General features: G+C 41.8%; 2 protein-coding genes and 1 long non-coding RNA gene across 8 annotated transcripts; 1 reads left to right on the top strand and 2 right to left on the bottom strand.

Annotated features, from left to right (window-relative positions):
- Window positions 1-1587: 1587 nt before the first annotated feature.
- LOC118964874 lies at window positions 1588-3910 on the bottom strand. Its single transcript, XR_005052113.1, has 3 exons — window positions 3572-3910; window positions 2706-3350; window positions 1588-1968 (listed from the first exon to the last, which is right to left on the bottom strand). It is a non-coding gene; the product is annotated as an uncharacterized LOC118964874 (long non-coding RNA).
- A 10947-nt stretch (window positions 3911-14857) lies between these two features.
- LOC110526005 (scavenger receptor class F member 2) lies at window positions 14858-40566 on the bottom strand. 5 transcript variants are annotated; one of them, XM_036980158.1, is made up of 11 exons: window positions 39715-40566; window positions 36915-36973; window positions 35302-35403; window positions 34624-35143; window positions 33232-33450; window positions 32644-32772; window positions 30916-31019; window positions 29159-29273; window positions 28610-28734; window positions 23318-23479; window positions 14858-18508 (listed from the first exon to the last, which is right to left on the bottom strand). In XM_036980158.1, exons 1-11 carry the CDS (start codon window positions 39822-39824, stop codon window positions 17223-17225), a joined length of 2931 nt encoding a protein of 976 aa, XP_036836053.1. In that variant the 5' UTR covers window positions 39825-40566; the 3' UTR covers window positions 14858-17222. The 5 variants fall into 5 exon arrangements, with proteins under 5 accessions (XP_036836053.1, XP_036836054.1, XP_036836055.1 ...); XM_036980159.1 differs by having other exon boundaries at window positions 23318-23476; XM_036980160.1 differs by having other exon boundaries at window positions 28610-28707.
- Window positions 40567-41485: 919 nt separating this feature from the next.
- Window positions 41486-55953, top strand: prodhb (proline dehydrogenase (oxidase) 1b). Of its 2 annotated transcripts, XM_021606578.2 has the most exons (14): window positions 41487-41895; window positions 42823-43031; window positions 44746-44780; window positions 44884-45033; window positions 45353-45417; window positions 45524-45640; window positions 48761-48831; window positions 48974-49055; window positions 49540-49632; window positions 49818-49964; window positions 50229-50404; window positions 50847-50945; window positions 54760-54848; window positions 55446-55953. In XM_021606578.2, exons 1-14 carry the CDS (start codon window positions 41587-41589, stop codon window positions 55646-55648), a joined length of 1845 nt encoding a protein of 614 aa, XP_021462253.1. In that variant the 5' UTR covers window positions 41487-41586; the 3' UTR covers window positions 55649-55953. The 2 variants fall into 2 exon arrangements, with proteins under 2 accessions (XP_036836052.1, XP_021462253.1); XM_036980157.1 differs by lacking the exon at window positions 50847-50945 and having other exon boundaries at window positions 41486-41895.
- The last annotated feature ends 4995 nt before the right edge of the window (window positions 55954-60948 follow it).

Here is a 60948-nt window from a genome sequence, read left to right as displayed (position 1 = left end):
GGCCGCGGCCAACACACCTGAACACACTTTCCAAATTCAGGATAGAGTTTTGTTGATTATGAGAACCGAATGGATATGTTTTTATTAAGATTCTTAGAATCTTAGAATGTTCTGTGTTTTTTTATGGAAAGTGTTCTTAACGTTATCGGAACAATTTGAGAACATTACTTTAAATTGAACAATGAGAAAACCTGTAGGGCCTCCCGAGTGGCGCAGCGGTCTAAGGCACTGCAGTGCTTGAGGTGTCATGAGAAAGCGGGATAAGCACTGCGGTGGTTGGCTATCATGAGATAGCGGTATACATTATTTTTTCTTTATCTGTAGGACAGATTATGCTGAAATTCCCACAGAAGAACATTGTTTCTTAGCATTCTTGGAACAATTTGAGAACATGACTTTATATAGAACCATGAGAAAACCTGTATGGTACATTATGCTAAAGTACTGAAATTCCCACAGAAGAACGTTGTTTCTTAGCGTTCTTGGAACAATTTGAGGACATTACTTTACATAGAACCATGAGGAAACATGTAGGAAACGTATTGCTCAAGTACGGAAATTCCCACAGAAGAGCGTTGTTTCTTAGCGTTCTAGATCCATGAGTAAACATTCCCAATGTGAACTTTCAGGAAATGTTTTGTTAAAGTAATAAAATACCAAGAAATACATTTTTTTTGTGGAGTTCCTTAAATGTGCTGAGAATGTTCCAAAGCCAAGCAGCTATCCTGCACCATTCCCAGAAAGGTTGTATGCAAAATAACCGTAGGACATCTTATGGCAGGTTCTCTTTTAAATCAACATCACACATATTTGCTACACTAACTAATATCAATCGTTACCTGTTGAAACTTTGCTCTGTGACTTTAATGAGATGCAGATAAATCATGTTTTGATGAAAGATAGACAGTGTGGTAAGCATGTCATTAGGAATTAGAATACTAGATGGACATGAACCTTCTTATGATGGTATAAAGGCCAGCCGTTTAGGTCAGGGAGTTGGTCGACCATGGTTTGCATGTGCTGTGATAAGATAATGTGTAAAATAATGAATTTGAAGAATTTAGCTGCACTGTATGTTTGTTAGCTAGTTTGCCTGCCAGTTTAAGAGGAATGGTTCCATTTATTTTTCAAATGAACTGCCATTACTCTAATATTCCATTAAAACAACGCAGCAATAAACTGGCAGAAATCAGTTGGACTTGCAACAATTACTGATATTGTGTCATATAATAGCACTCATAGCTATCCAAGAAAACAACAATGGAGACATTTATGGTCTGCTTACATCTATTCTAGATGCTATTTAGACAGAAAATTGGTCAACAACCCATATCAACTGTATATATAATTATATGACAATATTTTAGGTTGACAATAATTCCACTACACAATTTCTGATATTTCACACACCTTACTTTTACTTACCTGCATAAATCAAATCTGGATTATGTCAATTCTGCCATTCACGCCAATTAGACGGGTTTGGATTTCTCCCTGGCCAATCTGGCTGCCATGTTCACCCCATTCTAACGTCAAGGGTTTATTACATAGTCATTTAATAGGATCTCTATAAAATGGTAGTAAGCCACAAAAAGTCAGTAAGAGAAACATTTGACGTAACTTGTGAAAACTTTTATTGACAAATTCATGATTCAATTCATGTTTAAATTACAGTGAGACGGTGTGGTAGGGCTCTGCTTTGCTCAACTGCACAGAGTCTGTCGTCCTCAGACTGAGGCCTGGATTATGTTGTGGCCTTGGGGCCTCACTCGTCATGTGTGACAGGGTGCAACGACAGAGTATGGCCACAAGATGTCCCTGTGCTTACAGCTCATCTCTGGGGGCACGCAGGGGAAAGTACTGAAACTGCTCCAGTACCTCCTCTCTCTTCTGAGATCTATTGTAGAAACCCAGCAACACCAGCAGACTGCTGATCTCATCCACCTTCATGTACTTTACAGGGACAATCTGATACAACACACACGCAAAATGTTTACATTCAGTACAGGCGGGGAAACCATAATGCAAGATTGAACTGGTTCAGAAAATATACAGCATCACTGTCATGCCTCTTTCTCTTTAACTGTTTCAAATCACACCTATATGTTCCTATTTTTTATTGTGTAATGTCTTCTTGCATAACTATTGCAAGAAGACATTACACAATAAAAAATAGGAACATATAGGTGTGATTTGAAACAGTTAAAGAGAAAGAGGCATGACAGTTTCTAATCTTGTCATGCTTGAGTCAAGGTCAGAAAATATATGTTATTTACCCAACCATTTAGCTGATAATCTTTGCCTGACCTTTAGACGATATTGTAGCGATCTTAAAACAACACCCATCAAGAGGTTCTGACTTCTTAGCGTAAGAGTTAAGGTGTTGGCTATACAAAAGCTGACCCTGGGTTTGAGGCCTTGTCAGGCCTACCCCCACAACCACTACATTGGTGTCAGAAGTGGGATGAGGCCTTTGGAGAGGCATTTACATGTAAGGTACTTGGTATAGAGAAGTGTGGGGACAAGTTCTCCCAAAGGAAGGAGCTAATGTAATGACCTTAACCCAACACTCAGTGACTTTGTTGAATGGTTTGTCGCTCTTGGCATAATGGTGAAAGTGTTGGCTTGTTAGTCACTGGACCTACTGTAGGTTCAAATCCCAGTCAGAGTTACCCTCTGAATTTTCAATGGGAATCATATCTTACCTGAACAACCTCATCCTTATCATTGTAGAAGATCAGAAATGGATTCTTCTCCTCCCCTGTATCATATTCCAGATTGTGACTTCAACTGAAAGGAGGCTCAAGGAACATATGTAGGGCTGGTTTCCTGAGCCCAGATTATTCCTAGTCCTGGACAAAAAAAAATCTATTTCAGTGAAGATTCTCCATTAAGCATGATTTTTTGTTATTGTCCAGGACTAGGTTCACTCTCTGCCTGTAGGATACGGGAACACCAACAAATTCAAGAACAATCTACTTGAAGTGAGATCAAACATAATTGAACATACAACACATGATGGATTTGAATGTAGTTGGACCCACATAAAACTGGGTTGTTGCTAACACACATTTTCTTGTTTATCTGGAAGGTCATGAGAAACTACAAAAGGCTTTGGGTGGGTCAAGTTTTGAAAAAAATTACATGAGGTACGATGTAACCATATGAGGCAATGCGATCTCCTAAGATATCATTAGAAAGTGACATAGCAACCATAATACAATTATAATCTAGCCTCATAAATCTATTGAAGATCTACACAGAAACCAATAGAAGGATACTACAATGCCCATCGCTCCATGAGAAACATATAGAGCTCAGGCATCTTCTTGATGGCTCATCCAACCACACTTGGACCATATGGGAAAAATGAACAGACAATGAGTATTTTTCATTCACAACCACCATGTCTAATCTGTTATCTCAGTTAGGTCAAAGATACTGAAGCCTTCATGTATCAACAATAAATGTGTCTTCCTCCTAAGTAGAAAGTGTAACAAAGGTATGTTCAGAGTAGAGAAGTAAATTCATTTCACTAATTTAATCACCACATCGTTCACATTTAACTTACCTTAAGTATGCCCTTGGCTATTACAAGTCTCTCTTCAACGGCTAAATCTGTGACATTTTCTTCTGCCGTCCTTCTTGGAGCAGAAAAGGTCAGCATGAGCAACAAAACGGCCCACATGTTTGAGCCTAAACCTTGCTTCTTGAGTCTTCAATGGAGTTATTCAACAACTGACACAGTAAACTACCTTTCGGGTGACCATGGACACATGTGCTCAGGTTGGACTGAACCAGGTGGCAGGGCCAAGGGGGGAAGAGGGTCCATTAGGAAAATGAGTCATCTTTTTAGTTTGGGTTTTCTTTTGGTTTATTCTCAATGACAGACATTATGGGAAATGGTCACCAGATGGGCATAATACTTGTTCCACTTGAAATGGCTTGAAAATAAATATAGATGTTAATGAACACTTTCTATCAGGATTGGTACCCCTGACGCCGTAAAATATCCCCTGTCTCTGTAGCAACCCTCGAGGACACCTGCATCTGTATCTCTTTTTCCCAGATCATGGTGCTAGTGAAAACCTACCTCATGGCACACTGCAGTGCATTTTCTTGAACTTGTTAAGCCTGCATGTATGACGGTAAAATACCTGCTAAACTCTGTGCTGCAGAGAATAGTGAAACATAGTAAAAACACTTTAGAATGTGACACTTTAGAACGTTTCTCTATTTCCCCACAGATGGAGCTACAGTATAACAACAGTATCTCAGGTTGAAATAAATGGTTACATTGAATAAGCATGCCTTTAATGCTAGAAGTTCCCTTGAAATGAATGCAGTCAAATCACATGACACAACAATACAGTAGATGACAAAAAAAGTATTCTGTTGTTCCATTCCATAGTAAAAAACCTTTGCTTTTCCTTTGTCAATGAAACAGAGGCATGACATGTACACTAGAGGGCGACAACAACTGACTATTATTTCCTGGCAGATTGGCGGGTAAAAATGTAGCCTACTTCCAAATTCTAGCCACAGACAATTATGTTTCCAAGAAAAATAAACCCTTCTGGATTGGAATGCTAAAGCAAAACCATCTCTCACTATAATTCCCAGGCTAGAGCTTAGAACTTGATGTTCAACCCTTAACATTCAGCAGTTCGATGTGTGCAAGCCATGATGTGTCAAATGGTGGAGCAGTCCTCATTTTAACAGAGTTTCCTCCCCTTGGCTGTAGCTGTAAATCCACAGCCCAAATTAAAAAAGAACAAGCCCCCTCCGACACGGAAAATAGTTATAGTTTTACTTTAATTTATCTTTATTTGTGTTATAAACCCAGCCATGTTTCTCACAATGTACGTTTGCTGGCCAAGATTGAGCAGCAGAACAATCCAAATACAATTAATTTTAAACAGCAGGAGAAGGAAAGAGAGAGAAAGGAGAAGATGGGGGTTGGGTATTCTTGGCATGCCTCTGTGAGAGTACTGTACATGTGTGGATGCATACCATATGTTTTCTCCCTGTATGTGTGTGTAGGCCTCCTTCTATGTTGGAGAGTATGTCAGAACGAGAGGTTACAACCATCCATCTGCTGACAATGAGAGGGACTAATGATGGTGTAGAGCTGTAGTGAGATAGGTCACATGGTGAACACTGATTCCTGTGAAAAGACAGGAAAATAAATGCAGTAAAAGGAACTCAGTCATACCCAACATAAATAGCCACATTGTCATGTTCTGACCTTAGTTCCTTTATTATGTCCTTGTTTTAGTTTGGTCAGGGCGTGAGTTGGGGTGGTTAGTCTCTGTTCCTTTTTCTATGATGTGTTTGTGTTTGGCCTGGTATGGTTCTCAATCAGAGGCAGGTGTCGTTCGTTGTCTCTGATTGAGAATCATACTTAGGTAGCCTTTTCCCACCTGTGTTTTGTGGGTGATTATTTCCTGTTTAGTGTTTTTTCATTCATTTTCATTTTTCATTCACCTTACGGGACTCTTACACTTACACTTACCACGCTGCGCTTTGGTCCTCCTCTCCTTCCACCGAAGACTACCGTTACACACATTCATGAACATAAAGGCACACGAACCTCCATGCATCTCATATCTTGTTCCCCAACTCCTTGTAGGATCTGTATGACATCTGGTATACATACATTATAGCAACAGGCCGATTTCCACACAGAATTGTTTTTATTTATTTATTTATTTCACCTTTATTTAACCAGGTAAGCCAGCAATATGGGGATGAGGTAGTTGGATGGGCTATTTACAGACGGGCTATGTACAGGTGCAATGATCTGTAAGCTGCTCTGTTAGCTGATGCTTAAAGTTAGTGAGGGAGATATGAGTCTCCAGCTTTAGTGATTTTTGCAATTTGTTCCAGTCATTGGCAGCAGAGAACTGGAAGGAAAGGCGGCCAATAAAGGAATTGGTTTTGGGGTGACCAGTGAAATAAACCTGCTGGAGCGTATGCTATGGGTGGGTGCTACTATGGTGACCAGTGAGCTGAGATAAGGCAGGGCTTTACTTAGCAAAGACTTATAGATGGCCTGGAGCCAGTGGGTTTGGCAACAAATATGAAGCGAGGGCCAGCCAACGAGAGCATATAGGTCGCAGTGGTGGGTAGTATATGGGTCTTTGGTGACGAAATGGATGGCACTGTGATAGACTGCATCCAATTTGCTGAGTAGAGTGTTGGAGGCTATTTTGTAAATGACATCGCCGAAGTCAAGGATCGGTAGGATAGTCAGTTTTACGAGGGTATTGTTGGCAGCATGAGTGAAGGATGAAGGATGCTTTCTAGGAAGCTGATTCTAGGAAGCTGATTCTAGATTTAATTTTGGATTTAGATGTTTAATATGAGTCTGGAAGGAGAGTTTACAGTCTAAATAGACACCTATTGTCATGTCCTGGTCTTAGTATTTTGTGTTTTCTTTATTAATTTGGTCAGGCCAGGGTGTGACATGGGTTTTGTGTGTGGTGTGTTTTGTCTTGGGGTTTTTGTTAGGTATTGGGTTTGTATCATAGTAGAGGTTTCTAGCATAGTCTATGGCTGTCTGGAGTGGTTCTCAATCAGAGGCAGGTGTTTATCGTTGTCTCTGATTGGGAACCATATTTAGGCAGCCATATTCTTTGAGTGTTTCGTGGGTGATTGTTCCTGTCTTTGTGTTTGTTGTCACCAGATAGGCTGTTTAGGTTTTCTCACATTTATTGTTTTGTTAGTTTATTCATGTATAGTTTTCTTAATTAAAAAACATGAATAACAACCACGCTGCATTTTGGTCCGCCTCTACTTCACCTAAAGAAAACCGTAACACCTAGGTATTTGTAGTTGTTCACATATTTTAAGTCAGAACCGTCCAGAATAGTGATGCTAGGCGGGGGGCAGGTGCGGGCAGCAATCGGTTGAAGAGCATGCATTTAGTTTTACTTGCATTTAAGAGCAGTTGGAGGCCACGGAAGGAGAGTTGTATGGCATTGAAGCTCGTCTGGAGGTTAGTTAACACCGTGTCAAAAGAGGGGCAAGAAGTATACAAAATTGTGTCGTCTGCATAGAGGTGGATCAGAGAATCACTAGCCGCAAGAGCAACACCATTGATGTCTACAGAGAAAATAGTTGGCCCAAGAATTGAACCCTGTGGCACCCCCATAGAGACAGCCAGAGGTCCAGAAAACAGGCCCTCCGATTTGACACACTGAATTCTATCTGAGAAGTAGTTGGTGAACAAGGCGAGGCAGTCATTTGAGAAACCAAGGTTGTTGAGTCTGCCGATAAGAATGCGGTGACTGACAGAGTCGAAAGCCTTGGCCAGATCGATGAATAGGGCTGCACAGTATTGTCTTTTGTCGATGGCGGTTATAATATAATTTAGGACCTTGAGCATGGCTGAGGTGCACCCATGACCAGCTCGGAAACCAGATTGCATAGCGGGGAAGGTACGGTGGGATTCGAAATGGTCGGTGATCTGTTTCTTTACTTGGCTTTCGAAGATCTTAGAAAGGCAGGATAGGATAGATCTGTAACAGTTTGGGTCTACAGCTTTCCAATCTTTAGGGATCTCTTACGATACAAAAGAGAGGTTCAACAGGCTGGTAATAGGGGTTGTAAGAATTGCGACGGATCATTTTAGAAAGAGAGGGTTCAGATTGTCTAGTCCAGCTGATTTGTAGGGGTCCAGATTTTGCAACTCTTTCAGAACATCAGCTATCTGGATTTGGCTGAAGGAGAAATGGGGGAGGCTTAGGAGTTGCTGTGGGGGGTGCAGAGCTGTTGACCGGGTAGGGGTAGCCAGGTGGAAAGCATGGCCAGCCGTAGAAAAATGCTTATTGAAATTCTCGATTATCGTAGATTTATCGGTGGTGACAGTATTTCCTAGCCTCAGTGCATTGGGCAGTTGGGAGGAGGTGCTCTTATTCTCCATGGACTTTACAGTGTCCGAGAACGTTTCGGAGTTTGTGCTACAGGATGCACATTTCTGTTAGCATTTGCTTTCCTAACTGCCTATGTATATTGGTTCCTAACTTCCCTGAAAAGTTGCATATCGCGGGGGCTGTTCGATGCTAATGCAGTATGCCACAGGATGTTTTTGTGCTGGTCAAGGGCAGTCAGGTCTGGAGTGAACCATATCTGTTCCTGGTTCTATTATTTTTGAATGGTGCATGCTTATTTAAGATGGTGAGGAAAGCACTTTTAAAGAAAGATCTGCTCGCTGAAGTGTTTTAGGGAGTATTTGACTGTGATGAGGGGTGGTCGTTTGACCGCGGACCCATTACGGACGCAGGCAATGAGGCAGTGATCGCTGAGATCCTGGATGAAGACAGCAGAGGTGTATTTAGAGGGCAGGTTTCCACACAGAATCTGGAGCAAGATCAAACATCCATCTAAAAAAGCTCTTCCCTCTTTCCTATCATGTCCATCGTGAGTGTACTAGACTCCCAGCACGCCATCCCGAACATGCATAATGAGGGGAACCAATCGGAAGCCCCTCTCTCTTCCCCAACTGATCTGCAGGCCCCTGTCTGTGTGTGTGTGTCTATCCGTCTCCTGTCTCTTAGTTTCCTCACACTCAGCAGTCGTCAGGGCTTGTTATAGAGACATACACTTCCTCTATCCTCTCTCTCCACTAATGTGGTGCTGCGGCGGGAAGCTTCACTAACAGTAACAGGGGTCTGGCTGTGTGTTTGATCCTGTCTGGGCCCTCAGGGCTGCAGAGGGAATTAAGGCCTTCCTCCCTGACTTTCTCTGTCTGCTGGAAACACTGCTGCCTGTAAAATAGGGTTGGTAACTGTAGGCATGGTAACAGGGTTGCACACTAGAGTTGCATATAAAATCATTTGGGGGCCCAGAGTTATTCCAGGTCAAGTAACATGGTCAGGGCAAACCACTGGCCCTACTTATGCTCAGGTCTAAGAACCAAAACAGCCTATACCCTCTGCTGACACATAATACATGTACATCTAATATAGGGATGATAAATTGGTGCTGAAATATGTCAATTTTGAGCATTTGGCAATGTGGCACGAACCGGAGGATAGACATCCTGCAATAATGATAATATTCCAGCTTTAAATCTTTGTTTTCAATTCAGCCATGTGCTAGACTGCACACAACCCCATAGAATCTAGTCACTAATCTCCACACCTAAAGAAAAGCTTTATGACCCTCAATGGAGAAAACAGTTGTTTTTTCTATTGTGGTGGTGTGAGGTGAGGGGTCTCAGTGTTTACATATTTAGATTTGAGAATAACTAGCGAGTTAGGGAGGAGGCGTGAGTTGACATCATGCCGGATGTGGGAGTTTTGCAATGATCGATGTCCAGCCGCTGACCACATCAGAGAGGCTACGGGGCAAACAGACTACCACTGCTGCTCCCCTCTCTAATCTCAGCCTGCTAATGGAAAACACATGGCCACAGTGTGTGTGTGTGGCTAGGAGGGGGTAATGGCTTCAGTGTGAGCCTGACACACACACACACACACAAAGCAGTGACGCGCACTCCCTGTGTTCCATTTAGCGTTAGAGAGTCAGACGGCCATTATCAACCCCTGGAGTCTCAGGCAGAAAGCTGGGTGGGCAGAACGGAAAGCCGTATCATCTCAGCAAATTAAGCCAGGATAAAGAGGGTGTGAATAACCATGACTTGGCTGGAAAAAGGAGAGAGCAAGACAGCGATAAGGCAAGCTATTTAGGCAAGGGGGAAAGTTAGGCAAGGGGGAAAGTTAGGCAAGGGGGAAAGCCAGAGAGGGAAAAGTCCATGGTGGCAACATACGTTTTAGTAATTCTTGGCACAGAAAATAGTCAAAAGAATGCCTGCATCTCATACAATGTACTCAATGTGTGCAACCGCTTGAGGCTTGAGTGTATTTATCAGTATGCTTTTGATTACATTGACTGTAGGACCATTGGTTCAGTGCATAAAAATATACGCTCCGTTGCTCTGAATCATTTCCCTCTCCAGCTCTTGGATAGAACAGAGCTGAATCTTGTGACCATTTTCCATCCCAATCTCTGGAGCATAGTGAGGTTCTCTACTCCAGGTTGGAGAGGAAGTTAAAAAGCTCTGGGTCTGACTCTGGAATATGTGAAAACCTGGAGACACACTGCCTCCTCTCTATAGATTGTGGATGGGGGTGTGGAAAGAGAGAGGGAAAGATGGAAAGAAAGAGAGGGAGACAGTGAGAGACAGAGAGAAAAGGAAGAGAGAAAGAGAGAGGGGAAGGGAAGGAGAGAGAGAACATTTGACTGACCTGTTTTCTATTAGAACCAGAGCTCCTTAATACACTCAGCAGAATTATGCTGACAAAGGGGGAAAAAATAGTTTAGGCTATTTAAAGTCCCAGACAACTGTTTGCGTACCCCTCTCTTTCCACCAGAAAACAATCTGGATGGAGAGGGATTGTAGATGGATTCCCAATTTATTCCCATTCATCAGTAATGTTTACGACAAGACAAGATGATAACTAATGAATCATACAACTATAATTACTAGCTAAGTGTCTGCATTACAGAAGACATGTGGTTGAATGCTAATAAGGTCATTGTCCGCAAGGAAATATGATTAGCATAATACAAAAATACTCATAGAAATCTGTCAGTTTAAGCTAGAGATGTCTGTTTTTCTTTGCACTGGATGCATCTCAATTTACCGCATCCGCCTATGTAACCGCATCCGTGGTGAAAGGTGATAGAGCGATGTTTGCCAGACCATGAGACGAAACTCTGTAGCATCCAAACGGTTTGGACTACAAACTATTATGACCCTTCTATGGAAAAAGACTCACAGATACGATGGTGTTCACCGTTTTGCTCTACGACCCCCACAAGTGTCTTAGGATTCGTCTGAGGTCGGTACAGCGGATCTGCCAACTTCTGTCTGTAGCGTATGAAACAGTTTGTGCTACACACTAATACACACAAATTACCCCTCTGTGTTTTGCTCTAGGAGGCCCACAGGCCTCACAAGACTCATCTGAAAGTCCATCGGTACCAGTTGAAGAAATGTATGGAAGCAGATATGGAGACAGTTTAGTAACAAAACTAAGGGGTTAAATACATAAATAAATAACCAATGTTTCCTGATCTTTCTTATATCGCTCAGATATAGGATAGACACTTCAGAACAATCCTCCTTTAGATTTAATGAAGGGACTATCTGTTGTCCCATGTAGTGAATCTGTTATTCTATGCATTTGTGTCACAGATCCCTCTGGAACTTTCATTACGCACACCTGTCCCCTATTCCCACTGATTAGTACTTGATTAAGTGTGCCCTTTGGTTTCCTTTGGGCTGTCAATTATTGTTCCAATGTCCGTTGGTGCCTGTGAGTACCTGTGCTGTGTGTTTTGGGCTTTCGTGCCCTTGTGGATTGTGCAGATGATTACGGGTCTCGTTAATCATTGTGCGCGTATTTATTCAAGGTACTTTTTTTTCTTTACTTTTCAACCCTTTTTTTTTGTATGTGTTTACGCCGTAATTTGGGCTGAATTAAAAACCCTATTACGCATTCCTGTGCCTGTCTCCCGAATCATTCATACCAACGTGACAATTTTTATGGTCTAATAGCAGTGAGGCTAAATAAAATGTGTCATCAAATAATATATATATATTTATTTTTGATACTTCAAGGGGTCTTCAAAGTCCAAATCAAATAGCAAAGTGATCCTTGTTATGACCTTCTTAAAACAATTCCATATAGCTTAGTAGTACCCCCCCCCCCCCCCCCCCCCCCCCCCCCCTCCCCCAGCTTAGACAGGGCTTCAACTCTTATGGGTCAATACTGTGCTGAGATAAATGTTTCATTGCAAATCAAAACTTTGTTAGCCTACCTATAAAGGCCTTGTTGTTTTGGTAGAGCAGATCTTTTGATTTAGTTATAATTTGCAGAAAAATGTATTATACTGATGTTTCAATATCTGCTGACACTTCAAACCCACATGTTAAGCATAATTACAGACCCCTTATTCATTTATTACTTACCCATAATCCCTTTTTGTCTTTCTATGACAAATATATCATAATACTGACCTGAACTTTACTAAAGAGAAGTGTTGCCGAATGTCTATTTGAGATGTCATGCAATGTGGTTGTCTTCAAACCAACATAGTATGTCAGAATATCCTATTTGAGTGTGGTGCCATTGTGAGGGAGTTTTGAGTTTTGGGCTATATTATACTATTATAATGACAGTGTTAAATCACAGAGTGAGTAGATGTCACTGGAAATATATAAACATACATGGGATCCCAGCGTTATTTCCTTATGGTGAAACACTGACCTCAGCATGCTGTGGTTAGTGTGTGTGTGTGTGTGTGTGTGTGTGTGTGTGTGTGTGTGTGTGGTTTAGGGCGAGGGAAAATGCCAGCTCCATTTCCAGTAAAAGTCATTTCATAGTTACTGAAGCTCCACATGCTGAGCATTACATTACATTACATTCAATGTGACAAAGCACTAAGATTAAACAATGTCTCTTGCTGTAAGACAATATAATATAATGTTATAGTGTGTTGACATGAACATCAGACAGTAGATAAGATACTTTTGAATGAAATGTGTATAGTTTTAAGTCAGGAATTACTATGAAAACTTATGTTGACTTGAGTGAACCTGTACTTCCCTCTCAATGCTGAAATACTCTGCTTAGTCCAATATATCATTTTACAAGTAGTGCACGTCATCCAGTGAGTCTCGCTCTAATATCCATAATGTATGGGAGAATATAAACACATTTTCTCCATGCATTCTAGCCACAGAAACATTTCTATTTTTTTATCCCATTTTCTTTTCTGCTTTGCATTGCAGAAAATATTTGTATTTTTTCCCTCACTCATACATTTCTTTCTTTCTATTTTATTTTTTTTGCAGCTAGGGCTGAAATGGATGCCAGATGTGGATGCAGTCTGTTCCTGTTACCGTGGTAACGCAGGGTTCTGAAAAGACCTTCTAGGTTCTAGGGCTGTTAGCTTGGCTGACTCACTGTTGCTGTTTCTATAGACCTGGCACACTACACAGCCGTAATATGTGCCAAGATCCAAGTTCTGTTTAGACTGTCAGTCAACTTGTCATTGCACTTCCCACCCACTCTATTCCCCCCTAACAGTTTGACTGTCAAACCTGGAAGTTATCCTGTGTGGTTTGTTTGTTTTTCTAATACTGTAGTTTACAAATTACATGAGAAGCTTTGAGCATCTAACTAACGAGTAAACACATATTTTCATATTTCTCTAACCAAAGTTTCACTTTGGATGGAATCATAACCATCCAACCATCTGTATACAGTACAGGTTTGCATCTCAATTTACAGGTATACTTCAGACCTCAGGCCAAAGGCATTGTTTAAATTCAACTAAAGTTGATATTTGAATTGGCCAAATCACAAGAAAAGAGATATACACTATCTGCAAACTTTCTCTTTGAAAACACTAGTACAAAAACGTTGTGTTTGAAGATTAGATTGCGCCTGTCATTCTCAAAAGACTGATTAAACGCAGATATGCCTTCTCATTCATTCCGGTCTTATAGGGCATGTTGAGGGAGAGCACCGGTGTGACAGATATTGCAATGCTGGGCTGAGAACCTCCACCATCTCTGTAAGTTCCACTCTGACAATAAGTTTGATAGCATTCTTACATTCAATAAGTTATATTACATTCTAACTTTCAGTAAGTTCTATACAATTCTACCCCGCCAGTTCTACAGCCAAACACTGAATACAGTAGTCGAGTGTTCTTTGGGATGTGGTGAATTAGTATTAGGACCTGCCCTAGCCTTTTGGGGGCGCTAGGCAAGATTTAATTGGGGGTACCCCCACCTCACAGGAAAAATATTTTAGTGGCCCCCTCGTGATGGTGGAGACTGGGCTCTAAAGTCCGACCAATTTGGTTGCATATGCAAATAAGTATTTTGCTGTGCGACCAGGAGTTTTTAGGCAATGTTGCCTATGTCACTTATGCCCAGGTTAGTATCACAAACTGAATTTGGCAGTTAGTGGAGGGAGGTCTATTTTAGAAAGGTCTTTACATTAAAAACACAACGTAGAAACGTCATGTGTCAATCAAGACACATTTAACTGCTTTCTATGGGTCTGACTGGGATATGTTTGGCTCAGACCTTCTCTTTGTGGTCACAGTGTGCTCTGAAGCTGCGGTCGACCTCTGTGTCACGTCTTGACTGTGCCCTAGTTTGCAGTCTAGCTGTGCATAGGGTGCGCTTTGTTTAGTCTATGCTACACACACACACACACACACACACACACACACACACACACATACAGTTAAAAAAACATGGAAGTGGAGTACCATGTCAGCAGTGCAGGCACAAGTCAATAACCCGGTCTTCTGGATTCAATTACCCGACCACATGATCCATCCATACACTCCTGCACAGCCTTCTGCCTTGCTCCTGGCTATATACCCTTCTATCCCCCAAAAGAGTACAAATATGCAGCGCATGATGCATTAACTTTGGGGTCCTTAGCACAGAGTTCCCACTGTTTTCCCCCATGAAAGGAGCTCTTGTCTCCCTCAGGAGGAGCCCAGCAGTTGTTCCTCTGGCTCTTCTGCCTCTTTGATGATCAAGTGTGACCGTGAAAAAGTCTCTGTATCCTCTTTGTTTCCAGGAGAGAGGCAGCCAGGAGTCACCGGAAACTGTAAAATATCAATTATTGCTAAGAGGATGGATGGTTTTAGGCTACAGATGGGGGAAGGGAGCTACAGTATATGTCTGGTTCTGAAATCAATACTCTAGGGCCACTGTGTGATGTTTGTGGGATAGTAATGACAATATTTTAGCATGCAAAAGGTTGACTGAGGGATAGGTTCACAGATTAATGTGAGAGGTGAGAATGTCCATATAGCTACATGTATCGCTTTTATTTCAAAGAAGTAAATAAAAAAAATAAAAAAAATTCAACGACAATAAAAAACTGAAAATCAGATCAGACAAACAAACAAAACAGAATGATGAGTTACAAATATACCATATCACTGATAATGTTTCTGCAGCGTTATGAGGCCCTGCTTAAAAATATGTACTGTAGCCTGTGAAAGCAGGCAGAGGCCAGTCAGTCAGATATAAAAAGATGTGTTTTCTGCTTGCTTAAATTGGCACTTTATAATCACACAACTCATATGGTTTTAGTTACACGTACTTAATAACAGTGGTAACACAATAATGCACATCCTGTATAATCCTTTGAAGTTTTGATATTGTATATTTCCTACGGACAAAATGATAGCAATTGGGAAAGTCGATAAGAAAAAGAGAGTTAGGCTATAGATTCCTGTGTAGCTATTAATGCCAGATAAGTTTCACTCTGCTTCATGCAGTTAAGTGTTAAACAAACAACAACATCAACAGGAAAAAGGGAAATGACAAGCCAAGGGCAACTTTACAAAGTACATACTCATACTGTGGCTGCAGAGAGCCTGACACAAAACAATCAAATGTAACATGAAAGCCAGTTCATTGACACACACAAAAATAAGTAGCAAAATAATTCATATAAGCGCAGCTTACAAACATATACAATTATACTGATACAAAAACACCTTCACGTGTCGAAAAAGAACACTGGCAAAGAATAGGCTGGCTGTACCATAACAAAAAAAATAAAATTAAAACATCAAAGGCACCAAAAAATCCATCAAATAGCTCTGAAAACTGTGGAATGTACAGTAAGTCTGAATCCACGGTCTGAACACCACTGCCACTTTTGTACTACTTTATATTATGCAGATTGGTTAATAGTTTTTTGCTTAAGTGTTGTATTTAAATTCCATACTCTTTTCTACGAGCCTCCTCTTGTAATGTAGTAATCCTCATATGTATAAAACCAGTCAAACTTAATGCAGTATGAAATGTTGATTGAACAATACATCCCTTTCGGGGTAAGTGTTACCCTTGAGGCCTCTTTAACCAATTAGCTTTAAATAGCTAGCATTATTCAGCTACTTAGCCACACTGGAATTCAAGTTAAGGAAAAGGCAACCTTCTAATGTAACATGACTAGATTGTCTGTCAGGTAGGTGGATGATTAATATACTGTTAAAGAATGATTGAAGTATCAAAATGTAAGTATAATATTTAATCTGGAATTCAAACATGACTTCAACCTTTATAAACAACATTATGATGTGAAATACCAGATAAGCCAAGGCCTCTCACAGACTGTTTCTAGTGGCCAAAGACCTAGTGGCAATACACCTGTCTCTGTGTGCTTCTTAGAAAACAATGGCTGCAGAAACAATGCACAGAAGCATTTGGTTTAAGGAACATTGCCTACCCACATTTATTAGTGCGTAAGAATCAAGCTGAAAACGATTGAGTGGGAAAGAATCTAAGACTAAGACATTTACACTAGCTGTTCAATAGGCTTGACGAAAGAACATAACAGCCTCTTAGCTTTTTTTAGGTGCTTTTACAGCATATCCAGGTAATATAGTGCGTGCCTTCAGAATACAGGGCTATTGCTCTGTTAGGAGGGGAATGACAACAAGTGCTTCCTTAAAAGTTTGCATTGATTACTCATTTCATTGTCAATAAACTGTGACTGACAAAATTGTGGAACAAATGTACTGTACTTCAGCTAAAACATTAGATTGTGGACAACATAGCAACAAAAAAATATACAAATAACTCAACAATCTCCTTTATGGAGTGTTCCTTATTGAAACTGGCTAATTTAAATCAAACAGACAAATACTGTATTTGTATTCTCAGTACCTTGTTTCAACTTGAGACCTCTCTTTGCATAGATTACATTTCTATTGTTGTATCACATACAATGTTGAGAAAAAACATTTTAAATTACAATTATTGTCGGAAATTCCTATATAAATATAGTGGTGGGCATTGGAGGGATATAGTAGAGATGGAAGAAAATAGAAGATGATTGTTTGCCGCTGTCAGAACTCTTCCACTGCCACAGTTATGTCCGACTTTGAAGTGTAAAACTGATACATTGCAGGTATATGAGTTCAATATAATACAAACACACTCCCACACCAATGAGAAGGACCACAATTTAAACAAAGTTCTATTTACTTTCCACTGGTCCCGGACACACAACACACACACACACACATAATAAATTCCTTTGATGAAAAACCACCAAGTCCTTTTGCATGTCTCCTTTGGAAGAAAAGTAATTAATTCCCCATTGTCATGTGTGTGAGTAACAATAAAAAACCCTGGTCAATAGGTCGGAGTAAAAAATTGTCTATTTGATTATCTGCGGTGGCATAATTGCTGTCTTTGTTGGTGTCTTAGTTTCCAGAGCAGTATCCAATGTCCCTTCCTTGCCTCTCTTTCTGGGAGGCTTTTTGATGGGTGTCTTCTTTGGCGTGACGTTCACTGCTCCACCAACACCCTCTCCCACCCTGGAGCCGTTCAAGTCCTGCTTCTCCGGGCTCTTGGGGTCGACCTCGGGGGTGGCTGGGTCCCTTGTGGGGACCCCCACACCCACCATCTTCTGGAGGCTGGTGGTGGTGGGCAGCAGAGGCTTGTTGGAGCTCTGATGGCCTGGGGTGGCCGGAGTGGTCCGCTTGGCCTTCTGCGGAGGAGTGGGCTTCTCCCGGTCTCCTCGGTCCCGGAAGGCTGGGGTGGGCAGGCCGTTGGTCTTTACCAGGCCGGTGCCCTCATTCCGGTTGATGCTCTGCGTCTTCTCCTTGAGCTGGGCCGCCAGGAGTGTGGCGGCCTCGGAGTTCATGTGTGGGTGGATCACTTTGGGGCTCTTGGGCGGCTCCTTGGGGTTCTCCACAGCGGCTGCCTTCTCGGCCGCCTTCTTGTCAGAGTTGGAGTTGTGGAAGTTACCGATCTTCTTGAGAGCGTTCTGCACCACTCCATTTATGTGCTCCATGTGGTTAATATCCTCCCTGGACCTTCCCAGCCGTTGGGCCTTGTGTTTGCTGGGGGAACCATTGACCTCCGTCCCCTTCCCCTCCTTGTTCCTCTTCTCCTTGGACGTCTCCTTCAGCCTCTGCCTCTCTTCGCTCTTGGCTGAGCTGTCGCTGGAGCTCCTGGTCGTCCTCTCCTTGGGCACTGTCAGCCCCTTACCCCCCTGGTTCAGCTGCTCCACCTGGGGGGGTGTGGTACTCCCGGTGTTCCCATGGATCCATGACACCTTCGGTTTGGTGGAAGGGTCTGGCGGGCGTGGTTTGGTGGTGGTCTTCCATCCCGGGGACGGTGGCTTGCCATTACCTTTGACCTCTATTGTAACTGTGCTGCCACCCCCATCCTCTTCGTCCTTGGAGTTCTTGGAGAGGTGTGCAATGCGAGCATAGAGGGCCCCAATGGCCGACTCAGAGCCACTGGTGGAGCCCTCGCTGTCAGAGGACTTGAGCAGGGTTGCTTCGCTCCCGTCCCCAGCCTGAGGCTTGTTGGTGGTGGTGCTGGTAGCGCTGGTGTCTTTCAGAGAGGTGTACTCCCCTGCATCGTCCTCACTGGGCACAGCTGCTGCGGATGGCTTCTCAGCTGCTGGCTTCTCCTTACTCTCATTCAGTGACTCTATGGGACAGTAAGATATATAATTGATGAGAGTCAGGTTTAGTTTGGACGGTAATGGTGATCATACGTAGGTGGTCAGAATATGAAGTTTATTTCCAAAACACTATATCCACACATGTTTTACTTTTTATTTTATCAGAAATGATCGCTTATGAGTACCTTCATGTGTGTGTAAAATATGACTGTTCTCAGATTTTGTATTCAAGACCAGTGGTGTAGTGGAAGGTATACGCAGGTATACGCTGTATACCCACTTGTTTTTCAGTGGGCATTGCCTATACTTACTTCTTCATTCCCACTGATAGGTATCAAAGTAGTGTAGCGGAGGTATAAGCCGTATCAATTAATAGGGCTGATGAAACAGATTGGAATGTTTTGCTTCAAATGTTGATAAACTATTATTTGTTCACATTTTAGGCGCAGCAATGTACACATGGCAGTAGACCAATCCGTGAATGTTCTAAAATGCAATTTGCGGGAAAACACCGTTCTGAAGTGCGCGCTGGAAATGCAAGCGGTTTCATGGCCAGAGATTGAAATACAGAGTTGGAAATACCCGTTACAAAGAGGTGGAATTTAAAGATGCAACAATTATCATGGGTTGGTAATATGATTAGGATAATGTCTTTGGCTGCTAGATAATGAAAGAAAGTTGAAAGAAAACCAATAGAACAGGAGAATGCATACGAGTAAGTCTTTATAAGTCTTTAAGCTACTTTGAATCAAGGTAAGACATGCCTCATAATATGAAGTAAAACGTCCAGGTTTCAAACAATTAAGGAACAGGAAAAATATAGTGATGCTATTGATAGGCCTAACTGCCTTCTGGTAGATGGAAATGCTTTCCTAAAAACCTTCTCTATTAAATGTTAACTAGCTACAAAGTAGCCCATGCCTATCTGTCAGAATGATATCATAATGATTTATTTGCATCAATCCAGTGGTCTTTTTTTTTGCAAACTCCATATCATGTCCTACAGAAACACAGCTAATCAAACAATTTTTACAAGACCTCAAAAGTGGTTTCCTGATGTGCATTGTTATGGATTCTTTTTTTTCTGAAGAAAATAAAAAGGTGTGACTTTGAGAATGAAAACCTGAAAAAATGGGGGAAAATCTGCAACCTGTTAATTTCTGACTCAGTTTATCTGTTTCAATAGTATTAGCCTACTGAACAGTACAGCTTGGGTTGACCTGACTGTGAAAGACCAATATGGGATGTATAATTTTAGGTCATTTTATGTCACTGTTTCTAATATAACGTTTCACACAGGGCGCCATTTGGAAAAATGTAGGTAAAATGAAAAGAAACACACTTCTCCAGGCACCACTACACCACAGTTCAAGACACTTTATATATCCATTGTTTAGCAGGAATGGAATGTTCATATCCTGTATATTTGACTAAGATATTTTGTCTCACCTAGTTATCTTTAGATGAATGCACTTACTGTAAGTCACTCTAGACAAGAGCATCTGCGAAATGACTAAAATGTCAAAAGTAAATGTTATACATACAGATCTCAAATGACTCTGAATACATTTGACTGTGTAAAACCTAGTAGTACTACTTATTTCTCGGAAAGTGAGGCGGAAATACAGCATTTTGCAAACATTATTTGTCTCTCTGAAATTAATCCATAAAGTAATAGATTTTAAACAAATACATATATGTTATTGCCATTATTAGATAGTGAAAAAACACTCTTTCATATTTTTTTTAGCCTCTCTGCGCACCGAACCCGTTAGCGGGATGAAATTCGACAACATAAACGTAAACGTAAACTCCGGTCCATTGAAGTTTCATACCGGAAGGAGCCATGCATGTTACGCACAGCATTGTTTTGGTAAAGCTGGACTGGTAAGTTCTTCTCATGCTAATGCTGTTGTTTGCAATTAATAATATAAAATAGTATTTGTGATTTGTTTTAATTTTAGTGGCAATATATAAAAATGTAATGTAATGAAATGTGAGATGTGTGTGTCTGCCGCCCCACCCCACCCCCACATGAAATAGCCTATTTGAGGCTGTTGAGGGGAGGGCAGGCCTACAACAATGGCCAAAGTGAAATGGAGACAGTAGATACAGCTGGTCTGTTGTACTATAATAAAGACAGTAGATCTAGCTGGTCTGTCATAATATAATAGAGACAGTAGATCTAGCTGAAATGTCATAATATGAAATAGACAGTAGATCTAGCTGGTCTGTCATAATATAAATGAGACAGTAGATCTAGCAGGTCTATAATAATATATTCAACCTTATGTTCCCTGTACTCTATATGTATCTGTTTATTATACCTGTTGATACAGGGCTCATATGTGAAACTATTCTAACTGAACATTTTCTTTCACAGTGACACTGACTCTGAATGGGAGCCCCCAGTGCCAAGGTGTCCATCCCCCACTGAAGCTGGTTCATCCAGCTCCTGCCACAAGTGGTGTTCATCTGCCCAAATTTATTTCTGCAGGCATGGATGTGCCTCAGGGCCAAAAGGGCACAGCATGGAGGCGTCGCTGTGTTCTTTGCAAAATGAAGTCCCCCATCACCTGCACCACATGCTTGGTGACCCTCTGCTTTACAGCAGAAAGAGACTGCTATGGCACATGGCATCAGCAGCACAATATTGTGTAGAGGACTGAGGGTCTTCCAAATATTGAAAGTGTTATTTTGTAAATGTTTCTATTTTTTTCATGTTTTTTCTAAATTTTTGGGGGGTGTGTGTTAGAATACCATTTTGGTATTTTGTATATAGTTATTCCATTCAAAATGTATAACCTCACCAATTTGGCCACTTGGGTACATTTGGGCTACTTGTGTGGGACACCTGGGTGACTTCATGATAAATGTCATGTAGCACACTCATTTTGGAAGTTCTCATTCTAAAACTTTGCACAAGTACTGTTGCCCTCTTATGTTTTCACTGAAATTGTCCCCATCATCCTATCTGAATGTTTGTTTTGTCTTGTTCATTTTAAAGATGATGATACAACAATAAAAATGAAAAAACATATGTTTTTTTCATTGTATTATCTAAACCAGATCTATTGTGTTATATTCTCCTACATTCAATTCACATTTACACAAACTTCTGAGTGTTTTCTTTCAAATGAAACCAAGAATATGCACATCCTTGGTCCTGGGCCTGTGCTACAGGCAATTAGATTTGGGTATGTCTTCAGGCGGAAATTGAAAAAAGTAGGGGGGTAGCTGTAAGAGGTTTTAAACATTAAAAGCTAATTTACCAACATTTCTGAAAATATGCAGTGCCTTCGGAAAGTATTCAAACACCTTGACTTTTCCAAATTTTGTTAGGTTATAGTGATATTCTAAAATGAATAAAATACTTTTCGCCCCAGTCTGAGGTCCTGAGTGCTCTGGAGCTGGATTTCATCAAGGATCTCTCTGTACTTTGCTCCGTTCATCTTTGCCTCAATCCTGACTAGTCTCCCAGTCCCTGCCGCTGAAAACATCCCCCCCAGCATGATGCTGACACCACCATGCTTCACCATAGGATTAGTGCCTGGTTTCCTCCAGACGTGATGCTTGGCATTCAGGCCAAAGAGTTCAATCTTGGTTTCATCAGACCAGAGAATCAGAGAGTCTTTTACTGAGGAGTGGCTTCAGTCTGGTCACTCTACCATAAAAGCCTGATTGGTGGAATACTGCAGAGATGGTTGTCCTTCTGGAAGGTTGTCCCATCTCCATAGAGGAACTCTAGATAAGAGAGACCATTGGGTTCTTGGTCACCTCCCTGACCAAGGCCCTCCTCCCCCGATTGCTCAGTTTGTCCGGGCCTTCTTCCATTTAAGAATGATGGAGGCCACTGTGTTCTTGGGACCTCATATAGACAGGTGTGTGCCTTTCCAAATCATGTTGCATGTACCACAGGTGGACTCCAATCAAGTAGAAATATCTCAAGGATGAGCTCAATTTCAAGTCTCATAGCAATCGAAAAACCTGTTTTTGCTTTGCCATTATGGGGTAATGTCTGTAGGTTTCTGATGATTTTTATTTATGTAATCCATTTTAGAACAAGAATGTAACGTAACAAAATGTGGAAAAAGTCAAGGGGTCTGAATACTTTCCGAAGGCACTGTATGTATAGTGGTTTTTAATTCAACTCTTCATATACAGTATTAGTGCATCAATATGGATAAAGGGGGCTCGATGAAGCTGCAACATCATTTAGAATGAGTGTACATCATATTTATCTTCTGGAATAATATCAAGAAATGTTGAGGCCTCCAAAAACAATAAACTCACGGGGGTGTCTAAACTAAATAATATATAAACTGATAGCCATGATGCTTTCCACCAAACTACAAGGAGAGATTCATGAATAGGATGACTTTACCATTATATTTCCTGTTCATTGTTTCACATCAACACAAGGGACAGGGCTCGATGGCACATGGTAAGGATAACTATCATATCGCTCTAATTAGCTTTGCAGAAGTGTGTGACTCAGTGCTCAGTCATCCTAGTACGTATTCTTCCTTTACACTTTGTGACAAACAAATTCCACTCCAAGTGTGTGTGTGTGTGTGTGTGTGTGTGTGTGTTCAAACATCTGTGTGTGTACATGTGTATGGGCATGCATCCATACGTGCCTAGATGTGTTTATTTGTGGAGTAGCTGTGGCTAATCACAGTGTTTATTGTTCTTTCCTGATGACTCACCTTCATGGGGCACACATTGTTTAGACAGGTCCGTTGTCGTTTGTGTCCGACCGTGTGCCTCTCTCTCTGTGTGTGTGTGTGTGTGTGTGTGTGTGTGTGTGTGTATGTGTGTGTGTAATGACTCACCTTCATGGGGTACACAGTATACGGGGCCATCATCGCTGGGTTCCTCGTCGAAGGAATCGAAGGACTCCTGGGAGGACCAGGAGGAAGGGCAGGGCTGCTCAACTACAGAAGGGGGCTCGATGAAGCTGCAGTTGAATGTGTTTTCCGGGTCGTGGTGGGCTACTGGGGGACAGGGAGAGAAAACAAACACAGAGAAGCAGGGGTCAGAGAGAATTAGATTGACAGGACTACCTTACAAGAACAACAGATCGAGAGAGATGTTGTGGAGTGTGTTGATGTTGTTAGGCACGGTACAGTCTGGCTTGAGTTATCTAGAATGTGTGACAATCTGCATGATTCTACATTCCTTGAACAAACTGCTATTTACTGAGAAATAAGTTCAAGTTTTTCCTTTAGTTATCATTCCAATAGACAGAATGCTCCATTTCCTAAATGTAGGTACTTTCCCTCCCTCCCTCCCTCCCTCCCTCCCTCCCTCCCTCCCTCCCTCCCTCCCTCCCTCCCTCCCTCCCTCCCTCCCTCCCTCCCTCCCTCCCTCCCTCCCTCCCTCCTCTTTAGATGTTGATGTATTCTGCTGACCCTTCAGTCTGGGGACAGCTGTGTTCGTGTGGGATGTCTGTGGTTCCTCTTCTCCTTTCCCCAACTGGCCGAGGACTGACTGTGTGTGTGTGTGTGTGTGTGCGTGTGTGTGTGTGTGTGACTGGGCGTTAACTGGACACTAACCACATCAGATACATCAATTTACACCCTCCCCCCTCTACTGGATGACACATGAGCCCATCCGTTTGTTCTCCACTAACACTAAGCTAAAACTCAACCCTCTCTTGGCTGGAAGTTCCCCTCCAACTCTCTATGTATTTGACATGATTTATTTGAACATTTTAAACACAATTCAGCCACCCAAGTGGATTTACTGCATTTAAAATCATTGTGGATAAATCAAAAAGGTTTTACAACGTATTTCCATTGTGGTCCTTATTGTGCTATGAGTTTATAGTATGGACGTTGTGGCATGGATGTCATCTCCCAAACTGTAAAACAACTGACCTCTGCTAACACCAACACAAGCAGGTGTGGTACAGCTCCAGCTAAATTAGTACCAGGAGATGTGTAAATGCAAGAGCAGCATTATTTTATTATTCTCACAGCACTTGTTAACTAAGCCTTGAGGTTTGGGGGGGGGGGGGGGGGGGGGGGTTGTACTAGGCTAACATATGGAATTGTTTTAAGATGGTCATATCATGGATCATTTAGCTTTTAGATTTGAGAATTTTAGGACCCCTGTAGGTATCAGATTTTCTTGGCAATACAGACAGTCCAAGAATGCATCATTAGGATTTGGATTTTGAAGTGTCTCTCCTATATTCCGGAGATATACGAAAGCTCAGGATTTTTATATATATTTTTTACACATTAAAACAAAACTAAATGTTTTAACCGGTATGGGGTTACCTTCAGTCCTGTGAGTCCTGTGACACTTGTGCGGATCGTAGAACAAAAGGGAGAACATCATCGTGTTTGTGGGAGCCTCATCTTTCCATAGAGTGGTGATATTAGTCTGTACGGTTTGGATGATACAGACAGAATTTGGCACATCGGCAGTACCAACTTCAGACAAGTCCTATGTGGATGTCATAGAGCAAAATGGACCACACCATCTTGTTTGTGAGTCTCATCTTTTCCATATTAGCTTGTAAGCTAAACCGGACACTACATACTGTACGTTTTCGTGAGAAGACTGATTTTCGGGACGTCTCCAGGTCTGACAAACAGTGACATAGGTGGATAGCAGTTAACCTCAGATGTTGAACAGACGGATTTTGATGGGAATCTTTTAATTTTGTTAATTAGATTGATGCAAGGGGACTTTCTATTTTGATGGGAATTTCAACTGAAAATGGTGGGTACTATGTGGATATCCTGCATACTGCAGAGTCAAGCAGAAAGTGACTATTTGTCTATTTCTCCATACTTCTGAAATTGTTCCAGGCAAAATATCTGGTGACATCCCAGTCTTGTTCAGAACTCTACATAATGCCGCCATGGTGAAGGGATTAAATGTATGAAATTGACTTGATGTAGATTAGTTGGATTGTAGCAATGGCAGCCGTTAGAATCAATATCATATAAACAGTGCCCATCCAAATATTTATCCACGGACACAGAAAAGAAAGGCCATGGAAATTCTTTCATAGCAGCTTTTCTTCCAGCTGAAATGGTTTTTGTTCAAATTCAATAAAGTCGATACATAAATAAATGGCAGACTTTCTGTTTGGACGGTATGCACTTCATGACTATTGTAACAGCCCTGCTATGCTAGAGTATAATGAACAGACGACTCCAATGCCATGGAGGTACAATAGCAGAATGTCCCAGTTGACTTAACCAATGTCTGTGCAAGACTATATTAGTCAGTACTGATGCAGTGTCCAATAGGTATAGCATAGGGCCTACTGTAAGTAACCTCAATTGACCAACTAACCAACTGGCTCTTTATTCCATACATTCTCTTTCATGATACAGTGAACAACTGCTGTGCTTGAATGTTCACACCAGACTAAAAGTCTGGAGCCGGATGGATTTTTCCGGGAGAGACAGGGCAGCAGCGAAAGCCCAAAGCTCAGCCTACAGAGTCCATTGGACAACTGTGCATTTCTGATGAACCCCAGCTGTACAGGCCTATCATAGCTGCCTGTGAGGCCAGCTACACTGGAACAGGTGGTCCCGCTCCACATCACTTTTCACAGGAAAGCATTCGGACATGCAATTGCATCCCAAATAGCACTCTATCCCCTATATTATAGTGTACTACTTTTGACCAGAGCCCAAAAGTAGTGCACTATACAGTATAGTGAATAGGGTACCATTTGTGACACACACACACACAGAGGACTACGGAATGGAAATGGGGGAAGGCAGCCAGCCGAGCGTGAGATAGCTAACTATAGTATAGGGCGTGGAATAAATATGCTTAGAATGGAATGACAAACTATAAGCAGTGTAGAGGTTTTAGAAGAGGAGGGGGGATGGGAGAATGTTTATGTATGAAGGAGCGGAGGAGCTATATGAGCTATGCAAAAGACAGAGCAATTGTTTTCTTCCTCCCTCCTCCTCCTCTTCCTCCTCCTCCTATTCCTCCTCCCTCAGTTTCTCTTTACATTTGTCTTGGATTGGGTGAGAGTTTGGGTAAAGACATCATAAATATTTTCTTCCCCCCTCCTCCTCCTCTTCATCTTCCTCATATTCCTCCTCCCTCTGTTTCTCTTTACGTTTGTCTTGGAACGGTTGAGTGTTTGTGTAAAGACAGCATAAAGGTTTTCTTCCTCCCTCCTATTCCTCCCCTTTTTCATCTTTCCTTTTGTCTTGCCACATCTGTTGTTGTGTGTTGACCACAGTGTGGGTAAATCATAGGTCTGACACGGGCTGGGGTGAATTTGGCCACTTCCTGTTTCGAGTCCAGTGGGCCTCCTGTGGAATGTTGAAGGGACTGACGGCGCCCCAGGGAGGGTAGAGTTTCAAAATGCTGGCAGGCAGGCCACGCTTCTGTGGGCAGGCAATGAGGAAAGCAAAGCAGAGCAGAGCGTCCTGGCTCTCGAGATGGAGGGAGAGAGCGAGAGAGAGAGAGAGAAGCTGACCAGTTTATCTCTCCTTATGAACAAGAGAGTCTATAACACTGGGAGAAGGACTCCAAAGTATATACTTAAATTCAGTCAGTTGTCATTTTATGGCTGTGTGTTGTCATGTCATGAAAACTTAGAAAGAATTGGTTTTGGTTTGAACCAAAAACTCTATTCTACTCTCTCCAAATTCCCAAAGTGGTAGTTTGTTCTCCTTGATTTGCTTGATCGCAACCCAGACATGGCATGATATGCTTTGTGCAAAAAATAATGAAAGGGCTTGTTTGTTTAAAAGGTCATACGCATAGACTTTTAACAAAAAAATCTGTTGCCTCTGGCGGATTGTTTATAAGTTACAGTAAACTTTGAGAGTGTTTGTGCAAAATGATCTTAAAATGTCCCATGATAACTGGATGACAAAGACAATACTGTTCCCGTGTGTTTTTCTACGCAGGCACAATGAAGACCGCTGCTAGCTGAAATAATCAGCTAAGGAAGTGGAGAAGAACATGCTACTCGTTGTGAAAGAGGAAAGAAACAAGGTCACCGCTTTTTAACTCCTTCCCCATCACTGATCTTAATTGGTAAAGGTAACTACAACATATCCCACAAATAGGGACTTTCTTAATTCCAAAATTTAGTCAGAGCACTGTCAGAGCTCTTCCATCCATGCATTCAGAACCAGTCTAGATAGCCATGATTCAAGTTAACTCCTACATAGCAGAGACAAAGCAGAACGGCACAGAATGTGGCCGTGTTTGAAATTTCTAGAGATTCCAGAAGGCATCTGGGTAGACAAAGGAGAGTTCCTCAGTATGTAGGCAACGTGTAATATCCTTTAAGCTGACTTGAGATGGGTCCTGATAGACAATCCTATCCCAGACCACGAGACCTTCCTCCACTTCCTTCTCTCCCTCCCTCCACACAGACAGACAGGAGCTACTCTCCCTCCTCTTCCATCCACGTTGACACAAACAGAGCAGCCTTTGATAAAGTATCACTCAACACCACTCAGACCTCCCGAGCACCACACCACTACACTGACCCATTCTCTCTTAATAACACTGCCTTCAGCCCAGCAGAGTAGGAACTCAACTCACTTTCTTAGGAAGGAGGGAAGGAGGGAAATGAGTAAAGAAAAGAGAGAAAAAAAGAGAAGGGCCTGTTTAGGGTTGTAATAATATGAACACATGGTATTTAAGGGTGCCAAGAATAATAAGCCCTGCAACCAGTGCATTCCTCTCAGATGAAACCCCATACCCATTTGGCAGCCACAGTACACTTTTCAACCCTATTCTTTGTCTGAAAACCACTCCACAGAGAGTCGCAGAGAGAAGTATCACAGAGCAAAGGTCAAATGAAAACGCTCTCTCCCTCTTGCTGAAGAGTTAAAGAGGCGTGCAAAGATTATGACACAGAAACTATGGGATCATCCAGAGACACATGGAGCATATACACAAACAAACAAGAGAGTATTGTATTGAAGAAAGTGGCTGTAGCTGGATCCCGAATGACACCTTCTATTCCCTATATAGTGAACTACTTTTAACTAGGGCCCATGGGGCTCTGGTCAAAAGTAGTGAATTATTTAGGGAATAGGATGCCATTTAGGATGCAGGCTCTGTCTTGGCATGGTTGAGGCGGTAGACTATGGGGAGGAGGGATTGGTGCTTACCGACTACTTTGGGCAGCTTCTGTCGTCTCAGTGGGATCTGGGGGAGTTTGGTGCTGATTCGGCTGAATCTTCCACACAGGATCCGCTTGGCTTTTTTGCTGTTGGTAGAGTTGTCTTGGTCAGGACTGAGGGAAAGAGGGAGGGGTGATGCCATGGAAAACATACTAAATTACGAAACACCACAAACTGATTCAAATGTGGGTAATGTTCATCTGTATTGACACGCTTGCAGTACAAGCAACATTTCATGGACCACGTGAAGAAAAAGACCACACACAATATCATACTGACCCATTTTTGATTTGGCTACAAAATGATATGCTACGCAGGGCCTGCCGTTCTTCCTCACCATGTGAACTAACCAGGAAAGACTTTAGGCCCTTATTGTAACTTATAACAAGGACCCAGATATAAGATAAAAGGGCAAACAACTATTTCAAAGGATAGAGCCATCTGCATGAGCTACTAGCAAGGAAGGCAAATGGCCCACTCTTCCCTTCCAACAAATCCCATCCCTCGCACCACACCAGGCCCGTGTCTGTCACTCACTTGTGGTCATCTTTATTTCGGCAGAGGCAGCAGCAGCAAAGCAGCGAGAGGAGGACAATGAGCAGAAAAGAGACCAGGGTTCCTGCCGCGATCACTCCCATCCGCTGGTTGGGCTCTGAAACAGCAGACAGACACAAGCAGGGATTTTTTGGGTGTGCCACACTGGTGCGGACTGCCAGTGCCAACCAGAGCCATTTGTATGTCTGGTACCAACTAACGTTACTCTCTGTCAGAACTCCCTGAACTCCCAGAATCAGAACTCTGGAGCTGAAATTCAATCTGTCCTGCACTGTGTTGACCCTCCACACTGTGGATATACTGTAGGCCTATCGTTAAAGCGGGAATTGAAGAGATATCCAAATTATCGACAATGTGGAACAGACAAATTGACTTCCATCTATTAAATCACCACCCGCATTATCTATCTCCTGTTGTGGATTCTACTTCTGAAATATCTGTCAAACCCCATCTTTTCACTTTTCTCTCACTCCTCTACTACACTCCCTATATCGCCATAATTCATTGATGATTTATTAGCACCCCTCCCTTTCTAAGCTGGATGCACTTAAACAGAACAGCAGTCCATCTGTTGCATAAGCATCTCTCAGGGTGTGACCGAAATGGCACACTATTCCCTACATAGAACACTATACTGTTAACCAGAGCCTTATGGGTCCTAATCAAAAGCAGTGCACTGCATACGGAATAGGATGCCATTTCAGACGCACCCTTAATTTCCACAGTATACATGCACTGTGCAGCCAGATGACGCCATCAGTGAGATAACCTATACTTTAGCAGATAGATAAATACTGCTGACCCCTGGCCCTCTACGCCCCTCTTCTGTCATAGAGGCTGTGGATGAATGGAAGTGTGGCCTGGGTGTGGCGTGTAAGGCCTCTGTGTTCACAGCTGGAAAAAGGAAGGGACTAGCCTGGCAGAGCCCAAAGGCCTGACCTGGTGACATCATCCCTGCTTCCCAACATGTCCATTTGGTAACCCTGTTTCCTCAAGCTGCTCTCCTCCCTCCATCCCTTCTCTTTTCTTCCTCCAGCTCTCTCTTCCTCTTCCTCTTTTCTCTCTCTCCAGCAGGACAGGAACAGGGCCAACAAACACAGAAGTAAAAAAAGGACACCAGGCAGTCTGGAAACACCGTTAGGCTCAACTACTACATTGACCTGAATTGACATGTGTGCTAGTGCTCATTGTCTCCCCCATAAGGCTCTGGTCAAAAGTAGTACATTATATAGGGAATAGGGTGCCATTTAGGACGAACTTGTCTCCGTCACCGCTATCAACTAGCTATTTAGACAAACAGTACAAGTAAAGGGTTTGGGACCTTCATGTGCAGTGCACACATTTGATATGTTCCCTATGGTTTCATGCAGGGGTGTGTTTTCTTTATGTTGTGCCTTTTTTTCCAAAATATAAAAATGTCTTTATCACTAGAAGCACCACGGTTTGATGCCGCAAGTACTCTGCTAAGAATGTATTTTTACATCTACATTTTAGGTCTTGCAGTGTGGCTGGCTTCAAAAACAGTGACCTAACATTCACCCAGATCTGTAGAAGTGAATGAGGTAATAAAGAGAGTGGTTCCCTTACGTAGTTTGCAGGTTGCAGGGTGTATATGTGTGTCTCTGTCTCTCTCTCTCTCTCTCTCTGTGTGTGTGTGTGTGTGTGTGTGTGTGTGTGTGTGTGTGTGTATGTGCACATGTGTGTGTGACTAAGGAAAGCGAGTGGGTTGGTTTCCTTACGTAGGTTGCAGGCCCCAGACATTGGGTTGCAGTTCTTGTCGTGACAGGAGCAGGTCTGGGCACAGTTCACTCCATACTGACCCATCTGACACGTCATATTGCAGCTAAAAGAAAGAGAAGACACTAACAACTTAGTTACTGTGTCCATGCGATGTGTCCATGCGATAAAACTATAATAAATATATTCACGTCACCAAATAATCTATTAAAGCACATTGTTTTGCACATTGCCGGAGGACAGCAAGTTTCCATCCTCGTCTGGGTACATTGACTTCAATACAAAACATAGGAGGCTTGTGGTTCTCACCCCATTCCATAGACTTACACAGTAATTATGACAACTTCCAGAGGATGTCTACCAACATATCAGAGCTCTGGCAGCATGAATTGACATGCTGTACACCCAATCAAAGGTTCAGAGAATGAATCTAATACTGAAAGCATAAGCTACAGCTAGCTAACACTGCAGTACATAAAATGTGGTAAGTAGTTGACTCAAAGTGAGAGAAAGACAATAGTTGAACAGTTTTTTACGAATGAATTTCTTCATAAATGAAGGAGAAGCAAGAGAGAAAAAGAGAGGGAGTGAAGGAGCTAGCTATATTTATTTAACTTTCACTTACTTAGCTAGTAAAATACAGCTTGCTAGTTTAGCCTACTCAAACACCCGGCTCAAAAAGAGAGGGATGCTATGTTACCTATCTGGTTATGCAACACTGGAACTCTTCCAAGTCAAGGTAAGCTTTTGGTTTTATTAATATATTGCCACGGGGCCCGCCGGTGTAACTGGTACACTGCTTGCTAACTGTACACTGTACTGCATGACCAAACCCCTTGCTTGTACTGTTTGTCTAAATAATGCATTATTTGTGCACATTAGCTTTCCGAGCCAAAACTTCATATCATAACCGCTAACAGCTACACAAAGCCTACATCGTTGTCACCAGCCTACATCGTTGACTTGACGGTAGCTAATAATGGTGACAGCAATGTAGACTGTGTGTAGCGGTTAGCGGTTATGATATGAAGGTTTAGCTTGGAATGTTTTTTTGCCTAGTCACAGACTGCTTGTGGACTGAAGTCCACAAGCGAAGGGAAAAGGTGAGTGGAGGAGAGGGCGTAAATGCGAGAACGAATAATCCAAAGCTCAAATCGATCATGCTGTTTTATGTGGCTGCTATGAAAGTGAACTGTGTTTGCATGTGATCAGGGGTGTATTAATTTCACCGATTCTGTTGAAAAACTTTTCTTGAATGAAAACAAACAGAATTAAACGGGAATAAACATACCGGAATTTGTCCAATAGAAATTCTTGTTTGCAAGTGTTTGACTAATGATTACACCCTTGATCAGCTAGATGCAGGCAAGATTGTGCAAGGCGGTATTGAATGTGTCAATGTCTGTCACCTTGCTTACTCAAATTTCTCTCGACCTTTGCACCTAAATTGTAAACTTTCATTCATAGGCTAGGTTGGAGCAACCTCAAGATGAGTATAGGGAAAATGTTAGTATCATGTAGTAGCCTAAACCTGCCAATGCTACAATGAGCTGAGTGAATGGAGTATGAATGATAGTCATCCAATATGCTGCAATAGAAATAAGGCCATGTTCATTAAAAAAAATTGTCCTCCCTCATCTTAAATGGCACCGACCGCCACTGCTCTCTGGGTATTGTAGCCATGAAGGGAAGCGTAAACATTAAGATGTTTTTGGAAAGGTCTGACTCACTAGGTCCCGTAAAATCCCGGCTCACACAGGCACTCTCCGGTAGCAATGTGACAAACGCCGTTAAAACAGTGGCTGCAGTCATTCTCACAGTTATCCCCATAAGTCCCGTTGGGACAGCGCACCTCACACCTGCCGACCAGGGAGACAAAACGGGAATGAATGTTGTTTATTATGATCATTGTCACATCAGCTGTGAGTCATGTCTCATAACCATTAGCACAACATGAAAGCCTGTGCCAGTACAAGTTCAGGTATTTAAATAGTAATTATAATGCAGTATCTATATAAATTACATTTTGACATGCTGAAAAGTTGACAACAATTGACATTTTCTCTAGCTTTGTATTCAAGGTTATATTAGCATAACTGTAAGTCTTTGTTTGAAGTTATGTTTTCAAGTGTTGTACTAGAGCAGCGCTGTTCAATGTCGCTCCTGGAGGGGCCAAAACACTCCTAGTTTTCATCCTCTCCTTCGAATCTGGGACTGATTCAGACCTGGGACACCAGTTGAGTGCAACAAACTACCAGGTAGAAGCAAAAAAAACGTGTTTATGTGTGTGTATGTGTGTTTCCATTCCATTCTCTCACCTGTCCCCGATCCAGCCGGGGTTGCAGTGGGAGCACTTTCCGTCGATGCGGTTGCAGAAGTGGCCATCTTTACACGGGGGACACACATCCAGGCAGTTCTCTCCGAAGAAGCCTGGCAGGCACATCTGATCACACTTGGTCCCGTTCCAGCCCCTCTCACAGGTCACACACCTCCCCTCTGTTATCTTACAGGGCTGCTGGCCTTTACAGTGGCCACACCTGGAGTCAGGACATGAAGGGAGAGAGGGCATCAGGATGGTGGGTTGAGACATTTGCCTACAAAACGGCACCAAATTAACATAATATTCCCTATGGTGCACTACTTTATGCCTGGCCTATTGACAGCAAAACTATTTGGTAACATTTTCATAGCGAATCTTTGTGTTGGTATCTACACAGTTTAGCGGGCCCGTATATACATTTCCAGGACTGTCTTTTCTTATAACATCTATGACATAGAGGTCAGAGAAGTGTGGGAAAGCGGCTATGTAGCAGCTCATGTATAACATGAGTTCTGCAGACTTTGAGCAAGGTAAATCACTTAACCTGAATGTCTTCAGCATATTGGATGATTATTATGAGATACTGTGAATACCAATTCCACAGTATCGCCCCAATACACTTCTACCGATCATGTTTAAAGTAACTAACTGTCCAGTGAAAATCTCACTTTTAAAAATGTATATTCTATTAATTCATACCCAAATAATGCTGTTGACTCTTCCTGGGCTCCCGAGTGGCAGAGCAGTCTAAGGCACTGCATCTCGGTATTAGAGGTTAGAGACACTCTGGTTAAAATCCAGGCTGTATCACAACTGTCTGTTATTGGGAGTCCCATAGGGTGGCGCACAATTGGCCCAGCATTGCCGGTGTAGGCTGTCATTGTAAATAAGAATTGGTTCTTAACCGACTTGCCTAGATAAATAAAGGTTAAATAAATAAAAAAAATATTTAAAAAATCCTATGCTCGCATGAATAATTTTTATGACCGGTATACGCCCAGACCATTCTGTTGTTGGGGTACGACCACACCATTCCAACACAGTAAAGCAGATTTTTAAAATACTTAATTAACATTTCACTCATATTGTAATTATTTATAGGTCATATTTTATAGAAATCTGTAAACACTGGACAATTATTTTAAGATATGTTATGGGTTATCAGCTGGAGCGTTTGTCAAATCATATTTCTAATCAAAACTCCAAAACCACAATATAATGCGTATCAGGAAAAAAACATTAACATTAAGATCCTTGGGGAAAAATTTAAGAGAAATCCCTGTTAATAAGAATCCACGGCTTTTCAGTTTCCCATCTGTTACACTATGATGAAAAATGTCTTATCTTCGGTCATAATGACACAGAGTAATGTTCTCCAGTGGTTCCTCACCTATTCCTGCAGTTCTGTCCGTAGAACCCTGCGGGACACGGTTCCCTGCAGAACTTCCCCCGGTACCCCGGTGTGCAGGTACATGAGCCATCCGCCTGGTTGCACTTCCCATGGATACACTGACAATACCTCTCGCATCGGGGGCCCCACAGTCTATCCCGGCACTGGCAACGACCCGTGAACTGCTCGCATGGAGAGTTATTACAGTTACACTGGATGGCACAATTCCTCCCCGACCAGCCTGGACTACAGTTACACCTTCCTGTGTTCTGGTCACACACAGAGTTGAGACTGCAGTAGCAGTTGTTTGCACACTGAGGGCCCCAGAAGCCATATTGGCAAGTGCATGTGCCTGTGTCCTGGTCACACTTGCCCTTCTGGCAGAGGCAGGGCTTCTCGCAGTTGGGCCCCCAGCGGTTAGGGTTGCACGTGCACTTGCCCGTCACGTCATCACACTGGCCGTTGGGAAAGCATTGGCACTTGCCCTTGCAGTCTGGGCCCCAGAACTGGGTGGGGCACTCTGAAAAAGGAGGGATGAAGTAATATCAGGATATTATGGTGAGAACCCCATAAGCATTACACAAACATTTCTTTGATGCCTTATATCTAGGTGAATATGTCCTTTCTGATGTTTTAGGACAGGACGTGTGAGATGTGTCCAAAAAACAAGGTGCTTACTTGTATCACAACTGGCTCCGAAGTATCCATGGCGACAGCGGCATTCATTGGGCCTAACGCATACCTCATTTTCCTTACAGGTGAAGTTGCCTTCACAGAGAGCTAGGGGGAGGATGTACTGAATCACTACATGTCCACATATTAAACATTGAGGGCTGGTTTCACCAAACCGAGAACCTCCATTGAAATTGTTTTTTAGTCCAGGACTAAGCTTAATCTCTGTCCAGGAAATAGGCCTTAAGTGATATAAACATGTACAGTCGAAGTCAGAAATTGACATACACCTTAGCCAAATACATTTAAACTCAGTTTTTCACAATTCCTGACATTTAATCCTAGCAAAAATTCCCTGTCTTAGGTCAGTTAGGATTACCACTTTATTTTAAGAATGTGAAATGTCAAAATAATAGTAGAGAGTGATTTATTTCAGCTTTTATTTCTTTCATCACATTCCCAGTGTTTACCTACACTCAATTAGTATTTGGTAACATTGCCTTTAAAATGTTTAACTTGGGTCAAACGTTTCGGTTGTAGTCCTCCACAAGCTTCCACAATAAGTTGGGTTAATTTTGGCCCATTCCTCCTGACAGAGGTTGTGTAACTGAGTCAGGTTTGAAGGCCTCCTTGCTTGCACACGCTTTTTCAGTTCTGCCCATAAATATTCAATAGGATTGAGGTCAGGGCTTTGTGATGGCCACTCCAATACATTGACTTTGTTGTCCTTAAAGTATTCTCCAAAAAGTAAGGTCCTTGTACCCATGTGCAATTGCAAACCGTATTCAGGCTTTTTTATGACAGTTTTGGAGCAGTGGCTTTTTTCTTGCTGAGCGGCCTTTCAGGTTATGTCGATTCTTTCTTGCTGAGCGGCCTTATATGATATAGTACTTGTTTTACTGTGGATATAGATACTTTTGTAACTGTTTCCTCAAGCATCTTCACCAGATTGATTTGCACGTTTTGCACCAAAGTACGTTCATCTCTAGGAGACAGAATGCGTCTCCTTCCTGACCGGTATGACGGCTGCGTGGTCCCATGGTGTTTATACTTGCGTACGATTGTTTCTACAGATGAACGTGGTACCTTCAGGCGTTTGGAAATTGCTCCCAAGGATGAACCAGACTTGTAGAGGTCTACAATTTTTTTCTGAGGTCTTTGCTGATTTCTTTTGATTTTCCCATCGTGTCAAGCAAAGAGGCACTGAGTTTGAAGGTAGGCCTTGAAATACATCCACAGGTACACCTCCAATTGACTCAAAAGATGTCAATTATCCTTTCAGAACCTTCTAAAGCCATGACATTATTTTCAGGAATTTTCCAAGCTGTTTAAGGGCACAGTCAACTGAGTGTATGTAAACTTCTGACCCACTAGAATTGTGATACAGTGAATTATAAGTGAAATAATCTGTCTGTAAACAGTTGTTGGAATAATTACTTGTGTCATGCATAAAGTAGATGTGTTAACCGACTTGTCAAAACTATAGTTTGTTAACAAGAAATTTGTGGAGTGGTGGAAGAACGGGTTTTAATGACTCCAACGTAAGTGTATGTAAACTTCCGACTTCAACTGTACATATGAAAATACTGTGCTATGATGTTGATATGCTGTATACATACGTGTCAAACATTCCTCTCCTATCTGCCCCCACCCGCTGCAGCACACAAAGCCTGGTGACCTGACAGAGACGAGAGGAAATACGAGAGTGTCAGAGAGGAAGAAAATAAGCAAGGAAACTTAAACAGACACTGGAATATAACAACATGCCACCACCCTGCACAACCACTACTATCCTGTCATCTCCTCAGTCCTCACACTTGTCCTTCGTGTGGCAAACGCTGAAAACTCTAAACGTCTGCGCAGCATTTGTTCTGACTTTCTCCATATGCTTTCCATGTGCAAAGAAATGGGTAGAAATGGATAACACACTTCTCACATAAACATCCTTCTCTCCAAAGCCCCTTCAACTCGACCTCTCCTGCCCGGCCTGTCAGCAGTCAACAGTCAGAACAATAGTAGCCTCTGAAGTGCTAACCCATGGAGACTATAGAAGAGCAACTCTAGCAATAGCTAGCTAGTTACAACCACAGTTTAAAAACAAGGTTTTCTTTTAAATACTTTAATGTGTGATTGAACCTACAAGGCGTACCTGAAGGGTGATCTTTTGCACTTTTGGGACTATCCCATTGATCCAGTATGTCAGTCAGTCTCAATCAAGCACAACTTTGGTATCAGAAAGAACACAAATACTGTTTAAAGATGACCCCACGTCTAGCCAGGAAGGAGTGAGGAGTGGGGAGTGAGTTTAGAGAGGCAGTCTTTGGCGGTCTAGTTTGAAGCAAAGCTAGATCCCCTCCACTCTGCTCTCTTCTCCTCTCTGCACTGCTCTGTCAGGAAAGGACAGATGCTTCTCTTCTTCCTCCCACACCACTGACCTCCCAGAGGCCCCCGCCACACTTTTACATCCTCTAAAGTGTTGGGGGCGGAATTCTGCCTTCAGAAGCAGACGTGCACACAGACACACACATTTTTCCCCTCTAAAACCTGCCATTTGTTAAAAACACTATTTCAGCCTCTCTGTTTTGTCTCAGACCTAGGTCTGTCACACAGAGGGAGAGTCTAATGGATACTGGTCTTATTTAGGCCTACTATTCTGGGTTGGGTCTAAAGACGCAAGAATGAGCTAATACATGGATAAAAAGCTGTGTTGGTTTATTTATACCTCACAAGAAGCTGTTTGTAAGGTATTAATCAAATCTCCTTTCAGTGAAGCATTTCCAATGTGGTCAGTGGTATCTGCGATTTTAGATGACCCCATCTGACCTTTGACATACAGCTCAATCCATCACAACTCTGAAAAATAACACATTATGTTCATTTGCGTAACAAATGTGACGCTTTGAGATAAAGCAGGACTCACATTGGTCTCTCATTATCAAAGCAGGACCCACATTTGTCTTTTGTTACTCAAATTTGCCTAAACGTTATCGGCCACAGTATTGTTACGTTTGGCACTTTGAACAGTGTTCTAGTACTGAACACTTCATTCAACAACATATTATTTGTTTCTCAACACTGAAAAATCAGATAGCAACTTTTCTCAATTTCTGTGTTTTTTTTTTCTTCTCACTTTCCCATGGTACTTTGTGATGCATTGAATACTGACAAACAATGATGTGTGAACCAACGTTGTTAATGTTGTCAATGGCCCCCACTACAGTCAGCGAGCTGATTTAGTAACACGAGGACACAGATAGGAAGTGCTAAGCAGCAATGATAAATGGACAACTACTTCCCTCAATTCTTCCTGTGAGCAGTGAACCCAGTAAAGAGATTAAACAAAATGCACAAACGAAAGAAAAGGATACGGGTGGTGCACTGCAAAAAATAAATCATCCAAGCCAGTTAAAACACTAAGAATAGGATTGTGGGAGAGACTTTAAATTGAGAGTGGGGCCAACAGTAAACATGTGTGATTTCATTGAAGATAAAGGATTGAGAATAGTTTACAGTAAGCACTAACACTCCTCATGGATGCTAAATGTTAAAGTAATGACCCTCAAACCAACAATAGACATTTGGGCAACAACTTTGACAACAAAGGACGTGTTTTGCCCATGAGACACTGTACATGCTCACCATTGTCTATTGAGACACATTTCATCACGTTCTTAACACGAAAGGTAAGGACAGGCGCAGGCAGGGCCCAGGGGTCTACTTGTAATGTCAATTCAATGTGTATAATGCCAGACCACAGAAGGGCTTTGACCTCTATTATGGAATGCCAAAATGTTAACAGATTTCACACACTCTGGTCCTACACCGACCCTCCTTTGACATGTGGTTTTCAGTCTGCATAGTAAAGGTGCTAACTGCTGAATAAGAAATGTTGGCTTAAGCTAACTTGATGCACCCCCTGTCTATAAGTTCAGTCTACAACTTACCTTTGTTTCTGGTAGCTGCAGCCATACAATTTTGTGGGGTTATTTTCAGCCATATAGCTGATGCCACGACTTCAGGCCAGTGACACTAAATATATAAGGCCTGGAAGCGCCCCCTATGTGAAATTATAGAACATTACCCACGGTTCCAGATGTAGGTAGCATCTGGATGGCTGCTTCTCAGATGGACTCCTCCTTGTGTAAGGAGAGTGCATATGAAAAGAAATATGACCAACTAGCCTACACAATATCGAAAATGAACTATTTTAGGTAGTGGAGGGCAAGAGAAACCGAGTCTAAAACAAAGTTTTGCAATGTGAGTATTCAATACTCCAAGCACAATAGTTCAGAATTTGACCTGAATAATCAACAAGTAGCCTAGTAGTTGCATCGCACTGAGAGCGATAGAGGCAGGCAACTCCTTTTTTTTAATCGACAGAAGCCCGTTATTCCGCGTCCGCAGTGCAGCTATACTTACCCTGGTAATTTGCATACATTTCTGCCTTTCGGATTGAGTTCTTGGCTAAAACTCAAAGAAAAAAATGAACAAACCACCACAACAACTTCAATAATGATCTTCAATTCCATTTTACAAGAAACAGCATCCTTCTAGATGCCTCTTTCTCTCCGCATTCCTCCTCTCCAGAAAACGACAATTGCCCCTATTCTTCTGCTCTCCAGGGTTGCGTTTATAATCCACGGAGGTAAAAAAATAAATAATGTTTTGTTATTGTGGGAACTTCAGAAGCTTTATCCAAGTATTCGAGATATGATCCAGGTTCCAGTTGGGGAGAAAAGGCTTACCACTGCGCCATCTACGCCATCGACGTACCCAAGAGTTGAAAGAATGTGTAGCGACACCAAACCACACAGAGCACAGTTCCAAAGAAGTTATAAAACCCAAACTTGAACACGCAATTCGATCTCCTCGAACGATTACTTTCCTTCATTGCTGATTTGTAATATTAAAACATTCATTATCCCATACATTTTCAGAAGAATAAGGAAGAAGGAAAGAGGCATCAGGAAAGTAGCGGAATCCAACGGGCATCCTCCTCCGACAATAAAAGCATCCGCTTATTGCCACCAACCATAACTTGACCACAAATATTATGTTTTATGCCCAGTGCAATGGAATAGGTAAAAACTAAATCTTTCGACTGGTCGAGGCAAAGATTCCCTTTTTTTGTGCTTTTAAATCAAAGATTAATAACGTGTTATTGTCTTCTCTTTCTATTGCGCTGTCATGAGTGGCGGGGGGCAGGCACTTTCTGATTTGTTACTCTATCCTTGCCTGCAGTTAGTTAGTTACACAGAGTTAAGTGAGCATACTTTTCGTGCGCCACAGTGGATTTATTTTCAGAGAAAAGAGGCGATAAGCAACACACAAAAGTGGGTGTGCCACATGGGGACAATATGATATAGGCCTAGGTCTCGTTCTTCAATGCCAACCTTTCCTCAAAATATTAAATATATTAAATAAACTACTACTACTTACTACTACTAATAATAGGGTGAGTATTGGTAAAGTGGGACATTTTCTGACAGGTTAAGAACTCTATTACACTATAAAAAATAATATATATATACAAAAATATATTAAACACAGAATGGATGATTGTCCTAAGATCAATTTTTCGCTGTCGACACTGGCACATTGGGACACCAAGACACGTAATTATTTAATATAAAAATAGACAAATTAGAAAGTAATACAAATACCAATTTTATAAGAATAAGAGTAATTATATCAAGTATCAAATGTATTTATTGACATTTTTGTCATATGAACGTTAGTCCCAATCAATAGCCCCAATTTTATATTTTATGCCAACTTCATTGTATAGGAATTTGACAGAAAGAATACCATTAGCCTATACTTTTGCACAGCAATGGCTCCCCCGTCTGTTTCATTAAATGAACTGGCAAAATAACCACAGAGAGGACTGTGGGTTATTAATATATGGCCATCGTTTTTCAATACAATAGTAGTACTATTTTTTCCTGATATTGAAGGTGCAACATTAAGCCTACACAAAAAAATCACTATTCCACAAGATTTCATGACAGGGGACAGATTGATGGCCTTGCGCGCCCAAGTCCACCATAAAGTCTTGGCCAAATAAAGACGTGTCGAAATTAACCTATTACGTCAAAATCAATATGCATGCGTCAGGGTTTTTCCACCAACCGCTACTTCAGAATTAAACTACTATAAATATGCATGAACGGAGTAGATACGAATACGTGGGGCAGATACATGCGAAACTCATTTTAAACAGTCCACAATCGATGCTGCGCTCACCTGCTTAGTTAGTTCCGCTGAGACCAACGCAGCACCTCAAAACTCATGTCTTATGTCAAAACTGTACCAGCCCTTACTCGGGCAGGCGTGGATATAAACGTCAGAAGACTGAATACCCTTTCTAACCGAAGAGCACAGTCCACTGTCGCCTCAACTCAGGCAGACCAGGATGTCACCAACAGAGAGTCCTACTCTTCAAGGAAAAGCAGAAATGCTTCCTCCTCTCCAAAGATCTCTATTGACTTTGAGCTGACACAGGAAGCATACAAGAGTAAAGACAATTTAGAACTGCTCAGAAGTTTGGTGGTTTTCAAACTGTGCTCCTATGACCTTTTGGTTGATAAGAACAAGGAGGTATGGTATAATATCTGTGTGCTGAATCTGCATTAAGCTTGTATTTGTTTTGTTGTTGAGAAGCTCAAGTTGGCGAGACACACAAACTGTATTCAAGAAACTTTACCGCATGTGATCATGTGTCGCTCTACGTCCTGCTGTGGTGGTTTCACTTGCTGATCCGTCTGTCCTTTAGAAGGATGCTGACTTATAATAGAAGACAACACAGAAGGCCCAAATGACTTTCTAAAGGCAGGACAATCTGCATTTTATATATATATATCTAAATATATATAGAATATATAAGAAACAGAATACAATTGGAATTATTTCTCCAGTGAGGGAACTCTTATTTGAAGCGGTATAAGAAAACATAAACAAAGTTTGTTTAACATTCAGTTCGCCTAAAGGGTGTGCATACAGGTGCAGGCAGCAAGGAATCTATATTACCTCTCTTCCAGTAAATCTGTCGTCTGCCTAGTATGCTGTGTGCCTGTATCCCTAGATAACGTTACCACCAAGCGGTCTATTTAGAGTGTGGAATTACTCATAACTGAGTAATTCAGTTATGCGTAAGATTATAGATTAGATTATATAACTGTGAAGATTATATAACTGTGCCTGACTTGCCTGGCCCTCCTCCCACTGTTTGCTGTCATCTTGAGGTTCTCACCTCAGTGAAATGTCCAAAAAACTGAAAAAAGACGGTGTTCATGGCAAATGCTATAACAATGTTATGTATCATTTATAAAGGCTTTATTGCCATTATTACCACACAATTATTGGCCACACAAGTAAATGGCGTGAACAAAATTTAAAGGAAATGTTTACTTGTTTGCAGGGACTGCATTCACTGTAAACGCTTTCATTTAAAATCGCGCTTTACCGCAGATCCTCAGCGCTACAGCTTGAAACGAGCACTAAATGCATTTCCCTTTTTTTTCTTAGCTGATGGATATCAGTAAGTTCGTACTGGGGAAGAAGGCATTTGAGCAGTTTATGAAGATGACATTCTATGGCCAGTTTGTGGCGGGAGAGGACCACAAGTCCATCAAGTCTCTGATTCAAAAGAACAGGGCCTTCGGAGTGGGCTCTGTCCTGGACTACAGTGTAGAGGAGGACCTCACACAAGAAGATGCAGTGACTAAAGAGATGGAGTAAGTAAATTGCTTATTACCCTAAACATTATGTTTCTAACCTATATAAAATGCTGTTCCACAACTTAATCAGAAGGAATATGAGTGGTGATGAATGTGATGAATGCATTTCCTGTCATCAGTTAGGCATTCGATAAGGATTAGGGAATATAGAAAGTACTGCAGTTCTGTGTTATTCACTTCTGAAAGCACACAAGCATTGCTTTAAGCAAACAAAGTTCTATTTTTCACACATACAGATATAGTTCCCCAAACTAATGTAATTTCCTTATTTTGTATAAAATCAAAAGGCATCCAAATCTAACCAGAGTGAATGACCACAAGTATGATTTTCCCCTCGTTTGAAGCCAGGGACATGCTATAATTTGATATCCCTCTTAGGATGTAAACACTAGTCTGTCCAGACCCCATTGGTCGGTTTGGTCAAGGCCCTCCTCGGTGGATTGGCTGGCCTCTCGGAACTCACTCTTCAGGAATTCTGTCACATGAGTTGATCCCAGCTCTGATATAAGCCTGTATGACAGGCCAGGAAAAACTTACACAACCGTTCTCTCTGAGGAGAGCTGTAGTTTTGATGTGTGAGATAATGGCACTATGTACTCACACTGTGAGATAGTTATGCTAAGAACATTTGTTTTTCTTCTTAGCTTAGTTTCCTGACCCCTCTTTGAAGGACAACTTTAACTTTGAGGTTATATACTTATAAATAAATAAATAAGACATTTAGTCCAGTGAGAGAGATAAATAAAGCCGCTTAAATTGAAATTGAATTGAGAGAGAGAGAAGAACATGCTGCCAAAGGACTCTCTCTCTCTCTCTCTCTCTCTCAATACACATACAGTCACTTCATTGCTCTGCTTAATTTTCTACTTTGTCTTTACTTTGTCTGCCATCAAAAGACATGGCCATCAAAGTCTCAGTCAAGCCTCTCTGTTGGTAAAAAAACAGACCTGCAAGGCATACGCTAGGGAAAGGTAGCTAGTCTACTTTGATGCAAGACGACTGCTATAGTAACGTTCGTGCTTGACCTGCACTTCTATGACCCTCCAAAGAGAATCGCACTGATCAGCAACAGTAGGACACAAACAACAGGAATGCTTGGCCTTCCAGGAGAATAAAATAGAAAAGTATAGAGGCTTCACAGGCTCATACATGTACACACAAATATGCAAACCAACAACCAAACGATCACTCAGACATTTACAGTTCCATCCCAAGCATGTAAAACGTCTGGCACTTACAGTCCAGACATGCCATCATACCATTCAACCTCCTTCTGTTTAAACGCACTGACAGTGACGTCCAAAAACCCACCAAACCTAGCACCAATAACCGCCAAAATACCCAATATAGTGTCCTGTGACGTCAGCCCTTGTGTCCTGTGATCTGTGATGGTGTAGTGTGTCTGAGTGCCCTTTCAGGAAGGTCAAAACATTGGCAGGGAGACAGCTCAGCTTCAGTCAATCTGGGGCCACCTGTGGGTAGATGTGTGCTATATACACTGGCTTCTGCCTCAAGGGCAATATGGTTCATAGAATGGTGTTTATTTCTAGAAGTGGAACGGGGCTTGATGTGTGGTCACCAAGGAATTGAATGTGTGTGTGTGTGTGTGTAGAGAGAGATCTCTTAATATACTTTCTGTCCATAACACTATAATACTAAACTTTGTGTCCATAACAAATTAATAAATTCTCCTCTCTTTTCTCATTGCCAGCTCATGTGTGTCTGCTACAGAGAAAGAAGGCATGAGTAAGTCCGTCCTTGTGTTTTTTTGCTCTCATTTGAGCCCAAACTATATGATGCAACTGGTTGCAATAGGGAGGAATGCTGATGTGTTTGCTTACCCCTGCAGGCATGGACCACAGAGAAAAGCAGTATAAGGCTCACCAACAGTTTGGGGACCGTCGAGGGGGAGTGACCGGCGCCAGGACATACTTCTACTCTGATGAGGCCAAATGTGACCAACACATGGAGACCTTCCTAAAGTGTATCAAAGCATCTGGTACACCTGTGGATATAAACAATACGAAAAGGCTGGGCGGTTGGGATGGAGTGTTTTATTCAGTGACTAATAGTAATAGTAGTAATTACCATGTACCAATTTGTAGTTCCTTGGCATCATAACACTCACTAAAGGACACTCATAATCGCAAGACCGTAATTAGTACTCAGCAAAATATCCCTCTATGTAACCTTACTGTTTAGACAACATTATGCAAAATGCATCAGCTTCCTATTCCCATGAATTTATATATTGCTGTTTTTGATTGATATTAGTGAGGCTTACACTGAGCATGTGTGACCTATCAACCTTCATCCAGGTGGGAGCTCAGTGGATGGCTTCTCTGCCATCAAGATGACTGCACTGGGACGACCTCAGTTCCTGGTAGTTAAAGGGGAACTCACCTCATTCAATATCCATGTGTAACACACACTTAGCTGATAGTTGACTCTCTGATAAAGTGCTTGTATTTTGTTCTCTACCTCTATAGCTCAAGTTCTCGGAGGTGCTGGTGAAATGGAAGCGTTTCTTCAGCTTCCTGGCGGCACAGCAGGGGAGAGATGGCATGGAGGCTCTGGAGCAGAGGCTAGAGCTGCAGCCACTACAGGTACACAGAACACACAGGGTTGGGGAGTAACAGTTGCGTTACCAGCAAAAATATTGTAATCAGCTTACAGATACTTTTGAAAAACTAGATGAATACTTATAGGATTACTTTTCAATTCAGAAAGAACGTTTTCTCAATGACTGTAACGAGTGCGCTGAGAGTCGTGAAGCAAGTGTTTTAATAAATAAACACGAAACACAAACAACGCACCGACATGAAACCGTTAATAACACCTGAGGAAAGAACCAAGGGGAGTGACAGATATAGGGAAGATAATTAAGGAGGTTATAGAGTCCAGGTGAGTGTCATGAGGCGCTGGTGCTCTCGACGATGGCAACAGATGTGCAGGATAATCAGCAGCCTGATGACCTAGAGGACGGAGAGGGGTATGCGTGACAGTACCCCCTCCCTGATGCGCGGATCCAGCCGCAGGACACCGACAAAGGGGACGAACCCGGGGATCAGGAGCTGACCGGTTACCCCTGCTGAAGCGCGGGAACCTGTCGAGACTGCTGGGGTGCGAGAACCTGTCAGACCGGCTGAGGCAGGGGAGCCTGGCCATCTGGCTGAGGCATGAGAGCCTGTAGCGGCTCCCGGACCCAATGTCATTTACACTAACACACAAAAAAACACTCCCTGATGCTTCCCTTAGGTGAGGTGTTATTCTGTAATGATGGGGCGGTGAGTCGAAAGCAGGTGCAGGTGAAACATTTTAATAAAACAACAAAACCATGAACACAACACTAACATAAGGCAGTACGCCGAGACACAAGAACAGAGTCAATAACACCTGAGGAAAGAACCACGGGGAGTGACAGATATGGGGAAGATAATCAAGGAGGGGATGGAGTCCAGGTAAGTGTCATGAGGCGCTGGTGCGCTTGACGATGGTGACAGGTGTGCGGGATTATCAGCAGCCTGATGACCTAGAGGCCGGAGAGGGAGTACTTGACAATGACATTCAAATCAGAATTGAAAAAAGGCGCAAGTTTAAATTTGTCCGGCGTGAGCGAGTCTGGCTACAAGTCAGAGACCACTATTTATAATGACACAAGGCGAGACCCAGATGCAGACACAGGAGGCAGATGGTTTGAGCTCTGATATTTATTATAGTCCAAGGGATAGACAAAAGGCAGGTCGGGGACAGGAAAGAGTTTATAGCCAGGGCGGAGTCCAAAATGGTACAGGGCAGCAGGCAGGCTCGAGGTCAGGGGCAGGCAGAGTGGTTAGGCAGGCTCGAGGTCAGGGGCAGGCAGAGTGGTTAGGCAGGCTCAGAGTCAAGACAGGCAAGGGTCAAAACCAGGAGGACAAGAAAAAGAGAGACTGGGGAAAAACAGGAGCTGAGAGAAAAAAACACTGGTTGACTTGGCAAACAAGATGAACTAGTGCAGACAGACAGAAAACACAGGTAAAAATATCCAAGGGATAATGGGGAACATGGTCGACAACTTGAAGGGGGTGGAGACAAGCACAAGGACAGGTGAAACAGATCAGGGTGTGACACTATGATGACACACCAAACGTGTTTTATGGATCGCAGGAAAATAGGAATAGGTTTTGTAGGCTACAGTCCAAGCTATGTCTTCCAATGGTGTGACTGCTGTTGGCATCAAAAGATCCAACTTGAATAAACGCTTGGAGTTAAGGACAACAGCAGTGGTGGATATCACTTATTATTTATATCTACATAGCACATTGATGTGAATCACACTACTGCTCTCTCATTTACCTATTTGTATTTGTATTTATTACATATCCCCATTAGCTGCTGCCAAGGCAGCATCTACTCTTCCTGGGGTCTAGCAAACTTAAGGCAATTGTATATAATTTAAAACATTCCATTATATTTCACAACAGATTTCACAACACATTAAGTGTGTGCCCTCAGGCCACTACTCTACTATCACATATCTAAAACACAAAATCCATGTGTATGTGTGTATAGTGTGTATGTTACCGTGTGTGTGTGTGTCTGTGCGCCTTACAGATTGTGGTTGTTGGGGTTCGCAGTTCACCAATATATATATATATATATATATATATATATGTGTATTTTAACCCAATAATGGTAGAATTTAAGAAGGTTAAGCTGCTTATCAATCACTGTTTTTGTGACCAGTGGATAGTCAGTGAAAAATGCGCTCTTGAAACAGCTTTAGTGCGGTTCCCAGCCTATTGAATAAAAGTTTGAGGGAGTTTCTCCTTTCTAAACTCCCTGTGGTATTGTGTTCAATACTGTCAAAAACTAGTTTAATTTAAGTGGGGCTTTTATTGCTCAATCTAATTCATGCTGATAAAGAAAACAGACACATGCTCAAACTTGCACACTTTTGATAGAATTATCCCAAACAGCTGCAAATTATCGGCATATATAAGTGTCACCAACAAAAATTTAAGCAATACCAAATGCAGTATATGGTTTTCATTTGTCACATGCGAATTGCACTTTTCAGTAGTGCTCAAAGCATGCCTTTACATGAGCGCAACATTTATTTTTCAACTTGAAGCAATGACCAGTCCTCCATGACAACAAGTCCTTAGTCCAATTAAGTCCTTAGTGTTTGCGTTAAGTTCAGGTAAAACATTTTGACTAATCTATATTTCCAAGTCTTGAAGATAAAGGGTTATTAATTAATTGGAACGACAGGACATCTGACAGACTTTGTTTTTTAATGTAAATACATGGCCTACTTGTATCATTATCTGTAGTAGACTTAGAAGAGGCCTACATAACCAACCCATAAAGTAAAATGCAACATCCATTTATGGCCAGCTATGTAAACTCTCAAATGTATTTAGTCTGCAATAAATGTCATTCAATTGGTCATATTCATTTTTGTCTTCTTCTAATGCCTCTTAAGCGGAAAGCAAGCTAAAAGTAACTGAACGTAAACAGATTGTGTTACTGAGTTTGTGTAATCCAAAAGTTATGATTCTGATTACAATTTTTGGAAGGTAACTAGTAACCGTCACGGATTATATTTAGAAAGTAACCTACCCAACGCTGAGAACACAGTTGCTGTTCTTTAGGGTTTATAATGACTTGTGTATAGGTTTGATCCATTGAGATAACAATGTCGTACTATATATACGGTCAAAAATGCCTATTTGTCCATACAGGAGTTTATGACCACGCTGGGGGCCACAGGTGACTTCCATGGCTGGTTCACTGGAGAGAAACAAGGATCAGGGTAAAAATAATACCTCTCGTTCGAGAAACTGTATTGTGCCATAAAGCAGTAGAATAATTGCCCTTGCATACTTTGTTGAAAAAGCCCCTTACAACAACTATATTTGACTTACTAAAAGCGGTCTCTCTCTGTGCCCCTTCAGAACCATTGACAGGCTGGACTGGAACAGCCTGATCGACGACAGAATAAAGATATCAGATCTGCTGGTTGTCCCAAATTTAGAGGTAAGCAAGGCACGGCAATGGCAACGAAAGTGCTCTAGAAGATAGAAGATACCACTTGGTTTCAAACTCAAGTGGTTCTGTAAACACCTCCAAACCCTGTCAATTGTTTGAGTAAATACGTTGATAAGATTGACCATTCAGTTTAGAGTTGATCCCAGAATGGTGAAAGAATGTTTGAAAAGAGTTGCACCTCTTGTGACTCACTGGGCCTGACATGGTTTGAATTGGCACGCCATTCCCTATGTAAGCATTAACACATGACAGCTGTGCAATTCCAAGGAATAACCACACACCTCAGCGGTGTGAGAAGGCTTGAGGCCGTGTGTTAATACTTACTTATCTTAGCTTAGACAAAGCCAGTCTGTTGAAGGTAAAGGCCCTCAGGTCTCTGTGTGTGTGGGCTGTCTCCAGTGTTAGCTCAGACAGTGTGATTCATTGAGCCTCAGGTAAGGTATTTTAGGCTCTCCTTTCTTTGTTTGTCCAGACTGGTCAGCTGGAGCCCCTGCTCAATAAGTTCACAGAGGAGGAGGAGAAACAGATGAAGAGGATGCTCCAGAGGCTGGACGTACTTGCCAATGTAAATATGAAACCATGCTTATGTTATCTTCAGCAATGTTATGCTATGTCACGTTACATCACGCCAGGTCATCTTATCATCTCATAATTAGCTACCAGTTCAGTTTCCTTGGTTTATTGAGAAAAACTCTGAGCTCATGTGTGGAATGAAGTGGAACTCACCTGTTCTGGCTGTCTGTGTTGCAGCATGCAGAGGAGCACAGTGTTCGTCTGATGGTGGATGCAGAGCAGACCTACTTCCAGCCCGCCATCAGCACACTGACTGTGGAGATGCAGAGGATCTACAATAGAGGGAAACCTGTCATCTTCAACACCTACCAGTGCTACCTCAAGGTTAGGGACCCATTACGTTGCCATCCTTCCAAGTCTTGTTTGTCACATCGACAAGGAAGTTGAAGCCTGGGAGCTGAGGCTACTAGAGACCCTGTCACTGAGTTTCTATGCTCATACATGTAGTCATGTCTTACCAGCAGCTCTCTGAAACACATCATTTGAAGGTTTGCTTATAAACAGCTTATACGCCATTATTATACAGATGACCGGTGTCCCTAATATCCCTCCTTTACTTCCTTCCTCTCGCTTTCTCTACCATTGTAGGAGGCCTATGATATCGTGACCATGGATGTTGAGTTGTCTAGGCGTGAGGGATGGTTTTTTGGGGCCAAGCTGGTGCGTGGGGCTTATATGTACCAGGAGAGGAGCAGAGCGGAGGAGATCGGATACGAGGACCCCATCAACCCTGACTATGAGACCACTAACATGATGTACCACAAGTAAGGGATGGATGTGCTTATTTAGTTACTCACTGTGCTTAAATAAATACTGTTCTTAAAACATTCTTCAATTCGTATTGAATAGCAATTGTTTTTAAGAACCTGTTAAAATGCTGAATGACCTATAAAGTAAACTCTCTGACTTGACCAAAAGTAGAGCACTATGAGGAATTTTTCAGTAACAGCTGTGTAATATAATTTCACACAGAGAGCATTTTGGATTGTATTTTTTTTATTTTAGTCATTCAGCAGACACTCTTATCTAGAGCGACTTACAGGAGCATCTAGGGTTAAGTGCCTTGCTCAGGGGCACATCGACCAATTTTTCACCTAGTCGGCTCAGTGATTCAAACTACAACCTTCCAGTTACTGTCCCAACGCTCTTAACCGCTAGGATACCTGTAGTTTACTTAACATGTCTGTCATGTCTGTACTCTGTAAGGTGTCTAGACTACATCCTCGATGAGATTGTACTGAACAGAAATGCCAATGTCATGGTTGCTTCTCACAATGAGGACACAGTGAAGCACACCCTCAGGAGGCAAGTCTCATTACTGCACTGCATGGCCTTAGCTTGACACAGACACACTGAGGATGGCTCTCTGCCAAGTTTTCCTGCTCAAACTCTAACACACGTAGTTATTGCATTTCTATAGAGTTTTTCTCATGTTTAAAGCATATACTATGTACATTCATGGCCAAAAGTTTTGAGAATGACACAAATATTAATTTTCACAAAGTCTGCTGCCTCAGTTTGTATGATGGCAATTTGCATATACTCCAGAATGTTATGAAGAGTGATCAGATGAATTGCAATTAATTGCAAAGTCCCTCTTTGCCATGCAAATGAACTGAATCTCAAAATCTTCCACTGCATTTCAGCCCTGCCACAAAAGGACCAGCTGACATCATGTCAGTGATTCTCTCATTATCACAGGTGTGAGTGTTGACGAGAACAAGGCTGGAGATCACTTTGGGAGGGGGGGGGCTCTTGGGTGGCGGGACAGTTTGATTGTGTCTGCTGGGCTGCAGAAGTTGTTTGTTTTCAGCGTGTGTAGTTTATCAAGTATTTAACTCAATCATCGGTGTGATTGCTTTAGGTTGTGGTTATTTTCGTTTGGGACCGCGCCCGTTATGGATCGCATGGATTAGTAGCAACATTGTTGCAAAGCTTTGACATACAAACCAACAAACCATCGGACAGTCAGACAGTTTCTCTTCCCTCTATCATTCCAGTGCGTTACTTCCCATTGAAGTTCATTAGAGCTGGACTATTATTGCCCAGCCAGAAGTATTTGGATGGACATTTTAGTTAAAAGGGAGGTTGCTTGCAAGTTGTGTATTGTTATGTGAACTGTATTGAGCTGAGGTGTACTAATGGCATGTGGCCGAGAAGATTGCGGACATTTTTAAGGCCTTTGTTGTGTCTATGAACACCCGCCACATTCATACCCTCTGCACTCATCCACTGGAAGATAATACAGATTATTGCAAATCCTCTGTTGATGACTGGGTTCGTTCTTGTATGAAGTTGCTTTTAAATTGCTCTGCCATTATTAGTATTAGTATTATTGTATGAGGGATTCTTGTTGGGGTTACCCCTGTGCTGTGATGTTGGTTTTATATGGTGTGTATTCTCTTTTCTCTCCACTGGCTATCTGGTAAACAGGCTACACTCTAGGCAGTCTATTCTGCTGATGTGTGTGGGTCTGGTAGTGGTACTCTCTCTATTCTACTCTTTTACTTTCGGCATGGTTAATGCCTGCCTGGCGACCGAACAAAATCTTTCTTTACCCCTCTCAAATAAATACCGCTACAATGCTGATTGAGTTTGAATAACAGACTGGAAACTTCAAAAGGAGGGTGGTGCTTGGAATCATTGTTCTTCCTCTGTCAATCATGGTTACCTGCAAGGAAACACGTGCCGTCATATTTGCTTTGTACAAAAGGTCTTCACAGGCAAGGACATTGCTGCCAGTAAAATTGCACCTAAATCAACCATTTATCGGATCATCAAAAACTTCAAGGAGAGCGGTTCAATTGTTGTGAAGAAGGCTTCAGGCCGCCCAAGAAAGTCCAGCAAGCTCCAGGACTGTCTCCTAAAGTTGATTCAGTTGCGGGATCGGGGCACCACCAGTACAGAGCTTGCTCAGAAATGGCTGCAGGCAGGTGTGAGTGCATCTGCACGCACAGTGAGGCAAAGACTTTTGGAGGATGGCTTGGTGTCAAGAAGGGTAGCAAAGAAGCCACTTCTCTCCAGGAAAAACATCAGGGACAGACTGATATTCTGCAAAAGATACAGGGATTGGACTGCTGAGGACTGGGGTAAAGTAATTTTCTCTGATGAATCCCCTTTCCGATTGTTTGGGGCATCTGGAAAAAAGCTTGTCCGGAGAAGACAAGGTGAGCGCTACCATCAGTCCTGTGTCATGCCAACAGTGAAGCATCCAGAGACCATTCATGCTTGGGGTTGCTTCTCAGTCAAGGGAGTGTGCTCACTCACAATTTTGCCTAAGAACACAGCCATGAATAAAGAATGGTACCAACACATCCCCCGAGAGCAACTTCTCCCAACCATCCAGGAACAGTTTTGTGACGAACAATGCCTTTTCCAGCATGATGGAGCACCTTACCATAAGGCAAAAGTGATAACTAAGTGGGAACAAATCATCAATATTTTGGGTCCATGGCCAGGACACTCCCCAGAACTTAATCCCATTGAGAATTTGTGGTCAATCCTCAAGAGGCGGGTGGACAAACAAAAACCCACAAATTCTGACAAACTCCAAGCATTGATTATGCAAGAATGGGCTGCCATCAGTCAGGATGTGGCTCAGAAGTTAATTGATAGCATGCCAGGGCGGATTGCAGAGGTCTTGGAAAAGAAGGGTCAACACTGCAAATATTGACTCTTTGCATCAACTTCATGTAATTGTCAATAAAAGCCTTTGACACTTATGAAATGCTTGTAATTATACTTGAGTATTCCATAGTAACATCTGACAAAAATATCTAAAGACACAGAAGCAGCAAACTTTGTGGAAATTAATATTTGTGTCATTCTCAAAACTTTTGGCCATGACTGTACAGTTGAAGTCGGAAGTTTACATACACCTTAGCCAAATACATTTAGACTCAGTTTTTCAGAATTCCTGACATTTAATCCTAGAAAAGATTCCCTGTTTTAGGTCAGTTAGGATCAGCACTTTATTTTAAGAATGTGAAATGTCAGAATAATAGTTGAGAGAGAGATTTATTTCAGCTTTTATTTCTTTCATCACATACCCAGTGGGTCAGAAGTTTATGTACACTCAAGGCTCCTCCTTTTTCCTCCAAACATAGCGATGGTCATTATGGCCAACATTTTCTTTCATCAGACCAGAGGACATTTCTCCAAAACGTACAGTCTTTGTACCCATGTGCAGTTGCAAACCGTAGTCTGGCTTTTTTATGGCGGATTTGGAGCAGTGGCTTCTTTCTTGCTGAGCGGCCTTTATAGAACTTATTTTACTGTGGATATAGATACTTTTGTACCTGTTTCCTCCAGCATCTTCACAATGTCCTTTGCTGTTGTTCTGGGATTGCACTTTTCGCACCAAAGTATGTTCATCTCTAGGAGACAGAACGCGTCTTCTTCCTGAGCGATATGACAGCTGCGCAGTCCCATGGTGTTTATACTTGCGTACTATTGTTTGTACAGATGAACGTGGTACCTTCAGGCGTTTGGAAATTGCTCCCAAGGATGAACCAGACTTGTGGAGGTCTACAAAAAAAACTCTGAGGTCTTGGCTGATTTATTTTTATTTTCCCATCATGGCAAGCAAAGAGGCACTGGGTTTGTAGGTAGGCCTTTCACAAATACATCCACAGGTACACCTCCAATTGACTCAAATGATATCAATTAGCTTATCAGAAGCTTCTAAAGCCATGACATAATTTTATGGAATTTTCCAAGCAGTTTAAAGGCACAGTCAACTTAGTGTACGTCAACTTCTGACCCACTGGAATTGTGATACAATGAAATAATCTGTAAACAATTGTAGGAAAAATTACTTGTGTTATGCACAAAGTAGATATCCTAACCAACTTGCCAAAACTATAGCTTGTTAACAAGAAATGTGTGGAGTGGTTGAAAAACGATTTTTAATGACTCCAACTGTGTGTGGAAAGCTAACGTGTCCCTTTCACCATCAGTGCAGCTAGAGCTGTTTGCACATACAGTAACGAAATGTGTCCAAAGGAAGTCTCTATGCCCGGGTACCTCATCTCTTAGTTTCATAGACTGTGTCTTCATCACTATCATATACCATACAAATATAACTATTATAATTTTCCTTTTCCTCTTGTTGACACAGGATGAATGAGTTGGGCCTGACTCCCACGGAGAACAAGGTGTACTTTGGACAGCTGCTGGGCATGTGCGACCAAATCAGCTTCCCATTGGGTGAGACTGACTGACTGATTGGTTAATTGATTGATTGGTTAGCTTCCCAATAGTCCAAGTTTGCACTTCCCATGCCTACAGGACAGATTATTGGGATGCAGGGACAGACAGAGCTCTCTGACCTCACATAGCACTGCTGATTTGATGGCATATTGGCCCTGTTTAGATTCCATAGGATTTGTATTGGTATTTCCCAATAGCAGTCAGTTATTTGTGTTGACACATGGAACCTCATGACCCTGCATTGTGCACATATGGAGTTCTGGGACTTGCACTGACACTTTATTGACAAATTGGCCATGACAGGTGTTGGCTCACAGCACTAGTTTGTCAATCAAAGACATTGTATTGAACTAAATCAGGGATGATCAACTGAAGTGCTGGGGAGCCACAGGATGTGAAGGCTTTTGCTCCATCCTAGCGAAGATACTTCTGGTTCAACTTTGTGTGGTCTAAAATTGATGTGCACGATTAGTTGAATAAATTCCCAACTCACTAATTCCATTACACTAGCCAAGTATAATATTTTTTGGGTATGTACTGAAAAGCTGCCCCAATAAATGTCATTCTCTTCCCCTCTGTCTCTCTCTCCTCCAGGCCAGGCAGGTTTCCCGGTCTATAAATATGTTCCATACGGGCCGGTGAATGAGGTGATACCGTACTTATCCCGTCGTGCCCAGGAGAACAGGGGCTTCATGAAGGGTTCCCAGAGGGAGAGGGAGATGCTGTGGAAGGAGCTAAAACGCAGGCTGGCCTCGGGACAAGTCTTCTACAGACCTCAGCCTGAACCGGGTCTATGAAATCACAGCTAGCTAGCTGTCTGTCTGTGCTGTGTCATGACGTTGGCCTCTTTGAGTATATCAACCCCATCCCCTCTCCCTGCCACCCCCCTTGCCTCCTTCAACTAGGCTGCTGTGGTCAGAGGTCGTAAATTCCTGAGAAGACCTCATGGAGAGTAGTCTCTCATTATAGAGAGTAGTCTTTCATGGAGACAAAGGAAATCCTTCCTCCTCACAGAACTTGAGGTACGAACAAATTTCATGTTCTGGAGAAAGTGTAAAAGATCGGTGAAGAATCCAGCTACGAACTGGTCCGTTTGTCACAACTTGGGAAGCTCATGGAAGACTGTGTGGCCACATTACCATAACATTGTTTATATAATAGCCCCAGATAAAGGGTTTACATCTAATTGTTGTATAAGATGAATGAGTGAGTATGATACTGTTTACACAATTTTACAATGTGATTTTGGACTGTTTAATGAAGGAAAACTCAAAAAAGGAATTGGATTTGAACTAAATCAGGGGACCGCCCCTGAGCCCAGTTAGGGTCAGACATCCTGGGACAGCCCTTTTCTGCCATTCCGAATAAAACCCAACTTTGAGAAATTATCACCAGACCATGTTTTTCTCCATTACAGGGGGACAAAGGTTGCAGACCATTGCTGAATCTTTTAACCATACCACGTGGTTAAACTCTTAGACTATCGATACCGACAGAATGAGAACAAGTCTTTGATATTAATTACTAGTCTGCAGCTAGGAATTTGGTATCATCGAACGCGAAGAACGACAACCGCCGAAACATCCATTCTATAAGAAATGTCACTTTGAACTATCCCCTTTAACCAAGACAGAGAGAGAAACGGACAATTCTACAAAAGAATGACTTTTCACTAGCGATCAAGACGACACACTGAGCATAAATATATATATTGATTCCAATTGTACCCGAATGAGTGAGAGTTCATGTGTAAAGGATTAGCATTTTAATTGTGGCAAGCCACCATGCCGGTTCAGCCCACTAGTGCATATTCTCCTATCATTTCATGTAACCACATTTACCATATTTGTTTGTTTATGCATTTCTGTGAATTACTTAGTTAGTAATAAATTAATTATTTAAGACAATTGATGTATGGATGACTCATAGTGAAGACTGGGTTCGTGCAGATAACCAACAATTTACGACGTTTGGAAGGAGACTAACGTGAGGTAAAATAAATCATTAATTGATCAGATATGAAAATATCTGAAAGGTTATATTGGGAAATTATAACTTTGTAATCTGAATACTTTCCTTGGTGCCCCGACTTCCTAGTTAATTACAGTTACGTGATTATTCAGTTTAATCACGTAATACTAATTACAGGAATCTTTGATTAAAAACTAAGTCTTCAATTTAATGATAGTAAAGACACGACAGCTGCTTACTCTCTTTCTAGTGCTCTCTCTTTCTGTCTCCTCTCTCTCTTTGTAATGTTCTCTGTCTTATTCTTATCAATTACCCCTCTCTCTTTTAATCTCCCTCCCTTCCCCCCCAGCCATCTTTCTCCCTCTCTTTCCCCCACTTCCCTTTCTTCCTCTCTCTTAATTCTCTCTGAGCATTCCTCTTGGTGTCCTCAGCATCCTCAGAGCGCTGCATATATCATATGGGCAGCTTTACTACTCTAACAGGACTCCCTAAAATGTCAGGCTGGCCCAGACTACCCGTCACTCGCTGCTTTTTATAGCTCTATTTATCCTGGAGAGGGACAACAGTAATAAAAACATAGCAGGCTTGATTTAAATGGCAGTAAAAGATCCATCAATATCCCTTTTACTTTATAATGCTTCTTGAGAATACAAAACCCTCTGAGGAGTATTTCTGTAGATTTCCTACATCATGTTTTAAAGATAGTATCATATAGTGTTCTTTGGAAATGTATACTGTACATAAATCTATGGTGAGAATGTATACTTGTCTACACACACCGGTGCCTCTGTAGTACTGCATTAAATATTGCTCTCATAGACAGAGCTAGTTTAGTTTGAATCAATAAGAGTCTTTTGGAACTAAATTGTGTAAAGGGTCTGGAGGGTTGGTTCTCCGGTAGCCTAGTTTCTTTTGTGTTCATATCCAGGGATGTAATTACAGTATTGTATACGATTCTGGACATCAAATAACTGATACTGACTGTGCTATTTATTTGTCCATTTGGCATGTAAATTAATTACATTTTAAATGTGTTGGATTTTACACTCCAAAATAAAAGAGAGCCGCACACTCTAGGAGCTCAGATGTAATTACCAACGTTTCGACAGCCAAGCTGTCTTCATCAGGGTATAATCACAAACGCTGCGGGATGACTCATTTATATAGTGTCAAAAGACACAGGTGTCTGTAATCATGGCCAAGAGTGGCCTAATATCATTGGTTAATATCAAATATTAAAATGGCATACAAAGAACAGCATACAAGCAACAAATGGATAGCATACGATCATAAATTAATTTTTAACTACACAAGCTTACAAACAATTACAATGACAAAGTCACAATAATCACAAGAATGGCTTCAGATCTTACACTCCAACCTTGTCTCTTGTAAATATACTTAAGCTATCTGTGAAAAGTCAGTAATTTTGTTTATTCAAAATGTGTTTATAACCAAAATGACTGACAAGAAGAATGTATGGAAAAATGCACAAGGCCTCAACAAGTCTTGTACAAGTTGAAAGTAAATTGAGAAATCACAAAGTTATCATCCTCTTTTGATAGCCCAGCTTTTAAGTTAGACTACCAGTATGGGTCATTTTGTGTGATAATTGTTTCATTACTGACAGTCGATTAATATCTCCGTTGGAAACTAATCATGCTTCCCAGTAATTATCACCATGCGACTCTGCAGATGTTCATTCAATTGCCTGTGATATTGTTCTCTCACACTGAATAGGGGAGGGAGAGGATGTGTTATTCACTGTAGGCAAATTGGTCAGAAGAACTCATTGTGTTACAGAAACAAGAAAAATACATTGTCCAATGTAAGGGCTCAATTCAATCTGTATTGTTATAGCTCAAATTCATTTTAAAGGCAGTGTTCCCACGTTCGCGGAGACTGCATTCACAGTAAATGCTGCAAATGTCGGCTCATTCGGAAATCGCCTTTCAATGTCAAAGCGGATCTTTCGCGAATCCTTCAGCAATACGTTTCTGTTCTCCGTTTTTTTTAAACTGTTCTTTTTGACTTTCGGGACGCTTTTTTTTTCTCTAGTAAGGAAACAATTGAACTCCAGATCCACTGACAGTACCTTCTAAACTGAGCTGTTCCTAATTTACTTTATGTAATGAATGTCGACGTTTCTTATGCAAGAGGTTGACTGGAATCACTTTACATGTGGGCTTTGCATAGTTTCCTCCAAGTTCTACTAAGCTACATGGATTTTTTTTAAAGGTCATACCAAGGATCTTTTTGCTATTTGATTTTTAATTTTACGACCCCTTGAAGTATCAAAAACACGTTTGTTTTTTAATTACTTGAAGAGAAAATGTATTTGGCCTCAGTGCTATTATCCCATACGAACACATTGAATGACAGATTCACAATACGGAACAACAGATATCTAAAGGAAGTTTGTTCTGAAGTGTGTTCTTTTTTACATGTTAATAAACTCGTATTTTTGGCACTAAACCATCTCCATTCATTTTTTTCAACTGGTACCGGGGGACCTTCGACTAGTTTGTGATGCCTGTGGGCGTCTGTGTTCGTGAGAGTCTCGCCTTTCTACAGAGGAGTCATATTAGTGTGCAGGCCAAACTGTTTGGCTGCTACAGACAGAAGTTGACAGATTGGCTGTACCAATTTACGAAGCACGCCATCGTGTTCGTGAGAGTCTCATCTTTCCATAGAGGGGTTATAGTGGTTTTTAGGCCAAAGTGTTCCAATGCTACAGAACATTTTGTGAGAAGACCGATTTTTGGGATGTCTCATGGTCTGACAAACCCCGCTCTAGCTCTGTCAACTTTCACCGCAGATGCAGAAGTGTGATATGGGCGGATGCGGTGGATTGAGACGCATCAAATGCAAAAGCTGCAACTGACAAACTTTCATGGGGATGTTTTTATTATGCTAATTCGATTTCTGCGGGGACGCGGAAATCAACCTTAGGGGTTAAAGATGAAACTGAAGGAAATTGATACCAAAAATTGAAATGATAATGTGTATTGTTGATATTACTTCAGAATATGCTGAATGGTTGAACAAAAAAACATGCCTTATAAATAACTGTTTTAAAATTGGTCCTTTGCGTTAGTCTCTGGCAGCCTGTTTCCCCCACAAAAATATCCACAAGCTGACATGGTACTCTCCTAATGAAAGACACAAGAACCAGATTGACCACCTGATGATCAACGGCAAGTGGAGAAGTTCGCTGAGGGACGTCAAAGGTGCGAAGGGGGGCAGATGTCGCTAGTGACCACCATCTTGTGACTGCCAACATCAAACTAAAGCTGAAACGTTCAGGACCACCATACAAAAGGAACAACAAGATTTGATGTTGGCATGCTGAAGGACCAAACCGTCAACAAAATCTTCATAATGCAAGTTCACAACAAGTATCAAGCCCTTTCAAACAACACAGAATAAGATGAGGAGGAGACTGAGGAATATATATATATAGGAAGTGTAAGAAAGTGGTTAAAGCTAATAAACCTATGGAGATTTAGCTGTCATATGAACCATAAAAGCTTTGAATTGATAAAAATACTCTGTATACTATCAAAGAAATATATCATAAACAGAATCCCCCTTGTCGATTTATACTTTTCCCAAATAGATGTACTTTTTTTGTTAGCTGTCTATACTCTGTGACAAACATATTTAAAATCTCATCTATCTATATAGATATACTGCAGTGGTGTGTGAGACAGCAGGGGTTCAAATTGTAGAACCCAGTTCCTACATTTGAATATAAAAGGGGATTTTATCAAACAAAACTACGTTACATTTATCTCTGGGACCCCCAGGATGACAAATCAGAGCAAAATTACTGAATGTAGTACATAAGTACATTATTTACCTTCAGTGATTAATTTACGTATCAAACCAGTTGCAGTGATTACATTTTTGTTGTTGTTGTGCTCTCTCCTCAAACAATATCAAGGTATATTTTCATTGTACTAGCTACTGTAAATTGGACAGTGCAGTTAGATTAACAAGAACTTAAGCTTTCTGCCCATATAAGCCTTGTCTATATCATGGAAGGTTTGCTGTTACTTATGTCATTCAACTCACATTAGCGCACATTAGCAACAACCATTCTGGTATAGGGACACCGATCCTG

This window comes from Oncorhynchus mykiss, chromosome 6 (genome assembly GCF_013265735.2).
Source record: "Oncorhynchus mykiss isolate Arlee chromosome 6, USDA_OmykA_1.1, whole genome shotgun sequence".
Lineage (NCBI taxonomy): Eukaryota > Metazoa > Chordata > Actinopteri > Salmoniformes > Salmonidae > Oncorhynchus > Oncorhynchus mykiss.
This window is presented reverse-complemented; position numbering and strand designations above follow the sequence as displayed.

Excerpts from the sequence above, each read along its gene's own strand:
- LOC110526005 (XM_036980158.1), bottom strand. The coding sequence starts at position 39,824 with ATGGAATTGAAGATCATTATTGAAGTTGTTGTGGTGGTTTGTTCATTT. Across the intron at positions 35,404-36,914 it reads AGGAGAGGAATGTTTGACAC|CTCTCTGTGAAGGCAACTTC; the intron begins GTATGTATACAG and ends TCCTCCCCCTAG. Across the intron at positions 29,274-30,915 it reads GTCTGGGGCCTGCAACCTAC|AGCCCAACCAGCGGATGGGA; the intron begins GTAAGGAAACCA and ends CTGCTGTTTCAG.
- prodhb (XM_021606578.2), top strand. The coding sequence starts at position 41,587 with ATGTCTTATGTCAAAACTGTACCAGCCCTTACTCGGGCAGGCGTGGAT. Across the intron at positions 45,641-48,760 it reads TAGAGCTGCAGCCACTACAG|GAGTTTATGACCACGCTGGG; the intron begins GTACACAGAACA and ends TTGTCCATACAG. Across the intron at positions 49,633-49,817 it reads GGCTGGACGTACTTGCCAAT|CATGCAGAGGAGCACAGTGT; the intron begins GTAAATATGAAA and ends TCTGTGTTGCAG.